The sequence below is a fragment of the Pezoporus wallicus genome, unplaced genomic scaffold, assembly GCF_028554395.1.
Source record: "Pezoporus wallicus isolate ANWC-B61680 ecotype Strahan unplaced genomic scaffold, APGP_CSIRO_Pwel_v1 contig_4012, whole genome shotgun sequence".
Classification (NCBI taxonomy): Eukaryota; Metazoa; Chordata; class Aves; order Psittaciformes; family Psittacidae; genus Pezoporus; species Pezoporus wallicus.
Genome location: NW_026637828.1, coordinates 824071 through 896159, shown reverse-complemented (window position 1 = coordinate 896159; position 72089 = coordinate 824071). Strand labels below are relative to the sequence as shown.

General features: G+C 38.9%; 1 protein-coding gene across 1 annotated transcript; it reads left to right on the top strand.

Annotated features, from left to right (window-relative positions):
* The first annotated feature begins 42703 nt into the window (after window positions 1-42703).
* ERCC4 (ERCC excision repair 4, endonuclease catalytic subunit) lies at window positions 42704-58756 on the top strand. Its single transcript, XM_057407894.1, has 11 exons — window positions 42704-42904; window positions 43886-44066; window positions 47921-48116; window positions 49437-49644; window positions 50910-51090; window positions 51433-51561; window positions 52157-52267; window positions 53377-53968; window positions 55778-55870; window positions 56695-56807; window positions 57923-58756. The coding sequence occupies exons 1-11, from the start codon at window positions 42731-42733 to the stop codon at window positions 58654-58656; spliced, it is 2712 nt and encodes a 903-aa protein (XP_057263877.1). The 5' UTR covers window positions 42704-42730; the 3' UTR covers window positions 58657-58756.
* The last annotated feature ends 13333 nt before the right edge of the window (window positions 58757-72089 follow it).

Sequence of the window (72089 nt, the reverse complement as noted above, 5' to 3'; positions counted from 1 at the left end):
CGAGAAAATATTAGTTACTGGTATTCTGAATAAGAGCTCTAGGACACATGGGCAGCTAATGAAATCAATAACAATTAACACTTTACTTCACAGGGGAAAAGAAGGTAACTGTTGTTCTCTTGCCATCTAATATTTTGCTAAAATAAGACAGACTGAAAAGCTATAAGTTGTTTGGTCTGGTTTTTAGTAAACAACCCTGAAGGAGTGACCAAGTATACACATCAAGATGCAGTTAATAATTTAAATGTTTTTGTCTTTGGGGCATTCTGTAGTCCACTACCATATTCACTGAAAAGTGAGTCACTGGAGAAGAAACAAAAGGTTCTGCATCTGAGATAACAAATACATTAACAAAAAAAGAAAAAGGAAGAAAAAAGACTTAATCTGAAAAAGAAGAAAACTCTAGTTTTTGTTACCTACTCTTTGTCCAAAACAGCCAGTGTGTGTTGACTTTCAGGGCATGCTGCAAAACTCCATTTAGTTGTAATGGCATTTGGAGAGAGCCAGAATCTAATGAGATTTGCAGACAGCAAAACTTGGTAGGACTCTTTAACAATGTTCACTATTGCAATGAGTTTAATTGTTTTGCTCTTGCTTATGTCAGGGTTGCGTATGGTCTTGGGAAGAGTTTTCAGGGTTCAGCAAAAGGAAAAACACCTACAGAGTAAAAGAAAGTGGGGAAAACCTATTATGAGGACCAAAGAGAATTGTTAGGGAAGCGACACTTTTAAAATAGGTCAGAAAAGGCTCATACTGAGTCCATGCCAGGAGTCTTTACTAAAGTCCAGAGTCCCCAGGTTAACACCCTTTTGCTATCAACAGTAGCTAATGAAGCCAGCAACAAAACGCAAGTCTCCTCTCATCCTGATTGCTGGCTAGCAAAGGAAATCATTGCTTACTGCAGACTGTTTTGCAATGGCTCTGTCCTCATGGATGGGGTAAGTGAAAATATCTATTTAACCAAATTTGAGTGGCTGGGGAATTCCTTTCTAAGTATTGGAAAATATAAGCAAAGATATCTTGGGCAAAGAAAAAGTTATGAAAGCCATGCCTCTGTACAACTGTATGTCAGATCTATTAGTCCTATGCATCATATAATAATCCAAGGCATATGCTCAAAAAAGATTTTCTGCCAGACCCAATCTCCAAATGGCATGCAAGGAATGAGGTCACACAATGATGAGAACAAAAAGCCAGACACTGACATCTGGCTTTTTCACTACATTTTTCACTACATTCACTATGTCAGCATCACTCAATCTAAGCAGTGACAAAATTGAGTTAGAAACTGTCTTTGAAGAGGTCATTTGAGTGTTTCATGATATTAGCAGCAGTGCACAAAGTCAGCCTAGGTTGCTACTTGCATATGTCCAAAGCAGCCCTTCATTTACTCAGAAGCATGCACCGTGCAGAGCCATGGAAGTGGCTGCAAGCAGAGGAAAGCTGTATCTGGCAAGGCCAACACAGTGACTCAGTGCAAACTGAGTGCATCTGCACCACCATCTTCTCAGACCTCTGTAAAACCTGAACCTCCTGGCTTAGTCTGAGCCCTTATGTGAATCAAAAAGAACCATTACTATTCTCTACCCTGTTTTGTATGTACAGTCAAGCAGTATTACACATCCAGCTCTAAGCCCTCAGCAATCACCCAGAGCAATGTAGAGAAGGCACTGCTGAACTGTAACAAGTGGAAGAAAACAGTGGCAGTCTACCTTTCAACCGTAATATATGTCCAGCTTGATTTCTAGGCTTAAAAGCAAACCAAATTGGATAGTAAAGAAAAAGGGCCAGCAGCCCAAAGCAGATATGAAAGGCTAAATCACTATGTATTAGCTGTTCTAACTCACTCATTGCTATTAGGAAGAAAGGTCTTACTTATTTGAGACAAATCAGTCAATATAATTCTCTGCTTTAAGGAAAAGTTTTAAAGTTGCTAAAAACTAAGTGTTTTCAACATCTCATTTTTAATGCACTTGCAAGGTAGTATTTTTGAGAGAACCAGAGGGGAAAAAAAAAAGAAAAACCTTTACATTATTATATATTCTAACAAACCAAATTATCTCCTTAAATAAAGTGACTATTGAAACCCTAATATTTCTGTTCTGCAGCTGCACCACAGGTGTCAGAATCAAAAAGTATACCAGCAGCATGAGATTCCAAATTGGTACTATTCATCTAAATCTGATTAATCGATATCAGTTTATTCATGCTACCAAGACACCCTACACATGTGGGTGGTGGTTAATGAATGGTTTAATAGCGTTTTGTAACATAGATGTTAAAAATTACATGAATATACTCCAAACAAATCAGCTTATGCTGACGGTAACTACCTAGACCTACTTACTCTTCAGTTATTGCCATATTCTTTCAGATGTGTTAAATTATCAGAAATTGCTATTTTAGCAACCTGAATACATTCAGCTACCTAAAATACATCCAAATATTCTATTTTCAGCAAATATATGTTCTACTAAATACTTTGAGATGATGGATAAACTATCATGGATGATGGAAAAGTAAGGTGATGGGTATATTCTCTAGTGAATTGCTATATAGCAATTAAGAATACTCACATTTAAGCATTTCTTGAAGGCTCACCAGTATATTGGACATTTTCCTCATGAGAGCAGAAAACATAATTTCAGCAATCAAAAGATGATGCTTTCATATACAGAAAAATATTTTTAATAAAGCCATCCATAACACCTTTATGTGGCCAGTTACCAATCCAAAGCCAAGACAGAGTGCAAAGTACAATATAGAAATATTTTTAAAGGTCACATAAAACCTATAAATGTCATGAAAAGAATACTGGCACTCCTTTATTTCTGTTGAAAGTCAAAGAGAAAAACATACCTACAAAAGTGTAGGCTCCAGTCCTAGTGCAAGCTCAGACTGACAGGTGAAAATAGGCAGCATTTTACAGCTACTCAATTACAGGGACAATGATCACTCAGTAGTATTCTTCATAGTCAACTGAAGAGAGATTAGAACCACCAAGAAACAAAAACAGCAAAAGAAAAAACACAGCCCCAAAGTAAAAAACCAACACTCCAAAATGTACTGTTGTGTTTGTGTCTCAATAACTTGTGTAACCCCCTTTGATTTTGTGGCATCATACACATAGGAACAGCGTCGAACAAGTAACAACACTTAGAGGACACAAAACCCAAGAAAGATGAAGTTAAATGAATTCTAGATTCAGGTCACCAGTACAAAATGGAAACAGCAGCAAATGTCAGCAATAACCACAAAACTGTTAGGCAAAGAGTGAAATTCAGAAAGGACAACCTTAAACAGTGAAACAAATTTTGGATTACCAAATTGTAAAGATGAAAATGTTTTTTTTTTTCCCTCCAGTTAACTTGAACACAAATAAATGAAGAAGAATGACTGGAATTACAAAAACAAAAAGGGAGTGGAACAGAGAGACCAGAGACAAAGTCATTCAAGTTGATGCAGACCAAGATGGATACAAATATTGCAGGAATAAGAAACAGACATTCTAAACGACGGGAAAAATCACACTGAGAAAAGGGAACACTAAAAGAAGCAGGATAAAAAAGCAGCATAAGGAAGATAAACATGCTTGTGACGCTTTCTCCAAGACTAGGCTTTTCTATTATTTTGGAAAAAAGGAAACTTCAACAAAACATCAATTAGATCCTTCTAGTAAAGCTGTCCTGACAAAAAAAAAAATCAGCATTTCTTCCTTACCAACTAGAAATATCTAAAAGGGCCCCGATATTCATAAAGACTTCACTACACTAATACCTACTTTTTATATTTTGCTGATATTCAGGCACTCTATAGACTCCACAAATGATGTTTGTTTTTGCAGACCAAAAATCCTGCTGTAAAATAATTCTGTATCTCTCAATGGAGACAAGAAGAAATACAATTTTGCTATGCTTTTTTGAAGAATGGGTAAACTTGATGACCTTATTATGTGAAAAGAGTTTGGCAGATATATCACATCACCCGTAATATCCCCCATCATCAAAATAAAGTTCAAGTCCTTCCAAATGCACGCATAATCAGGGGCTAACATATTACAGCAGTCTAAGTTGTTCCACTGTCAATTCTCAACTGATGCTGTGGATACCATCAGCATTGCCACAGAACAGCTGCAGCGCTACAAACCCCATTGTCTATATCATAAGTGCATTTACCAGACTGTTTCAGCTGTAGCTCAATAGACGTCTACGTGTCATGAGAGTAGACAGAACATTCCAGCAAATTAAAGAAAAATTCATACAAAACTCACAAATCTTCAGATTATCAGACTCTTCTCAGACTTACTTCACAAAGAAAATATTCAGAGAATAGGGAATAAAGAAACGCAAAAAGAATGTCACATAGTAATCTCACATTGCAGGGCATGGGATGTGAATTCCTTTCATTTTTGAACATGCACAGAAAAAGAACTCTTGAGACCAAGTGGAAGAAGATTAAAAAGTCATCCTGAAAGAAGACTTCAGCACTGATCTCAAAATAAAGCAAAAAAGGCAGTTTCTTAACATGCCCTCTGGTTTAGTATTTCACTTCTGCAATGTTCTGCTTCACTGCTGCTGAATGATAGAAAAGGAAATAACAAAATAACAAAAAGACTCTTTGGTGTCCATGTCCTGGTTTTTTTGCTATATATTGTAAGAAGAAATGACAGAGCTGATCTTTAAAAACATTATAATTGAGTCCTGCAGTCACCAGATGTGCAGCTGAAAAGTGGGATCAATTCTAAATTACATCACAGGTAAAGAGAAAATAAAACTGGTGAATAAACAGAGGAAACCATTAGAAAAAAAGAAGTAGCATCTTCTGCTAGACTTAGAGGGTGAGGAAAGGGAGGAAAAAAGGCAGTATACATTGAATAATCTAATTTCCTATTATGCCCTTATCTATATGCATAACTGCAGGTTTAATGCAGGCTGTGATTTCACGTATTGCAAAGAATCCATTTCCTATTCCTTCTCTCCACCCCCCAATTAAAAAACATAATGAAAAATTAATAACTGAAAAAGTGAGGAACCAAAATAAAATTGACGATCATAAATTTGACAATAACCACCTTATGCAAGCAACAATGTGCATGCTGTTCAGCAATACATGAGATCCCCCAATGAAACAGTGAGATGAGTGGAGACATCAAGCATACAATGGTTTGGATTTGTGGTTACCACAGAGTTATTCAAGTGCTGCAAATGCACATACAAGCAGAAAGCATCTGCCTTTCCCTTCCCATGTGTAAAAGTGATTGTGACCTTCTCCAGCCTTTCACCCCTCTCATCTAGCTTATTTTATTTCTTTCCATTTGTTGAATTTTGGTTTATTGTTTTTATTGGCAAAAAGCCCAGGTTTTCTTTTTTTTTCTTTTTTTTTTTTTTCCCTTTCAGTCATAAAGGAGCCTCTATCAATTTTCTATACCATCCTTTGGGCTGTTTTGCTATATGTTTAACTCAGAAATTATGAAAAATTCCTCTGCAATAACAATTACCTTTCTTATGATGTGTACCCATATGTACCAAACTGACATCTACATTTCCTATGAGCCTGTCCTCAAAGTGTCAGGACCACAGGAAGTCCTTTGTTTTCTTACTGTGGTTGGCAACTTCATTGTTTTCCATATGTCAAAAATATACTTTTTTATTGTCTGGACGCACCTCATTTACTGATGGTCCCATTATGAGATCATAAGCAGGAGCTGCTGCGCTCTCCCGATGTATTGTTGGTTGGCTGAAGGTATGCTTGCTTTACCAGCAGGAAAATCCCTCCCAGTGGCCTTTGGGATCAAATATCTTAAGTAAGCCTCCTGTGAGGACTGCAAAACCTAAACCTCATGAGTTGTGCCAGAATTCAAGGATGAGAATTTGTAAATCTACCAAAAACATTACTGAGGAAAGAGGTAGAAAGAGACAGCTCTCACCAACTGAAAGGAGAGAAAGATTTAAGAATAAGACCAGCTTCAGAACAGGGTATTAAAAAAAAAAAAGCAGCTGACTAACTTACAATTTGTATCCTTCACAGGCTAAAGGCAATCCACATAAAAGACATGTGGAAAGATTCTCATGGATTTTTTTTCTGTATTTTTTGCTCCTGACAGCATCATTTTAAATGCACAAAAGACATTAATAATTTGAAGAACTTGTTTGAATGTGATTAGAGAAAAAGACTTCAGCATGAGGCCAAAAGATATAAAACTGCAATTCAAATTTGGTCATAGAAACCCCTCAGGCTCAAGGAAATGAAGGGAGAAGCATTGCTCTGTAACAAGAATATGAAATTCTGCCGTGGCTGCTCAGTCCTGGCCTATGTGCCCACTCACAGCACTCCACTCGCACTTGTGAAGCACTACTGTGTCGAGCTTCTCTTCAATTATGCTCCCACCTCACTTTCATTACAGCTCTCTGCCTCTTCTCCCTTATCCTTATCAGCACAGCCACACTCACAGTTGCTTCCCAACTTAAATGGATTCTTTGCATGCTCCAAGAGATAACCAGCTACGTAAATTAAGACAAATAAAGTTGTCCTCTGCTACTGCATGGTAGTTATATAACTTTTTATAATGGCAAACCTTAACAGCCTCAGGTTTGAGAGAAGGGTTGTTTTTGTTTTTTTTTGTGGGGAAACAAGGGCTTTTAGACAATTTAGAAATGAAAATTGTGGTTAAGATAGAAACTAAAACAATCCAGATCCTCAGGGATTCTTTTCTGTAAACGTCTGGAATTTTGAGTCAAAGAAAACATCAAAATTGAATAAAAACTTAAATGTTTCAAACATTTAAAAAGTCTACATGATCTGATTGTCACTATTTATTGTACCATCCTCTCACATTATGCAAATACTTACCAGTGCCTTTGGCAGTATGTAGCTGGGGACACAAAATAAAAGCCTGGTTCATCAGAAGGTACATCAGGATCAGAAGTAGGGTTACCCATACTAAGACACTGTGAATTGCCTACAGCAAACAAGGCAAGGCTTTCATTCAGACAGAGCTCCAGAGCTTTCTCCAAGTGACACCACTGCCTCATGCAAGTCTTTTGGTTAATCATACTTACTGCTGAAAATCAGGGAGGAGCTCCAAAGGGTAGGAAGACTCCATGTAGATCTCAAAAGCCATGAAAGCATTCAATATTGATTAGAGTGGGACAAAAGATCAGGTCAGAGCAGGCCTAATTGATACAAACTGTTTTGGAAACTTTCTTTAAAGACCTACATTGTAGAACAGAGAGAAATACAACACAAAACCATTTACATTTGGAAAACTGAACAGCATGCATTTTCCTGGTAATAAGGTGCCACCAGGAAGATGAAATTCTGACTAAATGTAGATCTTTCATAGGAAGTAAGAAAAATTACAAGCAAAAGAGGCTCAGTTTGGGTTGTTTTAAAGGAAGGTAAAGAACAAGCTCCAATCCAGAAGTCCCATTATTTTGAGCAAAGACTTCAATTGTCCTCTGTCTTACTCTGAACTCACTAAAGTACAGAGGCTGCTGTAAACTACAGCCAACCAGGGCAGTCAGGAAATAGCAAAAGAAAGACTGCTAGCTGCCTACCAGATGGAGCGATTAACTACACCAGGGGATTCCAGTAAAGGCAAAGGAGAATAACTAGCAGGGAGCATGGCTTTCAAGGGCATTTAAGAGGAAACCTGGCTTTTTTGGCCTTTGCTGTATTTCTAAATTGGTATTTTACTGTAGTTCATTTCTCTTGCCTGTTACCTCTTCTATTATTTCAAACCCTTGCCTTACTCTTGCATACTTGGGAAAAGTGTTTATTTCTGAGCTACAAGAAAATGGAAAACCCTCTTTGTTTCTGGGCAAAGGTTCAAAATGATATTAAACATTTAAATAATAAGCCCTAAAAATTGAACTCTGTCCCGTGTTGCTGTCAGTCAAGATCGTTATTTGTCTGACCATCTGCTTATTTTCCTGGTCTTACTGCCATACATCTATCAAATAAAAAATATGTTCTTTTGAGGCACTGTCTAGCCACAGCTCCTGTTAATTTCAGCCTAGATTTATGGAGATTAAATGTTTTGGGACACCAGATAAAAACACATCCTAAAACTGATAACTGAGCAAACATGAAGATTCACAAATACAGTATGTCATACACGTATCGTGGCAATGGAGGGGCATGGATTTAGGGTTATTAAAAGTACAAAATTTTATTTATTACTTATATAATAATTATAAAATGAGTATATTAACAATTGCCTTGAGTACAACTCTTAATGTACCTGAACATCTCCCAACTAAGCAGAAAAATACTCAAAGATGTAAACATATCCCAAATACAAAGTCAGGTTTGTGAACATTAACCAAAAGTTTAGCCTGATTTTAAAAGCATCAGAAACCCCTGCAGAGGGGGCCTGCACAGCAATCCTTACCTTGGGCAATATTTCAGAAGACTATTTGAATATAATTTTGCAGTTATGCAACAGTCAATCAAAACAGACACTGCACTGGGAAGTGGAATACTTGGATTCGGTTTCTTTGTCTAGAGAAGACCTCAGATAAATCACTAATCTCTTTCCTTTCATGCTCATCATCTGTTTTGCCTACTACAGTTGTAGCAATCACATGTTTCTGCAGTGCCAATGGACCTTCAAAGCTGGCTAGAGTCCATATTTTCTAGCTTGATAATAATTGTAGCATTAAAACAGGTATCAACTGTTGAAGCAAAGGAAAAATATGTAGCTGCCATCAAAAAGCAATCGGAGAATATGCAATAACATACTCTGTTGTAAGATTTGGTAACATAATCCATTCTTAATGTGTGCACAAACACAATATGCGACACACAATAATCTTGTATCTCAAGGCATTTACATGCTCAGCAATTCAAAAAATTCCAAGTTTTGTGTAGGATAGTCTCTTTTTGATATGTCAGTTTTACTGTGTGAAAAGATGGAAATTATAATCTGATATAGAAAGGATGACTACTGAATGAATAAAATATGCTTTATATGAAAATCAGACTTACATGAGCTTTCTGTATTATCTTCTAATTAGCTGCCAAAGCAACAACCAAAAGAAACTTCTCAGGACAGAACTGAGAACATGAAGTTGAAATGGTACAAGGAATGGTTTTATCAGCATCTGGTTCTTCTCTCATCAGATGTTGAAACAAAGCAGTCTAGAGATCTGTCAAGAAAGGAATGCCACAAACATCATCCAAAAATATATAGGAAATTGCAACGTTGGCAGGTTACCATATATCTAACAAATTGTCTCAATGCAAAATCACATAAAAGGAATAGTGATTTTTGTATTAATAAAAGACAACGCTTTGTAATTTGAGAAAGAACCCTCCAAATAACGGTATAGATGGCAGCACGTAATATGTTGCCACATATTATTATTGTGTGTAAGATTTGCCATCCTCCTGCCTGTGAAGAAACAATTGGAACAATTCCCAGGGACTTTCATAAACTTCTGGTGCTTGCCATCAACATTTCTGAGGTTCCTTGACACATGAACTTGTTTTCCAGACAGGGGATGCTTAAATAGGCCCATTCTGACACATTGTGCACGGTACGTATGAGTGACTATAGAGTTACATAACAAACAGGCACATATTTTGCATCACATGGAGGAAAGAAAACAAACTGATTCACACACTGATTCTGTGAGAAAGGCATATCAGCTTGTGTGGTAACAGAGAACAGACTTGAAGTGCCCCTAACTGTCCAGGGCAAGAGCTGGATACTGCCAGGACATCCAAGGTACAGTAGTAGAAAGGTAAAAATACCTGCAATCTTAGATCACACCAAATGAGAGAACTGAGCATTCTGTCAAAATCTATTCATGAAATGGTACTACAATAAAAGGCAAAGTTAAAGAAAGTTGTAAAGAGCAGGTTCTAGCTACAGCCTGCCTTTTTGAATATGCATCCCTCCTACTACAAGCTGGCAAGTGAACTTTTCTTCCAGTATGGTGTACCACATGCATGTTTTTCACTGCTGTAGTTTCCTGGAATAGCTCAGTATACAGTAAGATATGGGGCATTTGCAAAGGAAGAGAGGAAAGAGGTCACTTTCACAGGAATTCCAAAATATCTTAAGTTCTGTTTAAAATGCTGTCAATCTATATTCCTGGAACTGGTCCTGCTAATGAGAGAAGAAAAAGGTAACATACAATCCACTACGTATTTTTTAAATAAACCTTCTTTACCATGGCATAAAGTATTCCCCTTTATCACAGTAGACAGTACAAGGATTTTTTTCCTTTCAAGTGGTTTTAGCAGGGAAACATAAATCTAAGGAGTTGCTCTAGCCTGCTGATGTAAGGTTTCCCCATTACCTAGCCAGTTTACTGAATTCTGATTTCCTAACATACGCTGCTAGACCTATTGTATGACATTAATCATACATGGCATTGGTAATATGTTTTTGCAATAACTACGTATTTCCTTTCTTTTTTTATGAAAATGTGTTTAATTTTCAATGACAAGAGATATTATCATGCCTGAAAAGATAATGAAATGTGACCAATTTAGACGTAAATATACAACACTTAATAAACAGTGTTTTGGCTACCTACAATTCAGGCATTTCACCTCTATATTTTGTTTTTCATACGGTCACCAGTTCTGCAAAGGAAAATGCACACAGAACGTGGCTCCCTGGAGGATTTCCTCATTTTTACAGAAAGCCAGTATCTTTCTTTAAGGATAATACGAACACCACAAACAGTTTGTTTGAAATAAATTTTGAAATTAAGTTGACATGAGTGTCTGGGAAATCAATGTCTCAACCACTGTGCAGAGCATACCAAGGAAGTTCATAACATATCAAGGAAGTCCACCTAGCATAAAAGGCCAGTCAAATTCATCACAAGACTACTTTCTATTTCAAGCCTTTATTCGTTACATGTATTTTAGAGCTTCTGATTAACATCATGAAGGTGCTGAAGCATCCCAGTATGTAGTAAATGTGTTGCAAAACAGTAAAACTAACAATGGATGCCTGAGCAGTTGAGTTAGGACTGTTAGGTTACATGCATAATCGTACCTTTAACAGGCGTCTATAAAGTGATAGACCTTGACATCAAACAAAGCAGGTGCTCCCATTATCTGCCTCAGATTGCTTTAATCAGGAGCATGTTGCACCAGTTAGTTGACTACAACTGAAAGAATTTCGAGTTTGTCCAGCCTCCCTGCAGAGAGAGAAGCAGAGCACAGACACTAACCAGGAAAAGGAAGCAAAACTGACAAAGAGGCTTAACAGAACATCATAAAAGAAAGAGACGTGGTGCTTTGAAGGAACAGTAAGGAAGGAAAAAGCAGGAAGATCTGAGAAGTGCAGACCAGACTCACTGAAAACAAGTTCATCTAGATCAGTCTGATGAATGTCCACCCAAGAACTGTATTTCCAACAACTGCATTATTTGTTCTCTTCCATTATGAATGTCATTGTGCTGGTGCTATTAATGCATCTCCATTTCAAAGTTCAAAATACACTGAAAGCATTCTTTAAAGAAGTCACTTAATACGCAGGTGTCCTGGGTTCAGCAGTAGCAGTCATGTTTTTTTTTTGTTTGTTTCTTTTTTTCCTTTGTGCTAGCTGGTGCAGTGCTGTGTTTTGACTTCCAGCCTGAGAACAGTGTTGGTGAAGTCGATGTTTTCAGTTGTTGCTAAGTGATGTTTACCCTGACCAAGGACTTTGTGAGGCTCATGCTCTGCCAGGGAGGAGGGGAAGCCGGGAGGAAGCAGAGATGGGGAGCCTGACTCGGGCTAGCCAGGGAGGTATTCCATACCACAGCACGTCATGGCCGGGGTGGGGGGTGACTGGGAGTTACCCGGAAGGACACGGGCTTCCGGGTGGAACTCGTCTTCTTGGCCGGTGGTATCGTATTCTCTTCCCTTGTTATTTTCCCTTATCATTGTTGTAGTTGATAGTAGCGGTGGTGATTTGTGTACATTGGTTGCTGGACTGTTCTTGTCTCAACCCGTGGGAGTTACACTCTTTCGATCCTCCTCCCCGTTCCTCCGGGAGTGGGGGAGAACCCCGGTGGGGGGGGGGACACGGACCTCGATTGTTGTCAGCTCGGCACCACTCACTGGGAGTGAGTGAACAAGTTACCTGACTGGGTTTAAACCACGACAGTTCTTTTTGGCGCCCAACGTGGGGCTGATGTGCCAGGCCATCTGATCCACACAGTCCAGTAAATCCGATTGTCCCCTACCTCCACCTGGCTGGAGGCAGGGCCCCTCTAATGGTCGTCACAGCTTTGGACACTTAAGTCATGGTGAAAGGGATTATTCTTCGTTATCACAGGAGCTGGAGTAAAATCAGCTCTTCCATTCCATCTGGGAAACTGCTCACCAGAGACTGAAGCCGTAGCTCTCATGGGACGATCAGTCTTGGCCCTTGCTCCCCTCTTCAGTTCACTCACCCGTTCCTCCAAAGCTGAAGTAGGTTTTCCATCCCACTTTGTCATGTCTTCTCCGTGATCCAGCAGGTAAAACCATAGGGTACCCCGTGGCGTATACCTCCTGTATCTCCTCTCTTGAACAATAGGACGCCTTTTGTTAATAGCTGAGACGTGTGTTGGTACACGTGAGGAGCTGGATAAATCAGATAGATCGTCCCTCAATTGTTTGAGGTCCTGGGACAGTTTTTCCACAGCTGAGATGATGGAAGGGGTGAGGTTGTCTTCGAACTCTCGGAGTTTATGAACCATTTCATCCACTGTTAGTGGTACTATGTCATTCCAGGTTACTGTTGCCAATGAATGGGCATATGATGACGGTGCATTCCGTGTAAGTTTTTCGCCACATGGGTCGTGTACATTCAACTTCATCTGGATCTATAGGTGTATCCCCGTTATTCGGGACCCCGTTATCGAGGTCCGTGTCCCCCCCCCACCGGGGTTCTCCCCCACTCCCGGAGGAACGGGGAGGAGGATCGAAAGAGTGCAACTCCCACGGGTTGAGACAAGAACAGTCCAGCAACCAATGTACACAAATCACCACCGCTACTATCAACTACAACAATGATAAGGGAAAATAACAAGGGAAGAGAATACGATACCACCGGCCAAGAAGACGAGTTCCACCCGGAAGCCCGTGTCCTTCCGGGTAACTCCCAGTCACCCCCCACCCCGGCCATGACGTGCTGTGGTATGGAATACCTCCCTGGCTAGCCCAAGTCAGGCTCCCCATCTCTGCTTCCTCCCGGCTTCCCCTCCTCCCTGGCAGAGCATGAGCCTCACAAAGTCCTTGGTCAGGGTAAACATCACTTAGCAACAACTGAAAACATCGACTTCACCAACACTGTTCTCAGGCTGGAAGTCAAAACACAGCACTGCACCAGCTAGCACAAAGGAAAAAAAAAAACAAAAAAAAAACATGACTGCTACTGCTGAACCCAGGACATTATGTTACAGAAAAACAAAAAAAAAAGTTTGCTTATCCTAAAATAAGTTGTAAAGGGTAAATACAGAAGATTCTAGAAGATGCTATAAAACATCTGGGCAACAGATTAGTTTGCAAAAGGTAAAAATTCTTAGATGAATTAAATAGTGGAGTAGCTGATAAATAAGTGCTTATATATACATGCTTTAGATTACACACACCAACAACAAATATACCTAGCAAAGAAAACAGCAGGTGATGTTAAATCTCGGTTTATTTTTTGCCAGTAGCAGGAGAAGCATGTAGATGGTGGCAGCCTACGAGAGGGACGTCTCTTAGCAGATGTAACGGAAAGAATAGGCCCAAACAGATGATAAAGGAGAAAGGTAAACACTCTGTAAACACTCTGATTTTTAAGTAGTGCTTTCTATCATTTACTTACAGAGCAATTTTCCATATGTGCTTGCAGTAATCTTCCCTAAACAGTTAATAATACAACTCTATAGTTAAGTAACTTTGAGACACACAGAAGGAATGATTTGAACCATTTTACATAAATGGAGTTGAAGAATGGTAGTAGTTTTACTCAGTAAAGCCCCAGCCTAAAACCACCATAAAAAATGGAGTATCTGACAACAGCTTATTTGATTAAATCATAGAGGACACTTTTCCTGATGTATTCTACTGCCTTTCCCTGGTATTTAATAAGACAAACAACATTAGTACATTGCAGCAACACAAAACTTCTCTAGGTGAAGGGTGGGTTTGGGGGCCTTTTTATTGTGGTTGGTTCGGGGTTTTTTTCCCCAAAACCTGTTACAAGTATAAGCATTTTTTGAATTTCCAAATTATCCACGTGCTAGCATTACCAGAATAATGAAAGCAAAGAAATTTTCAAATCAAAGCGCATTACAGTTAATCCCAAAGTACAAACACATTCATGTGTATTTCAGTATATTTTCATCTTTTGTTCTAAATATCTTTTTAATGCAGCTTCTACACTAACATGTTTCATATAAAAAAGTATTCTAACGCAGAAGGGTTGAAAATCCTGTTTATTAGTTTACTTGTTCCTTCAGCTTCTGTTCTGATAACCAGCAGAGACCCAAGTTCTAAATCATAGTAAGGAATGGGTCAGTTTAGAAACAACCAATTATGTACTCCTGTGAAGAGAGGAACCTAAAACCACTCAAGGTATTGAGCAGACAGACTTTCAAATCTGAAGGGTACCCAGATATGAAAGTAGATAGCTTAACATTCACTCAGCTGAAACACAAGACACTAAAACAAAACTTACTCTGCCAATTTAACATTTCAAGACGAAAAACACTGAAGCAAATTTAGGTGACCTACCGTAGTAACAGGAATTGAACACAGAACCTACGTTTGAAAGAGTTCAAGGGTTTGCATCATCAGTTGCTGTTTAAAGTGTTTTTCACATTATTCTTTGATGACCGAACCATCACTAGTTAAAACATACAAATAACCAAAAAAAATCTGATTGTTGTTCTTTCTTATCTACATATGAAGAATCTATTGCTATTTACCAAGAACACATACCATTGCTGCTGCAGAAGCCAGTTTTACAGAACTCCAGTCAAACTGCGCTAACTTGCAGCACCCCAGCACTGTAAGAGAAGGGTATAACAATGCAGAAGTTAAAATATATCACAAAAGAGATTGAGCTTTAGCATTCATGAATGTCTCTGATTTTCTCCTTTCCCACTCCCTAAATTCTTACCATGAAAAATCATTAATAGTGACCATCACTGCAGTTTCTCTATACATAAGACAAAACTGGTCTTTGTAGCACAAATATATAATGTATTTTTATCCTATACAACCTTACAACTCAAGGATTTCTGTTAACAAGGTTCCATCATATTTAAAGAATTGATTATAAAATCATATCAAAATGTGTGTAACAGAATCAGGGAAAAAAAAAAAAGAATATTATCTGAGCTATGATGTAAGAAGGTACGCTGCCCATGCTTAGGTATGCCTGCAAACACCTTTACTTACAGCACTTGTAAAGCAGACAAAACCAGAACTTGTAGAGCCAGCACAAAAAAAAAAGAAAAACAAAACTATTTCCCAACTCTGGAAATGAAGAAAGAGTTAAGTATTCCATTTTCTGAAATATTGAAAATATCAAACCAGTCTAGAAGCTGGTGATTTTAATTCTTCATGTCAGAATTTAGAACCCCATAGAAAAGCATTTGGTGTTTGTTAACTTTGAATAACTGAGATTTCTTCTTTCGGGAACCTGAGAAACAGACTATATTCTTGTGCTTTGTTCCTGATCCCCATTTTTGGCTGGCACAATTTAAATAGTGCATCTCTCTCTGACAAGTTCCTTCATGCTGACAAGGAAGAAAGTTGCAGTTCTCCTTTATATTTTTCAGGTCTCCTTATGGTTATTTAATGAAGCATAAATATGGATGGCACCTTCCTCCTTTCATCAGTTCAAAACATACAAAAATACACTCAGCTGCAAAAGCACCTCTTTTTTAACCAGTCTTGAAATAGTTCCCCTGCTTTTCTTTATTATTATACAAACTTATGCTTCCTTCATGCACATGAGCCACTCAATCTTCAAAACAATCTGTCCACATGAACTCATCACACTGATTTCAAGAAAAGGATACGGAAAACTATACGCAGCACTCAGAACAAGAAAATCCTTTCATGTAGTAAAGACTTAGATATTCATTTTATTATTCTTTTACCTCATTTCCACTTATTAGAAGAACTCTCAATCCTAATTTTTATATGTAGTTCTTTCCTCTTTAGCTATAATTAACTCGACAAAGGGTAACACATACTTACCTAACCCCCTCCTGACAGATTTCTAGTCCTATTGCCAGAGGAATGGAAAGAGCTCATTGTATTCTTCACAAAGATGTTATGCATGGTGTTCTATTAAAGAACATTCCTGTTTATCCATTTAAGTATCACTGAATGCTGTAAACTGGCTTGTAACTTTCCCCTGTAACTATTTCATGACATGCTTGGTATGTCACTCTCCTTCTGCCAGTTTACTCTTGCCTTTTGCTTTTTCTCTTGCTTTCATAGTGTTGGGAATTTTTGTCCTCTTTTAAGCTCATTTACCCATGTGTTCTGGAGGCGGAGAGAAAGTGGTGTATAGCTGGAGTAACCAGGAAGTTGTCTGCCAGCCACAGGCAAGCACTGACATGTGGGTCCACACACAATACCTGACTACAGAAGTTATTCATGTCAGTTTGAATAGCATGACAAATTCCACTAATATTGACCAGGTAAACCTATTTCTACACTGTTACCCAGAGCAACCCTTTATTTTGCACAGCCTTATTTATTAGTGATCTCTAAAAGCATTATTCATCAGCCACTTACTATCTGCTCTTCTTGCAGATTTTATAATAAAGATATTAAATTAGGTATTAAATTATTTCTACCTGGACTTATGCAAAGCTTTCAACACTATCTCACATGACATCCTTGTCTCTAAATTGGAGAGACATCAATTTGATAGGTGGAACACTCAGTGGATAAAGAACTGGATGGATGGCAGCACACAAAGAGTTGTGGTCAATGCCTCAACATCCAGCTGGAGACCAGTAATGAGTGGTGTCCCTCAGGGATCGGTGTTGGGACTGGTCTTGCTCAACATCTTTGTCGGAGACATGGACAGTGGGATTGAGTGCACCCTCAGCAAGTTTGCCAATGACACCAAGCTGTGTGGTTCAGTTGATACGATGGAGGGAAGGAATGCCATCCAGAGGGATCTCGACACGCTTGTGAGGTGGGCTGATGCCAACCTCATGAAGTTTAACCATGACAAGTGCAAGGTCCTGCACCTGGGTTGGAGCAATCCCAGGCACAGATACAGGTTGGGCAGAGAAGAGATTCAGAGCAGCCCTGTGGAGAAGGACTTGGGGGTGTTGGTTGATGAGAAAATGAACATGAGCCAGCAGTGTCCGCTCACAGCCCAGAAAGCCAACCGTATCCTGGGCTGCATCAAAAGCAGCGCGACCAGCAGGTCAAAGGAGGTGACCCTGCCCCTCTACTCTGCTTTCATGAGACCTCACCTGGAGTATTCTGCGCAGTTCTGGTGTCTTCAACATAAAAACAATATGGAACTGTTGGAACAAGTCCAGAGGAGGGCCACGAGATTGATCAGGGAACTGGAGCACCTCCCGTATGAAGACAGGCTGAGGAAGTCGGGGCTGTTCAGCCTGGAGAAGAGAAGGCTGCATGGAGACCTCATAGCAGCCTTCCAGTATCTGAAGGGGGCCTATAGGGATGCTGGGGAGGGACTCTTCATTAGAGACTGTAGTGATAGGACATGGGGTAACGGCTTAAAACTTACACAGGGGAAGTTTAGATTGGATATAAGGAAGAAATTCTTTACTGTAAGGGTGGTGAGGCATTGGAATGGGTTGCCCCGGGAAGTTGTGAATGCTCCATCCCTGGCAGTGTTCAAGGCCAGGCTGGACAGAGCCTTGGGTGATACGGTTTAGTGAGAGGTGTCCCTACCCATGGCAGGGGTGTTGAACTACATGATCTTAAGGTCCTTTCCAACCCTAACTATTCTATGATTATATGATTCTATAAATACTCTCAAAAGTCTGTATACATTCAGATCCAGGGAAAAATTCCACATTAGTAGCATGCTTACATACCTGCAAACACAGACTGACAGGCACCTGCTCCAAGCTGCCTTTCTACAAAGAGGAAGATAAAATACAGAGAGGAAGGAGAGAAGATAAAAAATTAATTCATGTTTTTCAACAGGCTCAAACAGGTGCTGCTGAGCAGGAATCACACCTCAAAAAAGTCATATATTCCTTTGATGACAATTAGTTTTACTTTTCAAAATACCTAAGTTCTAGTACTTTAAACAACAGGCATTCAATTTCAATAAAGGAGAGTATAGCAACATTCATTGTATGAGAGAGTACTATAGATAACAAAACACAAATATGAATCCCGGTAGAAAGCTAACTAACCCTGTAGCAGATTGTTCCAGCCAACCAGATATACAAAGGGCATTCTGAAGGGTTTTTGCATTTACTCAAGCTAAAACTTTCATGAGCCTGCAATGTTAACCCAACACCACACTGATTCCCAGAGACAGAGCTTTGGTACTCAGCCACAACATTCCATTCCAAGCTGACATATTCCATTACAGCCTCATTGAATTTATACATCATTTGGGGGCATATAAAGGGCTCAACTACAAAACTGATTAAGTATCCGCTGTACAGTAGTACATATTTTACACCCATGCTTTGTGGAAGCAGGTGGATTTTGTACACTATATGGCTTCTAAAAAGTTCCTGTAAAGTGTGAAAAAAGAGTAAATTCTAGAAAATGGAGGAATATGTTGAGGGACAGAGCTATCTTCTAAGCTTCAGACAGCAGGAAAGGAACTCTGAGTTCACAGTGGTAAACATACAAGAAAAAACAGAAAGGATAAATCCTAAAAAGTGCTCTCATCCCTTGGCCTGCAAATCCCACCATTCCTGTGGCATCACTGTAAGTGAAAAAACAGTCCTGAGGCAAAACTCCTCCCATTGAAGGACAACAGAAAGATTAGGCATACATGTGAAAATTAAAACTGTGCCATTTCATTCTTCCTTCTCCCTCTAGTATTTACCCCAATCCAGAAATTCTCATTACAACTAGTATTAAGAATAACTATCCAACCTCAATGCCCACTGGGCAGGATGGTGTAAACTAAGTATATTGCTTCTCTAAATGAAAAAATATATTGAATAAAGTAACAAAATGCAAAATAATAAATGAATAAAGTAACCAGATGCTTCAGGCAAAAGCTCTCTAAAATTTCTGGAATAAGTGACTTGCAAAATCACTCACTCTTGGTCTCACAACGTTTACTCTGAATGCTGCTTTTGAAGTAGTAGAGTTGGAGACATCTCTATCTTCACACAAATAGTGGATTACACTATGACAGCCAACATTGCTGGGAAGCCTACAGAGAACACATTACTCAATTATGTTTTTATTGCAGGTAGAGCCTGGCTACACAAAAAAAGTTGCTCCACAACATATCAGGCATGTCTTAAATTGATTAGGAGTACATTTCATCAGGGCTAGGATATGGAGTTATTACAGATTACCAGCATTCAGAATAAAAGCTCTTTGCCTTTGCTTGTTTCTATAGAATTTCAGGAGCAATCGATGTGTGAATGAGTTGAAATAGGCCAGGGAGACTGAAATATACCTCCACATAAACACATTCAGACCCCAACAGTGTGGGAATTCTGCCTCTGAGTCCCAAAACGAAATTAATTTCCTATATAACTTACAAGTGCATAAGCAACTACTTCATTCACAGCCTGAAGACTGCCAGATACTTGCAAAGCATCTACGTGTATATTTTTCCTAGCCAGATTATCACTTTTGATATTTCCTACCCATGAACTTTGAGTTCACCACATCAAAAAAGCAAATTTAGCTTCAGCTGAGCCTATGGATATTACTGTTTGGGTGCCATAGCTCAAGGCAACACAGTGCGTCTATTTTGGTGTCTGTTTACTGGATACAGAATTACAAGAAATAAGTACATGCATCTTTCCATCCTTCTCAGAAAACAACCTTTCACACTTCATTATCACTTATTAAAGCCTACTGTTGGCTTGATTGAAGTGTGTAGGTTGCACTATACTTACCTGCACAGAAAGCACCTTCAGCCGGTTCTGAAGTTACTTCAGAAGCTCTCCCTGTTATTACATCCCTCCTTTTCATATTATGAATTTCACACACTTTACTGCTTTTGTGTTTCACTTAAAACCTTGTTTATTGATGACACAAAAGTAAAGCTTCACTAGTACTGCCTACCTTTTTCCTTTCATGCTTTCCCTCACGGGATGCAATTCAACTCACATGATTCATTTCTGAAAATCTTTTAAATATGTCCAAACCAAGCAGTTTCCTATGTTTTCTACCCTTGGAAGGAGGGCAAGAATCATATTAGAGTTTCCATCCTTTGATATATATGATTTAATGACTGAATATACATAATCATATCTTTCTAAACAGACACTGTTGAAGTTAAAATCAGTATCTACATGGACTACTTCACCTAGGCAAAATCTGGCTTCTACCAGGAATTTTCAGGATCATTTCTTAATAACTTCTTCAAAGGTAAGGTTGTTTTTACAAACTCCAGACTGTTATAACTCAAAAGTCTGAAAACAAACATGTAAAAAAGTAAACTAGCTAAATCAAAGTATCTACATGATTAATTTAATATAAATTTAAAATACATGGATATGGGACATATGTACTTACTTACACTGTGCCTACAATATTTTAATTTCTTTGAAAAATAGGTCATTCACTTTACCTGATTTCAGAAACACATAATTAAAGATGAGACAACTCCATAAGTTTTCTAATATCTAACTCTGTATCAGGGTTTTGATCCACAGATTGCAAACTCAGTAACTATATGATCTGCCTTGTCCATGTAATGTTCATAAAAGCAATATTTTTCTTCAGTCCTATTTTAAAAATTAGGCAGGTCAGTTCACTACAACAAAAACAACTAGAGTTTAAGATATGCAGTGATAGGACAAGGGGGAATGGCTTTAACCTGACAGAGGGGAGATTGAGATGAGCTCTTAGGCAGAAGCTCTTCCCTGTGAGGGTGCTGAGGTGTTGGCACAGGGTGCTCAGAGAAGCTGTGGCTGCCCCATCCCTGGCAGTGTTTAAGGCCAGGCTGGACAGGGCTTGGAGAAACCTGGTCTAGCAGAAGTTGTCTCTGCCTGTGCCAGGGAGACGGAACTGGATGAGCTTTAAGGTCCATTCGAACCCAAACCATTCTATGATTCTATGATTACGTGAAAACACAGCTGTCATCTGCTATCAGCTATTTCCTTCAGCTTTCCCCTTTTGGTAAAATGTTTGCCACAGGGAAAAAAAGTAGGTGGACAGTCAGCACTGCTGGAATTGAGGTAGTTTTTTTTCCAAAACTGGCTCGTGTTAGGCAAACAAACTGAAAGCTGCTAGATAATCCATTTTTTTCCTCAGGTTCTCCAGGAGTGAATGTGGTTTATATACCAGCTTATATACACCCATACACACACAAACCCAAAATGATGTGATTTACAGTACTCTAAGTTGTGCACATCAACTTAGACATGTGAGTTTAATTTAAAGGCCAGTTACTGAAGTCTGATTAACTATTTTTCAAGGAAGTTTTGCAAGGAAATAAATTACACAGATGCACTGCCAGCCTGTCAGTTCTCAACCGCTCCCTCCTAACTTTGGAATGAATTGGCTAATTCTGATCAAATTTCACAAAAGGCCCTGGTCTCAAACATATGAAGTTCCAGCAAGTTTCCATGAGAACTGACAGTTGAGTAGGAGATAAAGACTGACAGGAGTCTTCCCAGTGAGGAAAATATTGCTGTGTAAGCTCAGCAATTATCTATTATGCTTGACATACCAGCAAGTCAATGATCGTTGTGTATATATCAGCTACACAACCTACTTGCGTGCAATTCAGAAGAAATCACAAGTCTTCTGTTTGTCACCCAGTCACAAGCTAGGGAACAGAGGAGTGCTTGGTGGTGTAGCTTGGAATTGGTGGAGAAGTTAGCTTTCAGCAATGAAAAATGAATGAAGAAGGGACCTGTAGTTTGATTGCACATAATATCATTTGAAATCAAGCTTCAGCATATACATTGTAATCAAATTAATTTTTTAAAGTTTGCAAAACATGTGTAATCATTAACCCACCATTACCCAAAGCAATGGAAAACAGGATAAAATCAGAAAATGTCAGGTTTACCGGGATTTAAACAAGTTGCTATTTCTATTCACCAGTATTAATTTAAGGAGATTATTCCCAGAGTTTCATCAGAGTAATTTATCCCAGAATGCTCCTGCACCTTTCTGGGCAATCAGCACTTGATCTAGGAAGCTACAGGGAATCATACATGCACAAGCTCTGTTGGTAACTACACAGTGGGCCCTTGGGTTGTTAGGAACATAGCTCAGGATAGTAACACCTTAATAACCTGAATCTTTTAAGATTCTTGGTATATGGTGGAAGAACTCCTTTACATTTCCAGGCCTTTGTCTGGACGACCCTTGGCCCAAAATTAACTGAGAGAATCCCCGTGTTGCCTGCTCTCTGCTTCTGTTTTGAATGTGCTGTGTTTCCTTCTAGTCTTCCTCAGCCATATTCACCAATGCCACAAAAGGAGGAAAAACAAGTCAGTCTATCTCCTTACTACTGTTCACTTTCCCTGCTTATTCAGAAAAAGAATTACATTACCATTTAATGCAAAGGCATCACACCAGGAGACCTCATGCTCTGCTATTTTTCTATTACGAATCCTTGATCTTTTGCAGTCATTGCTTTCAAAGACAGTATTTCATTCTGTTGATTAACTACTTTACTTGCATCTCCTCAGACCTAATAAATACTCCAGAACTGGAGGTCCATCAATGTTGTTGAAAATACTTGTCTGAATTATCATTTAAGCAATTGTATCCCTCCCTCATCCACGTTACAGGGCATAAATGATATGAAATCACTCCAAAAAATATCTGCATTGCAGACAACATCAAAGTAAATAAAGGAAAGCTGATAGGACACCAGACACTAGGCAAATCACTGTGATCTTCATAGAGAAAGGTAACGGATTTTTTTTCTTCTTTTAAAAAAAAAAAATATAGTTATTCTTCATTCAGAGGCCTTCATGTTAAATACATTATTTTAGGAACCACATGACCATCTAGAGATAAATTGCAGGAGTTCCTTGGGATCTGAGTAACACAATGATATATCACTGTGATTCTTCTGTCCTTGTACAGTAATCAAAAAATCATTTACTAATAGATGGAATTGGCTCCAAAAGCAGAAATCACACAGCTCCATCTTGTGGAAGCTACGATTCCTCGTGCGTTCCAGTTCAACTTCTGCCTTTGTTAATGATTCAGCTTTAGATGTTTTTACCTATAAGGCTTTCCCTACTGAAGCTATTTCCTTTAATGGGTAATTTTAACAGCTCCACCAATAGCAGGAACAATCTGCCTAGAATTTTATTTATATCCTTCTTTCTCACTTTAGTTTCCTGTAACAATCTCCGAACAGGTTCATACTTCAACAGTTTGCACCACCAAGTGATGCAGAATCAGCTCCTGAATTTTTTGTCTGTCCTCTTTCTTTGTCCTGTAAAAGGCTGAACACACAGAATTGTCTCAATGAACATGCCATAGATCAGTATTAAGAACAGCTGATTTTCAGCTTAGGGTGCTTCTTCGCAGGAAGGATTTGCTATTCAGTTTAGGTAGCGCAAAGCTTCAGGGCAGCAGTTTGTCTCAGTAATGTTAATCAACACAGAAACCTATTTTGTAATGCTGCCATAATCTAATGCCATTAAACTAAGTTATCACAACTTTTATGTCAGATCAACCAGGTTACTTTCCACAACATCTGGAAGGCAGAGAAACAGGGACTTTGGAAGGCAGATGCAGGGACTGTGAGAATGAAGACCTTGGGCCCAGTGTAGGAGAGGATCTGGTTTGAGACCATCTTAAGAACCTGAACTTACACAAGTCCATGGGACATGATGAAATCCATTTGTGGGTCCTGAAGGAGCTGGCGAATGAAGTTGCTAAGGCACTTTCATATTTGAAAAATCATGGCAGTCAGGTGAAGTTCCTGATGACTGCAAAAAAGGAAATATAACCCCATTTTCAAGAAGGGGAAAATAGATGACCCACCAGTCTGTCTCACATCTGTGCCTTGCAAAATCTTGGAGCAGATTCTCCTAGAAGGCATGCTAAGGCACATGAAAAACAACAAGGTGCTTAGTGACAGCTAGCATGGCTTCACTAAGGGGAAATCCTGCCTGACCAACTTGGTGGCCTTCTATGATGGGGCTATAGAACTGATGGACAGGGGCAGAGCAGTTGATGTCATCCACCTGGACTTGTGCAAAGCATTCAACACTGTCCCACACAACATCCTTGTCTCTAAATTGGAGAGACATCAATTTGATAGGTGGAACACTCAGTGGATAAAGAACTGGATGGATGGCAGCACACAAAGAGTTGTGGTCAATGCCTTAATGTCCAGCTGGAGACCAGTAACGAGTGGTGTCCCTCGGGGATCGGTGTTGGGACTGGTCTTGCTCAACATCTTCGTGGCTGACATGGACAGTGGAATTGAGTGTGCCCTCAGCAAGTTTACCGATGACACCAAGCTGTGTGGTTCGGTTGATAGGCTGGAGGGAAGGAATGCCATCCAGAGGGACCCTGACACGCTTGTGAGGTGGGCTGATGTCAACCTCATGAAGTTTCACCATGACAAGTGCAAGGTCCTACACCTGGGTCGGAGCAATCCCAGGCACAGCTACAGGTTGGGCAGAGAAGAGATTAAAAGCAGCCCTGTGGAGAAGGACTTGGGGGTGTTGGTTGATGAGAAAATGAACATGAGCCGGCTTCAGTGTGCGCTTGCAGCCCAGAAAGCCAACCGTATCCTGGGCTGCATCAAAAAGAGCGTGACCAGCAGGTTGAAGGAGGTGATCCTGCCCCTCTACTCTGCTCTCATGAGACCTCACCTGGAGTATTCTGTGCAGTTCTGGTGTCCTCAACATAAAAAGGACATGGAACTGTTGGAACAAGTCCAGAGGAGGGCCACGAGGTTGATCAGGGAACTGGAGCACCTCCTGTATGAAGACAGGCTGAGAAAGTTGGGGCTGTTCAGCCTGGAGAAGAGAAGGCTGCGTGGAGACCTCATAGCAGCCTTCCAGTATCTGAAGGGGGCCTATATGGATGCAGGGGAGGGACTCTTCATTAGGGACTGTAACGATAGGACAAGGGGTAACAGGTTAAAAAGTTAAACAGGGGAAGTTTAGATTGGATATAAGGAAGAAATTCTTTACTGCGAGGGTGGTGAGGCAGTGGAATGGGTTTCCCAGGGAGGTTGCGAATGCTCCATCCCTGGCAGTGTTCAAGGCCAGTTTGAACAGAGCCTTGGGTGGCATAGTTTAGTGGGAGGTGTCCCTGCCCATGGCAGTGGGGTTGGAACTAGATGATCTTAAGGTCCTTTCCAACCCTAACTATTCTATGATTCTAACATTATGAAAATTGTGAGCCTGCATTGTGAAGACAACTGTGGGATTGATCCTTACTCCTTTGCTGCACTCTCATTGTCCCACAGAGAGCTTTGGAAGGGACTGTACACCAGAAACAAACACATCACCATGCACACTCCACAGATGCAGATCCTTTTGCTGTTGTGCTGAGAAGTGTAGTCTGTACCTTCCTACTTCCTCACCCTTCTGTGGTAAGATTACTGTTGCAGGAAGAGAGAACTTTGAAGTCCTCAGCAAACTCATCTATGATTATTCTTTGTGCTTCTCTCAGCAATTTCCTGGATAATTATGGCATCATTTACCATAAAAAGTAAATTCCAAATTTAAGATGATGTCAGGAATGCAAACTAAAACTTTTAGAGTGACAAAACCCCCAAAGAATTTGAAGAATTTTGAACAACAAGGGCTGCTTTTTATAATGACAATTATTCATCCTCATTCTCACTGAACAACAGAAAAGGAATTTTAACAGAAGATCCAAATGTTATGAACCTCTGTATTTAATATCTCGAAGACCCAAATATTAACTTCAAATTTAATACTAATAAAAATTACTATAGGTTTATCAAATTGGAAATAAAAATCATAAATCACTCAACTATATAGTTGAACATACATAAAGTTTTATGCCATGCTATCAAGAAGACTTTCATTCTTATATTTTTGGCTATATGTTTTACTTAAGGAAAGTGTACTCAAACATGTCTATCAACAGAGGTTTACAAACTAAAATCCATCAGTAAAGAAATTTCCTTGGTCTTTAGTTACTCACTCATTGTCTCATCGTAAAGCCTATGCAACATGTTTTGATATTTGGAACAATACTTTGAATTTGGAGAAGAAGGTATTTTACATCAAGTTGCAGTCTAATGTAATACTTCCTATCAGTTTATCCCAGCCTACATTCACTTGAGTTCTGTGAGAAACCAGCAAGTAACATGACACGGGACTACTCTCAGGTGACCCTGGGAACATATTTTCCATTAATTTACAGTCAAAATGCTTGAGTGGTCACAAATGACCACAAACATTTCCTCAAGTCTTCTAATTTAATTAAAAGGATAAATGAGTATTTTCTTTTTTTTTTTTTTTAATTAGGTTTAAATTAATTTTCAGGGTAAGAGCCAGAAGTCCCAAGAGAAAAAGTAAGGAATTGTGCACAGGAGCTTCTGCTGATCTTCAGATATACCAGAACTGCATGATGAATGTCAACATGGTAACCAGCCCAGCTGCTCATTAAAGTACTGTTTTGGACTATAACACTCAGAGGTTGTCTGAATTAACACATATAGGCAAAAAAACGCAGTGGACAAAAGCTCCTAATAATCACCCAAAATCTGTATTTTTAGCTAACATGTTAACACTTATGAGGGAGGGAAATGGAGAATGGCATCTTGATTGTTTCCCTACAAAGCATATTCCATGCCAACAATTCATCACCACTTCATCCCCCTGAATTCAGCTTCCATACTGAGAAACATTATGGCATTCCTCTCTTATGGCAGAAGTGAAAATAGTAACTCTCTAGATATGATCGACAAGAAAAATACCTCATCTCTTCTGCTAACTTTTTTTATTGTATGAAATTTCAGGAACCGTAGTGACTTGATATCTTTTTATTAAGTCTTGAAGTGATTTTTGTTTCCCTGAGAAGTGTTAGGATTACTCTGAAATACTAAACCCCAAAATCTACAGAAAGGATGTAGAAAAAAGAACCAAAGGAAAAGGTTTATATCCCACCCCACCAATAGCTGTCAACCCCTACAAGAAACAGCTAAAACAGCTATCTCTGAATCTAAGTGGAGGCAATAGTTTATCCTGTTTATCCAGCCTTTGGATCGTATTTCAGAGTCTGCCAACAATGCTGCCAATTGGTGCCAGTTGTGGCAGATTTTTTCTGTGATGTGGACACCTACTCAAGAGAAATTGGGCCAATATTATCAATCTACCTTGCATCTGTATGTAAATACCCTTTGTACAACTTTGTAATCTTCGTTACTACCAAGATTAGCCAGGTTGAAATATTAATCTATAGACATGAAACACATATTCTTCTATCATAAAACAAACTCCATTCTGCATTTTATAGCTGGAAGTACTCCTAGGCTTTTCAAGAAAGTGCCAAGACACCACTGCTAGAAAGACAAAGGAATTTGTTTGATAGGGCTACAATTATTCCCCAAAAGTAGAGGATTAAAAATTATGTTAACTAGCATAAATAGTAAGGTATTAAGGAATTATTATGAGACAAGCCAAACAACAAAAGAGCTGCTGAATATTACAACTGCTACAAATAATATTTTACAGTGATACTCTGTGTTGTTTACAGTGCTCAGAAGATATATAATTATGCACAGGCTGCCAGCAGTAGCCTGGTGCATTTAATCATCCTTAACCTTATGTATCTTATCACTTCAGTGCATGCCATTAAAACTCAATATCAGAATTAATTCAGTATTTGCTATTTTAGATTGAAAAATACATGACTAAATGTTAACTATGAGGCAGGTCATTCTAGTTAAAAATAAGACAAAGTTCAGTGCAAAGATACCTGACTGCTGTATCTCCCAGTATCCATTTACCTATCCCTCTGCCAATATGTGCGTATTTTGAGTAAGGCATTGAAAGTGTAATCCTGAATTCCCTGGTAATATAAATCGGAGATGTGGCTGCAACAGGAATCAAACATCAGACTTAGGGCAGAGAGAATTAAAAAGTGAAATGCCTACAAGACTTCGCAGGTAGCCAGTTTTAATATAAAGTCCTTGTATTATTATGAATGAGTAGGACTATGATTCTTCGGCTTCTAACAGGGTTTTAAGAACCTCATTCTACACCTATTTTTTTTAGGATTATGAACATTTGCAAATGGGGTCATGTAATAATGCTTCAAAGGGTAAAAGTTAGATCAAGACATATTTTCCAAAAGAGTGGTCCAGAACTTCTTGATGGATAATAATTTTTTGTCAGGATCCATTAAAAGGAAAATAACCAAATGAAGGAATCTCATTTCCTTTCTATTCTGTAACAACTAAGGTCAAATTGTTAGAATACAGTTATGTTTGGAATTAGTGAACCTAATAAAGTATTCCCATCAGCATCAAAAAACACATGAAAAAAGAATTGCCCCACATGCATGTGAAGTGATGGAGTGCAGTAATCAGAGCTGACTCAATATGGCAGCACAATAGAGTTTTGGACAAGCCAAAGGAAAAACAGGAATGTTTTAATTGTCCCTCTTAGGGGAAACAGTCCTTTATCATGTGTCAGCCTGAAAGCTGACAGAGGAGAAAATCAGTGGTAGATGAGGCTTAGGCTCATATATAACTTCTCTTTTTTTTGAAGTTGTGCACTGACAGAGGAAGGATTGTCAGATTATACACAGACATGCTATGCGAAAAGCTTTCTAGTAAATATACATGTGTTCACAGAGGTGTGCAACTCTGGCAATCAGGAACATAAGAGCAGCCAACCCAGATCAGAGCAAGGTCTTATCTGACAGTAGTCTTTTGTGGGTACCTAGGGAAGAGTGAAAGCACAGGTAGCATAAAGTGAGACTTCCTCAATAGGAGCTCTTCATTCCAGAGCTTAGGTCCTGGCATTTTATAGCTTTAGTGTTTTATAACACCATTAGTTTTTTAAAACCCAAGTGAATTTCTTACATCCGCTGTCTTCAAGATGAAAAGGAGGCTAGGAAGTTGAAAGAAGCAAGGCAAGAGATTTGCAGCAGCAGAAAGGAGGCATTACAAATGGAAAGAGCAAATGGAATAGGACTGTAAAGAAAGAATGGGATTTGAGCAGCAATGCTGCTTAAAGAAAAGACTGTAAAGGGATTCAGAGCAGAGATATTTTTCCATCTGCAGCTCTCCATCCTTAAGTGACAGTACTGGGGCTCTCTAGGAAAGGAAAGAACCAGCATTAAATACACATGCTGGTAGCACAGAAGGAGCACATTGTAAGCTACTGCAGCCTAAAACAAAGCATTAAGAAAGGGGTTCAGTGAAACCCGTAAAGAAAATTAGTTCAGAGTTCACTGCAAATATTTTCAGTTGTACACTGCTGAATGGGATGTCAGCCCATCCACCATCAAATGTATCACTTCTTCTTGCCTTTTCTACCTCAGTCATGCAACCCTAGACATGTACTGCATTTTGTCTCACACCCCACATGTATCATGTGAGAGGAGCCCCTTCCGGTTGTTGTTTTCAGAAGTAAAATGCCTTTTTTCACAAGGGTGAGGGGATTGAGAAGTTCTGTGAAAAAACCTCCAGAGGGGAGATAACTATTGAAAACAGCAGAAAATAAGAAGGGAGGGAAGATATGAAACATTAAGAGAATTTCAAAGAACGCATAGCCAAAAAAATCTTACCCATAGTGAGCTATTAATGGTGCTGAAATTGTACCATTCACTTGTTAAAATGAATATGCTTGACTGCAGATTTTCTTGTCAGTCTATATATTTTTATTATATGCACCACACAGCTCAGCAGTAAAATACTGCAATTAGCTTTGATTTTTTTTTTTTTAATCCACAGGAGTAGCATATGCACATCTCGTGGCAAAATCTAAAATTCAACTCTAAATTCTTGTCTAAATGTTTGTGCAAAGCAAGTGGTTACATTCAAAAGTGCTGACAAACTTCAGCAGGAATTCTATGGAGATCTAAGCCAATACTGGTTTCTTAAATTTCCCATAAGAAGAAAACTATTAAAAAATCCAAAGAAAATTTAGTATCTGTCACAGTAAAGTCTGAAAAGTACAGCTTGAGTTCATTTCCTAACAAACACCTTAAGCACACAGGCACCACTACTGTATACCAAAACCAGACATTTGAATGAGAAACTTAGCTTACAGATAAAAAACTTAGCTGACAGATAAAATGGTTTTCATTCTGTTCCTTTTAATTTTAGTAGCACATCCACTGTGAAACTAGCACCATTCCATCTGTAAAACTACAGAGAGTCAGACATTTTACCTCATAATAAATCTGAGTAGCTCGCTATTTTTTGGCTGTATACATACAAAACAACTTGACACAAAACAAACTGCAAATCATCAGATACATGATGTAACTCTCTAGAAGAAAGTTATAGCCCTACTTTTGTGAGGAGAAGCTACAAATCAAGTGTCCATAGAGTCTTGGCAAGGAAAGAGAGAACAAAATATAAGAACATGGGGAACTGAGAGAGATTCCACAGTAGATCATCTGCCAGGAAACTGCAAGTAATACAACAACTAATTCAGTGAATTAAATGTGACAAGTGTGAGAAGAGTCAAGACAGACATTTATTTCTGATAAATAACTCTAATAGTTTCCATGTATGATACATGCTCTTTTGTTCTTGCTTTCATAACTTCCCAGTGAACTACTTGGCACTTCTCAGTGCTCAATTAACTTAGTTTACAAATTAAATGTTCTTTTCTTTGTAAAAGTTACAGTGCAGAACAATAAACTTGCTGTATCACTACAGTACAATTTAGAAAGTGATACATGTACAGTAGACATATATGTTGGAGAATTTTTTCATAACTTGGAAATCCTGTCAATAGATCATTAAAGGGCAAAAGCAGCACAAAATTGGACCAAATCTACTTATCAGTACTCACTTTTTATACCACAGTGGAAATACTGCTCTTGGTCCTCTTTTGTTAGTCACTTCACAAGTGCAAAATAAAGAATTTTACAGATGTCACCTGACAAGCTCTGACACTACACACTCCATTTGACTCCACTCTGAAGAACAGCCAGCAAAATTAAGCATGTCCACACATCTCAACCACTCACAGCTTAAACTATGATCTATCTGTGTGAAGACAATGCCCTGTGCACTTAAATGGCTGTGGCACACATACATGTTCCATTAAGCTATCAATGTGGAGGGATAATATTGATATTTTTAAAAATTGCTAAAATATTCACTCTGGTTTTGGCAAACACAGTAAATCCATGATTAAAATAACCCGTCTCTTCCCAAAAGAAAACCTTAACAAATCCCCCTTGCAGATCCTTAAGAAAGTTTTATCTTGCACCATTCATGTGTTAAATAGTGATACTTGGAAAAATAAAAACAAGAAAGCCGTCCCATGCATATTCAAATAGTTGTAATTGCTATGGAAACCATCTCTAGTAATTCAGTCTTTGTCTCATAGCATTAGAGGCAAATCATGATACAATGACAGCAAAAGAAAGTGCAATACTGCGTAAGATTGCAAAATTCAAAATTCAAGAGAAAATTTAACTACCGTGCAAGAAAATGCTTCAGCATTCTCATATCTTCCAGGTTCTTTTTGGCGCATATTTACGTGGATAAGCCCTTTGGTCTTGGTTTTTGCCTGGGCTTCCCAAATAGCTGCTTAAGTAGCACTGAGGGCTGGCAGAACCGCTACAGTTCTTGTAAGAAAAGGACACTGTTGCTTTAGTCTATTCTTCGAGTAATCTAATTTTAACCACCCTTTTACTACTAGAAATTTCAGGGAGCTGGAAAACATGTAAACTCAAGCAATGTCATTCATTTTCAGGCTCTAAAAAGACTGATAACAGGGTCAAGGAGTCAGAGATAATCAACTATGGCAGTTAACTTTAATGCAAAGGTAGGTAAAATAAGAACCTACTGCTTTTAGAGTAAAAAGATCAAAACCAAAACAAACAACAACACTGTTTTAGAATATTATATGCCTTGCTTTCACTTCTTTTATATGCAGTATTCTCAGTTTGTTTTATTATATTCGTACGACACGAACATGTTAATTGGTATTTCAGAATATCTTCAGCATCCTGTTTCCTCACAGTAGCCTTCCCACTGATAAACGAGAGGTGATCTCACAACAGCTCCTAATCAACCTCAACACCTATTTCTGAGTTCCATTGTACCACTTCTTTCCCTGAATCAAGTTAGTAAATGCAACATGCATACATCTATTACTCCAGATTATGTCAAAAAATCGTTACTTCTGATGTGCTTATCTTTATTTTTTCTAGGTACACCATTTCCAGACAGAATACCATCCCAAATACTATTTGGGAAGTACACCGCATTTCAATTGCTTTTCTTTTTTCAGGTACATCCCATCCCATACACTCTCATAAAGCACAAGTCCATAAATGGTTTGAGCCAGCAAAGGTCTACAGTAATGTCATTAATGTTGTTTATAAGCAACAACTTGTGCTTTTTTAAAAAGCTACTTTTGCTGAAAATTCTGCACACCTGTCTGTTGAATCAGGATTTGTGTAATAAGGATTTGGGTTTATCAGCACGTGAACCTGCCTTTCCTACTTTTTTTTTAGGTAGAGCCTTCTAAGACATAGAAACCAACTTCCCATGGAAGACAAACTCTAGGAAACACTTCCATATTACAGTAAGAAGTCTAGTCAGATGTGAGCAAATAACCACATTTTGTCAAGCAAAGCACAGGATGCAAATTTTATACAAGTATTATTCTGACAATGAACAGACAAACAAGAACTATTCCCACATAATGCCGTTTGGTTTAGGATTAATCCACCAATATTTTTTTCATGAATGTGAACCTTATGCATAACTGTGCCATTGATCACAGCAATTCATTGATCACAGCAAACCACAATAGCCATCAGCAGCTCTAAAGCTAGATTTATCATACCCCCAACCACAACCCTGGCTTTCACAATAAAAAGTGACCAAACTACACAGGCAAGTTACACACAAAATTAAGCACTTGTGTACAAACCAAAAGAATGATTCATTCTTAGAATTGTTCTGGGGGAAAAAAAAACAACAAAAGTTGGTTTATAAAACATTAAAAAAATGTAACATCAAAATAGCAAGGATCTTGATTTTACTTCTCTGAAATCTGTCACTGGGATATCATCATCAAAGTTAGCAAACTAATGTATAAAAAATGGTACTGGTCAAAATGTTTAAAAGGAAAGAAATGGAGTGTTTATTCTTTTTAGACTAACAGAGTAAAAAACACGAAAGTTTTGACTCTGGCACAGACTGTTCACTATGATTCATAATAATAACTTTTGTCCAAACAAATTAATACTTTTAAGAAAGCCTCCTACATAAGGAAAAAAAAAAAACCACAACAAAAAAACACAAAAAAAACACCACAAAATCAGACTGAAGCCATCATAGGAAAGGCACAGGAAAGGCAGACAGGGATGATAGCATGAAGTTCTGAGAAGTCAGAGATGAATACCCCAAAAGCTGGGAGCTAGAAAGGGAAGAGCTGCAATGGAGAATCTGAAAGAATGAGTTAATGTACCACAAGATTTCTAGAAGTACATATCTTTCTGCATAGAGCAGGTTTGTATTCAAACCCCCGATTCAAGAAATCACCACTAGAGCTTTCTACTCTGCAGCACCCAAAAAGTAAATGATGTTTACTTCCATCAAATTAACAAACGTAGTCATTCACTTGACCTTGCACACGTGTCAGGATTAGTTTCTTACTTTATCTGATAAACTGTCCATACACCTGGATCTGAAAATTTCAGTATTTCCTTCTTGGGGACCTGCTCCAGCCCTCTACAGAGCACTTTAGCAAAACTGTGTAGTTTTAGTTCTGTCTTGCACTATGCTTATGCTGCAAAACTGTGTAGTTTTAGTTCTGTCTTACACTATGCTTATGCTGCAAGTTTAAACTGCATATTTATGAAGAATCATTTAGTCCATACCTCATTAATATCTGTATCATTAATTATGTGGACTTGCATGTTTAGAATTCTGCTTGCTTTCCTAGCTGGAAAGAGGTTTAAGTCTCTTTCAAAGTCTCACATATCATGAGACTAATTTGTACAATACCCCATTAACATAGAAATACTATATCAATAAAACAATTTACTTGTTTTCTTAGCAATAGAAGAATTAAATGAGTGGGACATCTCTAGGCCTCACAATTTCAAGGATCTAAAAAAATATTCAACAGTCAGATGAGATTTTTGAGTGTTAGATTTGTAAAACATTTTATCTGACTAACCTACAAACTGCCCAGAAACATACACTCCAGGATGAAACACAGCACGCAAAATTTGCAAGTGATACAAAGAACTCTTGGGGCTCAGTCAAGACAATTTATTAATCAGGTATAAAATCAGAAGCCAGCTTCAGTCTTAACTATGAAATGATTATTGCTGCTTCATAATTAGAGGTTTCCTACAGGCTCTGAAGAATGTAAGCCAATAGTTTTCTCTCTACTTTAAATTGAGTTTAAAACACCATTAAAAAATAGAACAGATCACACATTCATAATACTATTTTACCAAGGCAGAAATCTGAGAGGTGTGGTAATTTGGTACACATCTAATTTTTCAGATACAGTTACTGCAAATGAGGAGTAGAAAAGACATACTGATTTCAAACACAAGTAAACATGTAGATTCAAGTTCTGATTTTGGTACTGCACGATAAATCCTAGGAAATTCGTTCAAGCTTATAAATGCTCCAAAGATGTTCAAGGTACTGTTTACTGAAGAGAAGGTTATTTTTCCTGATGTGTTTCTAAGAAAAATGATACATTCAAACTAGGATTTAAAAGCCAACAATTACTGGGGGGGGGAGGGGGACGGAGGGGGACGGAGAAGAGAAAGTATTGCAATCCCCTGCAATAATATAACACTGACAGAAGGCAGCATTATTTCTCACTTTGAAATGCCCTAAGTGAAAACATCCCAGGAAAATTGCAACATTGTAGTATAGAGCTTCTGTGCGTCATGTCAGACACTTCTGTCTCCTACAAGCAGTTAACCATCCTCTTTACCTCACTGGAATACACCAGCTAGGCAGATGGACATTTTATTTACATACAAGTCCTGGTTTACTTAGCATAGTAGAAGCAGGGATGAACTTTTTCCTTTGTGTGGAAATCTAAATCTCTCTTCCTAGAAAACAGTTATCTGAAATATGATGTCATTAGCAAGAAGATGTCACTGGCCTTGAAGAGTCACACAGTGCATTACAGGAGAGTTAACATCACAGGGCAAGGCGTGAATAGACAGTACATATTTCAGAAGATCAAGCCTGGAACGGACTCCCAATTTCCTCTGCTTGGGTGCTACCCCTGTCTTGATTGCACTAAATTCTAGTAATTGTGGATTTAGTTAACTGAGTTTTTAATCCTCAAATTCCCTGAATGTATCTACTGATTCAGGAAGTACATAAACAGAACATTGAACAGCAGTGTAAAAATGCTGCATTTGCTGTCTTTGCTGTACGCATTCTATAATCAAACACTTAGAGGAAAGGAAAACTCCAGAGATCGGGAAAGTTTGCTTCATGTTAACTTTATGCTCTCTTTAAAAGTCACGGAGGAGCTTTAGGGGCATGAATCTGTCCTGTGTAGAAAATCAGAATATTCCTTCACTGAAGGAGCTGCAGTTGCCTTCAGTTATAAAAGTGTTAAGTAAATTATTACAAATGTGTTATTACATTAGCAGCAACATCTTATTTCAATAATAGGCTAAAAGCACTCTAATTAGATACTTCCATCAAGTAAAACAATATTAATACTTTTACAATCTTCAAATTAATATGAAAAGGTTTTTAATTGTCAGGTTAATACCTTTCCTTGCTAAACGACTCTTTCATTTAGAGAAACAGTAAATTTGATAATATGCCTTAGGAAAAATGTCTGTATAAAACTGATAATTCAGACTAACTTGTAAGATAACAGTATGTTACCAGTGAAATTTAGAGGCAGTCACAATTTTGTCCCTTGTTTGTTTTACCCACAGGATACCACTACAGTAATATTATTGCTTTATGCTCTACACAAAGTTATCATATTCACGTATACAGCAAAGGCTGGGTTTGAAATACAGCTTTAAAAACAACGACTAAAGCTGTCATTTCAAATAAATCTTGGAAAGAAAAGCATATAACTCCTTTCTTGACAGGGACAGATGAGAATAACAGCCTGAGGTGCCAATTAGCTCCATAGGTGTCAATCTCTTTTCCTGGGGCCTAAAAAGCATGCTCTTCAGAATGCTGTGTCAATCTTACCTTAAATGTTTCCCCTAAGAGTTCTTGTCCAAGCTCTATTCAATAGAACATTTGGGTTGCAAATGAGAGTAACTGTATTTTTACAAAGCTCCATTTTTAATCCCTAAATTTTATAACTGTTCTATGGGAATCAGAAGGAAAAATAAATACTCATTGTTCCAACAACCTATGTTACATGTTTACAGTTCAAATACAGTTTAGTTCTAAGTAATAACATTGCAAGATCATTTCTTTCAGAAAAAAAAAAAACACATTTCTAGTAGCACTTGGAACATGAAGTTTTTCATCAGCATTTTTTCACCTAGGGTCAGGAAACTCAAAACCTTCTTCTAAAAGTGCAAAACTAGATTTGCATTGCCACTACTACACAGCAAATCTAGACCAGTCATAACAGTGCAAATGTTCACACATATGGAATACTGTCAATGTACATCCATGTTGAAATAATCCCCGTTGCATCAACTGCTTCATCTTTTGTTAATAACAAAGTAGTTAATTTGTAAAATTACTTCTATTAAATGAACTAAATATCTCTGACCATGTCCCTTAGAAACGTATGCTAGACTTCAACATAAGCAGCATATTAAAACACTTCATCTATCTGTCATTTTTATATATTGCTACAATAAAGAAATCTCATTGTATTTCATTACTTTTACATCTAGAAACTCTTAAAGTGGGATGCTCCACAAGGTCACCACATATATTATTTACATAAGACGCATAAGCTGGGGTGGTGGAAATCAAAATTAAGGTTGCTCAGGGTACTTAAGTATGAACTGTAAATGGGGATAAAAAATATTGTAGAAGTAATTAACAGCTCCTTAAGTTTAACTCTGAGTTTACTTGAGACAAAGAACACTGAACACACTTGCTGTTGCTTGCATGGCAATTGAATTTAAGGGGAAAACAAAGGTGAGAGACTTAGTAATTCCAGGATCTCAGGGTCTGTGCTGAGCCAGTGTAGAACGAGAACTTCCCTTATTAATGTTCCCGATCCATCAAATCATAACCCAAATCAGTTCTTTTAGCAGAGTTCATTTTTAACCCAGCCAAAGCATGTCATATTTAATTTTTACAATAGCTTTCTTGAAAAAGAATAATTAGGTTTTCCTTTATAGGGGAAATATTTTTTAACCTGTAAAGAATGTTTTGGATGTAGACTGCTGGAGAAAAATCTCTTTCAGCCCATTATCAATTACAGAAAGTGCTCACCTCAGAACAAAATATTCCAAGAACATGATTAAACGTGGCTAAAAGATGGCTTATAATACAATTCCAAATTATGGAACATGTTTTTTCAATTTCCAATATAACTTCATACCTACAGATAAACATCATTATTTTTATTCTTGCTCTTTTTCTTAGAAAGGCAGTTTGTTCTTATTTTAAAAAATAAAAATATTTCCTTGGGTACTTGGATAACAAAATCATGCAATAAATCAGACTATTTCATTTCAGCAGTCTTATCTTTTAACTATAACCTCCAACAGGTGTTTGGTTTTATTAAAAAAATAAAAACCTCTTTTATTAAACAAATTAAACATCTTTTCATTAAAGGTGTGAAAAAGAACAAATATGTAGTCTATAATATAATGATGCAAGATAACTCTAGTAACAGAACTATAGGTGTCAATTTCAAGATTCATCAGCTAATATGTTTAGGAATTAATATGTTGATATATCTAATCCGAGATAATGAAAATACTGGAAAAGGGTAATATACTGAAAAAAGGGTAATATAACCCCCATTTTCAAAAAGGGGAAAATGGATGACCCAGGGAATTACAGACCAGTCTGTCTCATCTGTGTGTCTGCCAAAATCTTGGAGCAGCTTCTCCTGGAAGGCATGCTAAGGCACACAAAAAAAAAAACAAGGTGACAGCCAGCATGGCTTCACTAAGGGGAAATCCTGCCTGACCAATTTGGTGGCCTTCTACGATGCGGCTACAGGACGGATGGACAGGGGTAGAGCAGCTGACATCATCTACCTGGACTTGTGTAAAGCATTCGACACTGTCCCACATGACATCCTTGTCTCTAATTGGAGAGGCATCAATTTGATAGGTAGAACACTCAGTGGATAAAGAACTGGCTGGATGGCTGCACACAAAGAGTTGTGGTCAACAGCTGGAGACCAGTAACGAGTGGTGTCCCTCAGGGATTGGTGTTGGGACCGATATTGTTCAACATCTTTGTCAGTGACATGGACAGTGGGATTGAGTGCGCCCTCAGCAAGTTTGCTGATGACACCAAGCTGTGTGGTTCAGTTGATATGATGGAGGGAAGGAATGCCATCCGGAGGGAAGGAATGCCATCCAGAGGGACCTTGACACGCTTGTGAGGTGGGCTGATGCCAACCTCATGAAGTTTCACCATGACAAGAGCAAGGTCCTACACCTGGGTTGGAGCAATCCCAGGCACAGCTACAGGTTGGGCAGAGAAGAGATTAAAAGGAGCCCTGCAGAGGACTTGGGGGTGTTGGTTGATGAGAAAATGAACAGGAGCCGGCTTCAGTGTGCGCTCACAGCCCAGAAAGCCAGCCATATCCCAGGCTGCATCAAAAGCAGCGTGACCAGAAGGTCGAAGGAGGTTGATCCTGCCCCACAACTCTGCTCTCGTGAGACCTCACCTGGAGTATTGCGCGGGTTCTCGTGTTCTCAGCATAAAAAGGACATAGAACTGTTGGAACAAGTCCACAGAAAGGCCACAAGGACGATCAGAGGACTGGAGCACCTCCCGTATGAAGACAGGCTGAGAAAGTTGAGGCTGTTCAGCCTGGAGAAGAGAAGATTGCATGGAGACCTCATGGCAGCTTTCCAGTATCTGCTACAAAGATCCTGGAGAGGGACTCTTCATTAGAGACTACAGTGATAGGACAAAGGGTAATGGGTTTAAACAGGGGAAGTTTAGATTGGATATAAGGAGGAAATTCTTTCCTCTTAGGGTGGTGAGGCACTGGAATGGGTTGCCCAGGGAAGCTGTGAATGCTGCATCCCTGGTGCTGTTCAAGGCCAGGCTGGATAGAGCCTTAGGTGACACGGTTTAGTGTGTGGTGTCCCTGCCCACAGCAGAGGGGCTGGAACTTGATGATCTTAAGGTCCTTTCCAACCCTAACTATTCTATGATTCTATGAATCAAAATGTATTTAGGATTTGAGGTAAACAGATTTTATTTATCTATTATAAAATTGGGTCTATGGGAAACTGCAAAATATGAGATTTTTTTAAGGCATTTCAAAGAAATTTGCTGGCTAACAACTGGGGTTTAATCCATCCTCTAAAAACAGTCAGAGATTTCTCTCTGTAGATAAGGGAGTTGACCAGGCTAAAATCCATAAAACAAATCAGGCCAAAGACACAATAAAAAATCCAGAGAGTAGAAAACCTCATCACAGTTTTGCAACTGAAAATACTGAGTTTTACTTAAAGATAGGGTAGAAGGCAAAATAAAATGTTGATGGCTCAGAAAAAAAGTATAAAATAAGTTTTCAATAAGTTATCTAAATATTGGTTTTCTTCTCTCAGGGTGTCCTCAGCTCTTTATGTTATCAGTAAGAAAAGTCTATTAAGATGACACACAAGAGCTGTTACTAGTTTCAGAAATGACTGTTGGCATTGCAAAAATGGGCAGATTAGTGACTGTATTGTGGTTTCTTGTGCTCTTCTCATCCCTGGTAAAGATCAATAACTTGTCAAAATTAAAAGACTGGTTGTTAAAAGCATACCTTAGAGAGATTAATATTGGTGATCCCGATAATGAGTGATCCAAATAATTTTCCCACCTCAAGTGATATGTCCTACCATACAATTAACATGCCTTTCATCTAGTCTTAAGTAAATAGGCCTGTTAATGCCTTTTTAAAACAGGCAAGTAAATGTCTTTCTTGGAAGACTGATAATGGGCTGTACTGACCATCTCACACAAGCTGTCATCTTGAAAGTAGCCTACAATCTGTTTATAATTTTCTATGGAATTAAAGTCCTAAAGTTACTCAAAATGTTTATCACATACATGTATGTAATACAAGTTTTAATATGTTTAAAATTAAAAGCAAGCTTTCATTGTTGAATACGAAATGTATTACAGTTTACTCCCTGAATATAATTCTCCTGGCCTATTATTTGCAATTTAAAAATTATGTCATATCTTAGACAGATTTTATTTATCTTGGTCCTATACAAATTCTTTCTTGTGTTTTTTTCTAAATACTTTTTAATATTACTGTAATGCTTTGCAAAGAAAAATTGCACAAAAATTAATTGCAACATTTAGGCATAAGTTCTGCTCTTCTGAGGTACCAAGTGACAGCCCTGATTCTGTTTTGGTCAGTCAAATGACCTGTTGGCCACAAAAAGGAAATGTTGTCCAAGTAAAAACACTTATTTTCTGACATTTTTATGGTGTAAAGTAAGTTTTAAATGCAATATCAAAGACCTTAGTAGCAGCCAACTAAAAATGAGAACCAAAGTATGGCGCTGGGTACAACAACTGGCAGTATGATCCAACCTGCAAAGGAAAAATCGTTCAGCTTTCAGCATAAAATTTCAGAAATATGACACACGTTTGAGAAAAATCAAAACAGACCCCATATTTTATTAATTTTTGCCATTTTTTAAATACTTGTTTTCTAATCTGCCCTGAGTCCCTGTGCTGCATTTTAAAGTGTAAAAATATCTATTATAAAGTAGTTCTAAAATTTCCTAAAATACTCTACAGCTTCATCCTGATCGTGTGGCAAATTTGCAACTAATGTATTGCAAAACGCTTCTTCATTGTGTCAACTTACATAAATACAAGGCAAAAGAAAATGATGGAGCTATACACTTCATTTTCCCTTACTTAAAAGAAAAAAACACAAAACAAAAGACACCCCACTGCAACTGCCAACATGCGACTATGCAAAACAGAGAACTGGAAGTATTTATTTGGATGGATTAGATGGCCGACTCGATGCCCCGATAATGGTATTTTACCAAAAGTTTATCTTGGGGAAATAATAAGTATTAATACTGAGACAGGGAAGCACAAAAAGAAATATAATCTTTAGTAAATAAGTAAATTTAGTTTTGCTTTGTAGCTAAGCAATGTTGACCTTGGTGGTGAGTAATAATAGGAAGAAGGAAATATTTTGGATAAATGTTTCACAATGACCAGCTAGAACTGGACTAGTGGTGGGCAGCTTGACAATGGGACTTTCCAAACATGAAGTTCAGCTAAAGGACGAAGTGGTGAAGATGAAGATGATAAGGAAACTACCACCGGAGGTCCCAAAGACCCCGGTGCATGTGAAAATAGGCGTAAATCTATGTAAAGTAGTTGTGGGAAATGTTATGAATATGTATGTTGTTTACTGGAAATATAATGAATATGTATGTTAAAAAAAAACATAATCACAGCCTGATTGATGCTGGGACTAGACACATTAGGAGGATAGATCCCCTGTGTCTCCCAGCGCTGCAATAAAAAATACCTGCTTGTCAACTTAAACTTTGTTGGCGAGTTCTTGGCGAGCTCTTTGAATCAATACCCAGGGTAAATAAAAGATATTTGGAATATCTCCCACACCTTCACATTACGAAGGAGCTGGCTGTATGGTGTCCCTCTGCCCGGTAACCCTCAGTGCTCCCCCTTGCTCCCTCAGGGGGTGGCTGTGTCCCCGCTAAGGTGACGCTCATTTTCCCTGAGGCAGCCCAGGAAAAGGATTTACCTTAAGAGCGGCTGGAGCCAAGTCCACTCGTTCTTCACCAAGCCGAATGAAGGGTAACTCCGAGGACTGCCCTTTGTTTTCAGTTGTTTCTGAAAGCAAGTCTGAAGAGTCGCTCACCCTGTGGGAACAAAGAAACGTTTCTGCACTGAGCGAGGTAAGACTCTAAAAACTGAGGTACCAGGAAAACACTGAGGTACGGTGCCTCGTGTGAGGAATGCACGCTGAAGTTCAATCAATAAAGTTTGGGTTTGTTTAAGAAGCGCAAGTAATTAGTAACAAAACACAAATAATGTATAGCAAGAAAGGAAAACACCTCCTATCTCACCTTCACCCTCGAAACACGCACACGCCCGTACCAAGAGAGCAGGCAGCGCCAGCTCCCGGAATCCTCGTGTACTTCCGCCGCTCCGCCTGAGGTGTCTCGCGCCCTGGGCAGGAAAACCACGCGCGCGGCACTGGAGGACCGCATCGCCTCAATCCGGCAGAGGGCAGTGTCCGCCTCTGGGACGGGAGGGCGCGGGGGCCGGCGCGCGTGCGCCTGTGCGCGGGCAGCCATGGCGGCGCTGCTGGAGCACGAGAGCCAGGTCTTCTTGGATCTGTTCCACCAGGATGGGCTGGTGATCTGCGCCCGCGGGCTCGGCATCGACCGCCTGCTGCTGCGCTTCCTGCGCCTCTATTGCGAGCCTGCCAGCCTCGTGCTAGTGCTCAACACCAGCCCCGCAGAGGAGGTGAGCGGGAACCCTGACAGCGGCGCCGCGCTCCCCCCGCCTCTTCCCTCAGAGCCGGCGCCGGTTCATGGCGGCGAGCGCTGCCGGGCCCTGGGATAGGTTCGGCTCGGCCCGGCCCGGCCCAGGAGGAAGAGAAGGAGGAGGATCAGGGTGCTGCCCGCTCTCTCCGAGCCGAGGCGCTCCTCAGGCCGCGGGGGACCGGGGTGAGGCTCAGGCGCGGCAGCGGGCGCGTTCCAGCTCGAATCAGGGTCCAGTTCCCACTCTTGCGGCACGATGAAGTCCTGGTAACATTAGCGAGCTAAAATAAGCTTATGGACATCACTTGCACGTAGCAGAACACTAAGTGGCCAGTGAGCAGAAAGGAGGGAACACTTGTTGACAGATCTGTCCCTGCTTGTACAAAACCAGCCTCTGCCTCTTCCGTGCCACCAGCGGATTTCCCGCCGTCAGGGAGGTGATGTTCAGGGGGACTTCTTGTAGTGACCATGGGTGAATAAATATCACAGATGTAGTTTATAAGATTGAGCTTGATGCGTCTGACCTACCTGCTGTAGTTGTCTTTGGTAACAGGTGAGCGGACTAAAGAATGATTTCTTCCCAATTCTCGGTTTTTCAGTCAGTGTCAAAATTGCTTGTTCTCTGGAAAAGTGCTATTAAAATATATGAAAATGTAGGTTTCTGTGAGTGTAAGTTGCTCACGTTTTATTAAGTATTGCCTAGCTACTACTGAGAATACATAATTTTTAAATCACGTGGATGATTTGAAACTGAACAAAGTATACCAAAGAAGTAAAAAATCATGATAATTCTTATTTATAGTAAGCATATGACTTATATAAGTATAATTATATATATACTTATAGTATGTCATACTATACTATGGTTTGAACAGCTCCTTAAAATGAACAGAGTGTGTGTAAGTTTTTTTGCCTCCACTTCATCAGTTACCACAATGATGTGTTTTTATTGTGTTTGGTATAGGAGTATTTTATCGATCAGCTGAGGTCAGATGGAGTTGTTCATCTTCCTCGGCGTGTTACCAATGAAGTTACAAATAATACTCGGTATGAATTTTACACTCAAGGAGGAGTCATATTTGCTACAAGTCGAATCCTTGTGGTAGATTTCCTTACTGACAGAATTCCTGCAAACCTCATTACTGGTAAGAGTTTAATGAAACAAAGGTAAGACTTCTGCTTGAAAATACATACAGCTTAATTACATATGAAGAATTCTACTAGCCAGTATTGAGGTTGAAGAATTATTCTATTTTCTCTACAAAGGCTGGGGGGAAAAGAGCAAATACATAGTCCTTTCGTTACTTTTTAAAATGGTTTTCTTTGCTCCAAACTCGTTTGCCTTATTAAATCATGCAATTTGAAAATATCCACACCATTTTTAGATACTGGGTTGTGCATTTGGATGGCTTTCCAGTATCAGTAAGTGGCTGGAAAACAAATCAGTTAAATTATGACTGGCTTTCAAGAAGAGTAGTTGATTGCACTTGGTGAAATAGTGTCCTGTGGTCTATAGGACACTGGCCCATGATTAAAGCAGATTTTTAGATGTCATGTTTAATCAACCATGCACACTATGTATTTTTTGCATTAACAAGTCACTCCTGATTATTTTCCCCATCAAAAAATAGCAATATGTCACTAATTATTGTCTTGGCACACCTTGAACACTATCTAAGTAGCAGTATTATGAAGTAATGCTGTTGTCATTATAAAGATTTTGGGGCTGTCTTTCTCCTCTCATGTTCTGTTCTCTTTCTCCCCCAGCCTCTGTTGTTTTTTGTTCTTTTCTAAGCCGGAAACCCTGTTACAGCCCAGAGAGCTAGTAAAGTAGATACCTGAGAGACAGGAATATAATAATGTTTTATTGTTATCTGAATGTTAACATCCTAATGGCTAAACATAACTGAATATTGAATGCTTAGAAGAATGTGTGTGCTACAGAAGCTGTACCCTTTCCCTTTAGTCAGTGTCTGACAAGCTCTAATCTATAAAACATTTTGAACATTTTTATGCTAGAGCCGAAGGATACCACGTTTGTTAATTCTGGTATTTCTAGGTTAAAAAAAAGTGAACACATTTTCTGGGCAACCTACAATTTCTCTTCCTCCCCTTGACTCCTTCCTCTCTACCTTTCTTCCCTACCAAAGAAGGGGGGAGGAAAAAACCCCACACCTTTAGACTTTGTCAGTATGAAAAGAAGAAATACACAAAAGATTTTCAATAGTCCTGTCCAATGACAGCAAAGAGTTGTTAATAGTTTTTGTGTTGCCACTGGAGGTCAGTGTGACAACAGCTTTGATCGACTTGCTGCTTCATTTCAGACTTGGTTAACACATGGTCCTGTTGTAAATGTGTATTATCTGTGTGTGATATTATACAACAAAATTTACAAAACCCTGTAATCATGTTTCTTGAGGAGTTAACACATCAAAAGTTTTTGTAGGTGTTATAAATGTTGTTTATAAAATCAGTGTAAAATTACATGTGAGTTAACATCTAGTGAACACATAAATTCAGTTAAATGAAGATAAATTATCACTGCAGTAAAGAAGAATTATTCCTGGTGGGTTTGGCCGAACAGAAATTATGTACTTAATAGTGTACTCCAACTGATGCCAGTTGGTGTAGTAATCAGTGGCTTACGCAGCAGTATGAACTAACTTCCTAAGCAGAGATATATTGACTAAAAGGAAAGTATTCTGGTAAAAACATGTTCTTCCTGGCCTGATACAAATTCTGCATCTCCTTTAACGTTCTTTCAGAGTCATAACTTGACAAACTGGAAGATGAAGATCACAGTATCACAGTATCACAGTATGCTAGAGATTGGAAGGGACCTCGAAAGATCATCTAGTCCAATCCCCCTGCCGGAGCAGGAACATCTAGATAATGTTACACAGGAATGTGTTCAGGCGGGTTTTGAATGTCTCCAGGGAAGGAGACTCCACAGCCTCTCTGGGCAGCCTGTTCCAGTGTTCCGTCACTCTCACTGAGAAGAAGTTTCTTCTCAAGTTTAAGTGGAACCTCTTGTGTTCCAGTTTGTACCCATTACCCCTTGTCCTATCATTGTTTGCCACTGAGTAGAGCCTGGCTCCATCCTCGTGACACTCCCACTTTATATATTTCTATACACTAATAAGGTCACCCCTCAGTCTCCTCTTCTCTAGAGACCCAGCTCCCTCAGTCTTTCCTCATAAGGGAGATGCTCCACTCCCTTAATCTTCTTCGTTGCCCTGCGCCGGACTCTCTCCAGCAGGTCCCTGTCCTTCTTGAACTGAGGGGCCCAGAACTGGACACTATATTCCAGATGGGGTCTCACCAGGGCAGAGTAGAGGGGAAGGAGGACCTCTCTCGACCTACTAACCACCCCCTTCTAATACACCCCAGGATGCCATTGGCCTTCTTGGCCACAAGGGCACAGTGTTGGCTCATGGTCATCCTGTCGTCCACTAGGACCCCCAGGTCCCTCTCCCCTACACTACTCTCTAACAGGTCGTTCCCCAACCTATACTGGAACCTGGGGTTGTTCCTGCCCAGATGCAGGACTCGACACTTTCCCTTGTTATATTTCATCAAGTTATTCCCTGCCCAACTCTCCAGCCTGTCCAGGTCTCGCTGGATGGCAGCACAGCCTTCTGGCGTGTCAGCCACTCCTCCCAGCTTAGTGTCATCAGCAAACTTGCTGATAGTACACTCAATTCCCTCATCTAAATCATTGATGAGTATATTAAATAATACTGGTCCCAGTACTGGCCCTTGATGCACTCCACTAGTTACAGGCCTCCAACCAGACGTTCAGAAATGAGTATGCTTTTTATTGTGTCCTGAAAAATTTGCTTCATAGAAGAGATGTAGGAATATCTAGATAGAAAAATACCTTTTAGTAGGTTATTCCATAATTTGGTCACAAGTGGCTAGCAGTTATACAGAAGTCTCTTGTTGATGCTTTTTCATTTACAAAGCAAAGACGTATTAAAATCCATGGCTGGTGCTGAGTTGAAGAAACTTGTTATAGCAAGTAAATGCACTGTAAGTTTGTCAGCTTAAGTAGGCCCAAGTTAAAACCTGTGATGCTTGATGTTCTTTGCTTCCTTTTTAGAAAGGCATTTATTATTCCACTGGAAGCTGTGAACAGATAAAAGTACCACATAGGCTTCACCTCATGAGAGGGAGAGTGAAAAAATGTGCTGTTTAACACAGCCGAGCATGAGAAAAAATATTTTTAACAGGTCTTGTTTAACAGGTCTTGTTTTTAACAGGTCTTGGCTGAGGTGTAAATCCCAGAAGTATTCACCTCAAACACTTAATGTAGCTGAACTATTGTTTCACTTCTCTGTACTAAAACATTCATGAGAAATCTCTGTTTTCTAACACACCCATAGCCCTGAAGAAAACGGGTGGTCTACTCTTACAGTGGATGGTATTTTTTGTCCTCAAGTGTGAATATGAACAGCAGAAGGAGGGGAAAGCAAATTAATTTTATTCACAAGCTCTTTGATGCTGTAACACTTGAATTGTTACCAGTAGAATGTACTTGGCAAGTCTATAATTCCAGAACTGAATAAAAGAACAGAATAAAAGGATTCAAATACCACAATCTTGAACATAGCAAAGTTGCATTGTTGTAATAATGTATTACGTCTTGCATTCACTTTTACTCCTTTTAAAAGGCTTAAGTTCAAGTTTTGCCTTAGAAGTAAAGATTTTCTAAGCCATGTCCTAGTGGCTAAGTCCTGCCACTCAGGCACAAGCTTTGTTTTGGTTTTGTTTTATTCCTGAAGATGCATCATTAACCCAGTTTTGCTGCCTGGGGATGCCATGGTACTGAAATTAAGGAATCACTTGGAAAACGTGTTCAGTCACTGTAGAAGTTTTAAATTCCTATTGTACTTTATTTAAGGGAAAAAAAAAAAAAGAGTAAGAGTCTTATGGGAAACCTATACAAAATTGGACCTTTCTTTACTTTGTGTAACTTCAAAACCTTTTCTTTTGCCAGGCATTTTAGTATACAAAGCACACAGAATAATTGAGTCCTGTCAGGAAGCCTTTATCTTGCGACTTTATCGCCAGAAGAACAAACACGGCTTCATTAAAGCTTTCACAGATAATGCAGTTGCATTTAACACCGGCTTTTGCCACGTGGAAAGAGTAATGAGAAATCTTTTTGTCAAGAAACTTTATCTTTGGCCAAGGTAAGGCACCTCTTCTTCACTGGAGGGTTAAATTTCTAAAAAAGATTCATGATGTTACAGTGGGTTCCTAAGAAAATGAGGTATATGCAGTCACACTGGTAAGCTGTGCTCCTCTTGTGTTCCCAGACAAATTACTTTCAGTCTTTGACAGAAGTAGTTTTAAAGATGCTAAATCTCTGTAAGTATTTTTGAAGATAGACCCAAATTAAAACTGTAAGGGGATGAACTTTATGGTATAGCTGTTCTTCTAGCCAACAGAAATCACAGCAGAGAGACATTCTTAATAGCTTAAGAAAACCTTCACTAATTGAACAGGTTGTTTAAGCCATGAAGTACCAGGAATACAGTCTTGTCAGCTCTGCCATTCCTGGAATATTTGTTTCCAACTGGTAAAACTCCAGAGCTCTCTTTCTATGTCAGATTTTTTTATCTTCTACATACATGTTGTATATGAAGAGTGTTTAATGATGACTCATAGAAACCAAATTGCCAGGCTTGTAACATGCACAAAGTCTTTCAGGAGCAGAGCCACAAATGGACCTTCAGCTTCGGGACCTGCTCAATGCTCCTGCCTTGGGCAGGAGGTCTGCCTGTTTGTTCCTTTAGTCCAGACTAGAATGTGTTCCACTCTGTACTGTTATTCTGCACTCTTTAACAGTGGTCTTTTTCATTACCACAGAGAAGTAGAAATGGTGGTAACTAGAATAGGAAAGGTTAAATTAGAAGCTTTGTAAATTTTCTTCCTTGGCTTCTGAACCATGAAAAGACCTGGGAGGTGCAGGATGCAGTAAGGGAAGCATCCAGTGATTTTCAGAGGTCCACAGATGCGGTATTCTCTGAGCCTCATTCTGTAAGGATCAGCTAGCACGTAAGTACCTGTACTGACAGGCTGGCTGTAAAGGCAGTGTTCTAACAAGGACCTGCTGCTTCTGATCAGTAGCTAAGAATGTCACAAACTCTACTTGTGGATCCATGTGATTCCAAAAGCTTTACGAATCCATTCCAGTTTCTCCCTTATGAGTTTGTTTTGGCTTTACTTTTTTCTGTGTAGTAATGATTTAGAATCTAGTGCAGTAATTTTCCATGGGTCATTCACCAGCACTATAGGCTCATGTGACTAGAATGACTACAGAGATAATTGTGGAATAGATGGTTTTCTAAGGCTCTTTGAGCCTTCATGTCAGTAGAAACTGATTTATTTTGCAATTAGCTTATTTGTTTATGTTTAAAGCAATTGTAATTGTAGTTTATACAAAGTTTGAATAATTGTAGATCAAACAAACCATCCATGTAAATATTAATTAGCTGTTTTCCTCTTAGATTTCATATAGCAGTGAACTCATTTTTAGAGAAGCATAAACCTGAAGTGGTGGAAATACATGTGTCAATGACCCCTGCTATGCTTGCTATCCAGACTTCAATCCTCGATATTCTGAATGCATGTCTGCGAGAACTCAAACGATACAATCCAGTTCTTGAAGTAGAAGATTTGTCTTTAGAAAATGCTATTGGTAAACCTTTTGACAAGGTAACTATTTTGATTGTTTTGGTGTGTCTAACCAAAGGGATTGTCCTAGGTTCAGCAGTAGCAGTCATTTTTCTCCTTCTTAGTAGCTGGTGCAGTGCTGTGGTTTTGACTTTCAGCCTCGGAACAGTGCTGATAATACCGATGTTTTCAGTCATTGCTCAGTAATGTTTACTCTGACCAAGGACTTTGTGAGTCTCATGCTCTGCCAGGGAGGAGGGGAAGCCGGGAGGAAGCAGAGACAGGACACCTGGCCCAAACTGACCAAAGAGGTATTCCATACCACAGCATGTCATGCCCAGTATATAAACTGAGGGCAGTTACCCGGAAGGGCAAGATCACTGCTCAGGTCAGGCTGGGTACTCTGGTTACTCTGTAATGATCATGTTACCATTGCCAGTAGGGTTTTTGTGTATTGATACTATTGTTCTTCTATCATTTCCAAAGTCCCTACAGTACCAAAATCGTGATTCATGATTGGTTGGGGTTTTTTTTATTATTATTGTTGTTGTTATTATTATGATGGCTGCAATTTTAGCTCAAAATATCTTACAGATAAGTATGCATTTATTTAGACACACATACCCTTTTCCCTCTTGAATTTCCTGCTTGTATTTTTTACTTTCTCTAGTAGGAGAAGCACTGTATGTAATACTTATTATGCACATATTCTATATGTCATTAAATGTGTGTGCATTGCTATCTTTGGCAGATCTGCAATGTTTGGCACATGTATGCTTTCTGTAGGGTAAAATCATGAACTTCAACCATCACAGTTACACAGAAACATGGTTATGTGTTATCTGTGATTTAATCTTGACCTAGGGCCTCCTGTACTTCAAATACCTGGAATCTTTTTTCTTACACAATGTAGGTTGTGTATCTGTGTAGTCCTCATCTTACTTTGAAAACTAAATGACGTTATATTGTTTTTTATTTAAGTGAAGGATATTATATACTAAAGTATCTAGTACCAGTAAAGACCAGTACCAGTAAAATAAGTTTGGGGTTTTTTGTTATTTTACCAGTATTTATATACATTTGCTAATTGATGAAATATCTTACATAAAGGCATCTATATTATGTTAACTTTGCAAAGAAATGATTGCTTATCAGAACAAGTACTTCACCATCAAATCTTCAATTGGGTAAGTTTAATAACTGGAAAACCATTGGCATCCCCTGTAAAGGAGAAAAAGAAATGCATTCTTACCTTGGTTAGTATATTAAATATTTGCCATCCTGAACTTTCTAATTTATATTTCTAGACAATACGTCACTACTTAGATCCTCTCTGGCACCAACTTGGAGCTAAGACAAAATCTTTAGTCCAGGATTTGAAGATACTACGTACTTTGCTACTATATCTAACTCAGTACGATTGTGTCACTTTTCTCAATCTTCTGGAGTCACTGAAAGCAAGTGAAAAAGCTTTTGGTGAGAATTCAGGTAAACAATGAATAAGCATACAAGTTAATGCATGAAACATTGAAATGTTGATATTTTTAATTAACATCCCAAACATATGAAGGTATCTAATTAGGCTTTACATAACCAGCCATAAGGACGTAGGTTTTTATTGACAGATAATTCTTTCATCTTCCCACTTAACTGCTGTTACTTAGAAGTGTGAGATTTGCATCACATTTCTGTCTGTTATTGAGCTAGTAACTACACAGCAAGCAGGTAGCACAGGTATTACTGATGAGAGATCAAGGCTTTTAATGGATAGGGCTGAAACAAGTACACATTGCAAATGTCAAGCTACTACTGCTTTCTTTTCATGTTTAGGTTGGCTGTTTCTTGACTCCAGCACTTCAATGTTTGTAAATGCTCGAGCTAGAGTTTATCGCATTGCAGATGAGAAACTGCATCAGAAAGGCAAAGGCTCTGAAAAAAGTGGTGTGAAGAAGGAAAATGGTACTGATCATTCCTAATTTTAAGTTGGAGAGTGTCACACGATCTCAAATGCTTTGCGTATTATTACTGGTGCTATGGTTCCCTAGATGGTCTTACACAGCTCAGGATCTCAACCTGTTAGCTGGGATAAATTGAGTCATAATCTTAATTCAAAAGCATATAATAAACAACATAAAGCAGAGTCACGAAAAGAATTAAAGGGTTCTTCTAAGCTTGTTCAGCTGATCATTGGGAGAGCTTTTATGAAATTGTTGTTGTACTACATTGGTGTTTAGCTTGATTTATTTTATGTGAATGAGTAGGAGGCTGCCATTGCTTTCATAAAAAAATACATATATTCAGGAGTTTCGGAATTGAAGAATTATTTAATACTTTAAATTTTGCTTCACTAAAGCACTTATCCCCATTTTTAAATGTTTCTGTAAGAGTGCTCTCCAGCCCATTAGCATAACAAGTTGCATATGTAGGCTGTTGAATATCATATTTGCCAACAGCCATCATGCTATTGACATCTAACCGCTAATTTAAAGTTCTGATTTTTTTGGCTGTAATTTTGTCTGTAAGAGCTGCTATGTTCAGTCTTTCTTTGTTTCAGAATTAAAAAGGGAATTGGTTCTAGAAAGTAACCCAAAATGGGAAGCTTTGAGAGAAGTGCTGAAAGAGATTGAAAATGAGAATAAGAACAGTGAAGACTTTGGTGGTCCAGGTGAGAGAATACTAAATGATGTTTATATGTGTTTAACTAAATGATGTAGGTTTGCACAGTACAGTAGAATTTGTGGACTTAAGGAGCTTATGCACATAAACTATGTAAAACTAAATAGTTTTACATAAACTTGTATCTATCTAGTTCTGGGTCTAAAGAAGAAATGCTGTTGGTTACTGCGCACTACTGTTTAGGAAAATAAAAGTATTATTACAAAAAACTATTTTGACTTACATTACAATGTTGTACTGGTACTTTAGTCTTAAAACCAGTGAACCTAATAATGTGGAAACTTAAAATAATCAAGATACCATTTGCTCATTTCTCAAGTTCAGGTTCAAAAAAAGGAGGGGTCCAGTCTTACTTCCTTTCCACTCATACATCTTCTGATTCTTCTCAGACATTTTCCTCATGCACCTGAAAATTTGCTTCTCTGGGAGATGCACCTAAATGGGGTAGAGAGTAGAAGGCAAGGATGCATCTAACTGCTTTACTGCTACTATTTTAGGGCTTTTCATCCCCTTAAATTTCACCAAGTTTTATTTTAGGAAATAGTAAGGGTAAAAAAGTGCTCTTTTCTCCCACCCACGGTGTTCTGACTCTGGATAAGAGCTGGCTCTCTCACCTAGTGTTGTAGGAGTTTATCTGAGTCAGCTTGTGGAAAATTGTTATTCAAGGCCCACAGATGTCAATAGTACTGTGTGTAACATGTATTTTTTTAGACTCTTTAACACAGCTGACAAAATCAGAATAGTCTGCATTAAGTTCTCTCATATTCTGCATTTAAAACAAAAAGTTGTCCGAGCAGGTTTCAGGACATGCTTTATCTGCCTCGTTTCAGGTGCTCAGAAGGAAAACCTCACTAATTTAGATGATATAAGAATAAGGAAAGCTGAACTAACATTCATCTTCTCTAACCTTGTTTGGTACAAAACATCATGCAAATTAGACTCCCTCAAAGTCCAGAGAAACTGTGACAACCAAATGTAAAGGCATTCGGCAGGCATGCCTCTAGATCATTAAAAACCATTTGCTCAAGAGGTGTCTTGTAGCTGGATAAGCAGTACAGCGTAACAGATTATAAATGTAGTATTGTTTCTTGACTGCAGGGCAAGTGCTTATTTGTGCCAGTGATGATCGAGCTTGTGCACAGCTCAGGGAGTATATTATTGCTGGAGCAGAAGCTTTTTTAACAAGACTGTATAACAAAACCTTTGGAAAGGATGAGAAAGCTGCAGAAGTGTGGATTCAGGACAGAAAAGCTGTCAAGTCCAAAGGAAATGCCAGACCAGATGGAGGGCCTCAAGCCAAAAAAGCCAAACTCACAGCTTCGTCAAAACAATGCAAACCCAAGAAGCAGCAAGACCGGACTATAATCCAAATGATAGGGAAAACTGAGGAGGAAAAGAGAGAGAAGGTGGAGAAGGAAGACAGCAAAGAATTAAGCAGTAGCCAAGAAAGCAGTATTGAAGAGAACATTCCTGAAGATTTCCATGTGAACTTACCCTCAGATTGTTACTATGGCATTTTCAAGAACCCGCTCACAATCATTCATCCGCTGCAGGGCTGCAGTGATCCCTATGCACTCACTCGGGTCCTGCATGAAGTAGAACCAAGATATGTTGTGCTATATGATGCAGAGCTGACTTTTGTTCGGCAGTTGGAAATCTACAAGGCCAGCAGGCCTGGAAAGCCTTTGAGGTAAGCTGACCTGGTCAGAGTGATTTTAGTCCTAAAAATAAAAAGTGCGCTTTGAGCAGTCAAGGCAGACTGTGCATCTCCTTATTTTCCTCAGCTACCTTTTAGTTCCTGTTCAGCCCTCTTCTTACTAAACAACAGCATAATGTCTGAGGTAACCAAAGGATGATTTTTACTTCCCAGCAGGTAGTTAGTCCCTTAACAGTAGAAACATATCTGAAAAAAACATTTCATTCCATCTTCTACAAGACGTCTGCTTAGATGATCTTCATGGCAGTAGATCTATTTTGAGGTGAGGTTGTCTCATTTTAAACCATCTGTGTAGGAATGATTTTTACACAATAAGCTTCATTTTGGATTTAATTAATTTTCACATTTCCTGATGTCTGGTCGTGCTGAAGACCAAAGTAATTCAGAAAGTTTAACAGGAAAGCAAGGAAGGGAAAATACACTAAAGAACATGAGAAGTATTTGCAGTTATACTCAGTTCTGAAGAACATGAGAAGTATTTTCAGTTATACTCGGTTCTGGAGTTAGCTGACAAAAATTTCCACACTGTGTATATATATATTTGATACACGTGTAATATGCAAAATTCATTTCATCAATAAATATTACAGACTAATTAAAAATGTAGAAAACTTATCTTTCATTTCCATAGCTGCCTAATACAGCTTTTCTTGAATACAGTGAGCTGCAGTTACACCTCTGTCTTGCTGAAAATAACTTGCAGCAATTTCTTAGTTCTTAGAATAAACACACTTTTCTTTCTACAGTTGAAACACAATTTATTGACATATGCAATTATTACCTTTAGAATTAAAATGCTTTATACTTTAATCACTTCATGAAAATTATTTGCATCAATTTAAAAGAGCAGTTGTAATTTCCCAGTCAAAGATTTGTATATACGCACCATAACTGAAAATGGAGATCAATTTGGCAGGGTTCAGCATGTCTGTACGTGATACCCAGGTACTAGATAGGGCTCTCTAGTGCAGATAGAAAGAGCAGAACTCACAAGCATATTGTATAAGGATAATTACTGGGTTATTTGTACAACTGGTTTTTAGTTGCCTGATCAGCATGTGCTGTATCTACCTCCAGCATCACATCCCACACTTCAGAGCAGGAAAATCAGATGCGGTCATGCAAGTAGGTCTTAGGAAATGCACTGCATCAGAAAAGTTAACAGGAGTGAAATCCTATCAGTCTGTCAGAGTGTATGAAAATATAATGGAAAAAAATATGCTGAAAAGCTACAGGCAATCAATTCCCAATTATTAATTCTTATATGTTCCATATAAATCCCTATTTGTGAAATAAAACGTTTGCTGGTGTGTTCCATCCCTGCTAGATGACAGCTTGTTTTTTCTAGAACCTATGATTGCCTTATACAAATACAGAATTTTAAAATCTTAAGATGGTGTTTTTCCTAACCCAGATGATTGCAATTTTTCCACTTTGTTACATGTACTCTACTTGGAAGATTTTAATAGCAATAAGAAAGTAACTCCTCATTCTACTGGCTGACTGAATTGCTGACTGCAACCTGAGCCTCCTCTGGTTGAATCCCAGAATTCCAGTGAATGTGTCTGCCACTGGAAGAAGAGCAAACACTGGATATAAGAATTTTTGTGGCTGATTTTGGAATGTCTTTACAGAAAAAGATAGTGTTTTTTCACTTGCCTTTTTTAAAGCAAATACTACCTTGTCAGGCGCTTAGTGCTACTAATCTTAAATACTGATTGTGGGGTTTTCTAACTTAATAGGAGGTTTTGTGATCCTTTTTTTCCTCCCCCAAACCTACAGAGTTTATTTCCTCATATATGGGGGCTCAACAGAAGAACAGCGCTACCTCACAGCTCTGAGAAAAGAGAAGGAGGCCTTCGAAAAGCTCATTCGGTAACAAAATTCCTTTATTACATTTGTTTCTAATGTTTCATGTAATTCCCTTATATGCTTATATCTTAAATAGAGTGAAGTTCTTAACTGTGTGAAGCCTTAAATAACTTTTAATTCAGTTGCTTTTCAGATGTTGAAAGCTTCCCCACTGAGAATTAATGAGAAGTCAAAACCTTCCTTTTCAAAGCACCTGATATTTCATTTATTATTTTTTTAATATTAAATTTGAAAAGCTAAACAGCACCCCTTTTATCTAATTGTCTATAAATTTAATTTCTATAAATGTTTTTTTGTCCACAGGTAACATTTCTTGTAAGATATTTATAAGGCTTTTATGACTTGGGTCATTTGGGGAAACAAAACAATACTTTTCATAGAATCACAGAATCCTAAACTAATTTGGTTTGGAAGGGACCTTAAAGCTCATTCAGTTCCAACCCCCTGCCATGAGCAGGGACACCTTGCACTAGAGCAGGTTCCAACCTGGCCTTTTCTTAGTCTGTATATGACAGTATTGTTCCTGAGAGCGTCTGCTCACCAGGTTATACTGCCATTCCTAGTCATCAGTTCCTTTGTTTCATATGCCCTGAGAAGTTCTAAATATAAAAAATCAGATGCTAAAATTTGCTAAAAATTGAAAATAAAAATATAGCATCTAGCCCAACAATCTGGAGAACCTAGTAACCTGCATTTCTGATCAGGTTTTCAATTAGTATTAAACTATGTCTAATGTTACATCTGGTATTTAAAGGCATTAAAGTCCTTTCATCTATTTTTCTCATATAATTGCAGTCTTCAGTGTTTCTTTGTTTGTGGCTCTTTAGAGAGAAGGCCAGCATGGTTATTCCTGAAGAAAGAGAAGGAAGAGATGAAACAAATTTAGACCTAATAAGAGATGCTAATCCTGCTTCTTCTATTCCTGACACACGCAAAGCAGGTGAGCAGTTCCTGAAGTGAGGCGTGCCGCCCTAAGCTTTAAAAAGACTTCTCACTATTGCATTTACATCCCATTCACAGTATCTGGGCCATAGACATGCTGCACATTGACTCTGCAGTCTTGATGGCAAAGAAACAGTATCTCCCTCACTGCATCTACCTCTGACTGTGCAGTGACAATGAATTACGTTTTGCTTTGAAAAGAAAATACAAATTAATGAACTATTTCACCATTAAGACTGATACCATTTGGATTGTTTCTAGGCAGCTTGCTGTTTACAAGACTGTCTAGTATTGCTTGTAGGGAGGTGGAAAGAAATTAAGACGTTAAAACTGAAGTCTACAGCTAGCCAAAGGCAGTGTCCTTGAGCTAGTAAATGTTGGGGACTTCCTTTGATCTTGGCAAAACAGACTGCCTGGGTAAATGCAGATTGTGGGGTTTGTCTACTTTCTTTGCAGTAAAGCACCTTTTTTCTTCTGTTGCAGTTCTAACCACATTTTTATTCCTTTCCTCTGACGTGTATACTCTGTCTTCAGCTTTACAACTCTGCCTCTCTTTATCTTTGCTGTCACTTTGTTATCCTGCTCTCCTTTACCATATGCTCTCTAATCTTTGCTGTTATGTCTTTTTGGCCTTGATGCTGCAGTCTCTTCATGTATGCTTTTACAGATCTGTAGAAGCTAAAGCATAATTTTACAATAAAATGCCATGTTTCTGTGGGAATCAGCTGGAAATAAGGATCAGCTTTGCTACCTTGTTTGCAGGCAACTTTTAAAAGATTTTCCTGGTGCATTTAAACAATTTTCATCCACAGTTTAATGTATTTCATTGTCACGTATACAGAGGTCATAGGAGGTAGCATGATAGTTCTATTACACTGCAGAGCATACTCCATAAACTAGAGTACCTGATATGTTAGAATATCTGATTTTTTTTTCCTCTGTAACAGTGAAAAAGTAAGTGAAGTCTGGCTTTGTTATACTACTGAATTCAAGGTATAATTTGAGATGTGAAGCCCATCCATTTCAGAAGCATTGGCAGCACACAGGAAGATTACACAACCAGAGCTGGCAGTCATAACTCCTTGGGTTAACTGTATTTCTTTTGCTTTTTAGGTGGCCAGGAACAGAAGAGTATTCAGCAAACTATAATAGTGGATATGCGGGAATTTCGTAGTGAGCTTCCATCGCTGATTCATCGTCGTGGTATTGATATTGAGCCTGTTACTTTGGAAGTTGGGGATTATATTTTAACTCCTGATACCTGTGTGGAGCGGAAAAGTATCAGTGACCTGATTGGCTCCTTGAATAATGGCAGGCTGTATGCACAGTGTGTTTCCATGTCCCGTTACTACAAGCGACCGGTTCTCCTGATTGAATTTGATCCTAACAAACCTTTCTCTTTGATACCACGTGGCTCTCTATGTCAGGAGATTTCCAGTAATGATATTACTTCTAAGCTAACCCTTCTCACACTCCATTTCCCAAAGTTACGCATCCTGTGGTGTCCCTCTCCCCATGCTACTGCTGAGCTGTTTGAAGAGTTAAAACAGAACCATCCCCAGCCTGATGCAGAAACAGCGATGGCTGTCACAGCAGATTCTGAAATTCTTCCCGAGTCAGACAAGTACAACCCTGGTCCTCAGGACTTCCTGTTAAAAATGCCAGGTATTAATGCAAAAAACTGCCGTGCCTTAATGAACCAGGTTAAAAGCATTGCAGAGCTGGTGACACTGTCAAAAGACGAACTCCATAAAATCTTGGGTAATGCTGCCAACGCCACACAACTCTTTGACTTTATTCACCTGACCTACGGAGAGGCAGTATCTAAAGAAAAAAGCAAAAGGTGACTAATGGGATTGTTCAACATAGGGCATAGATAAGCTGTTCTTGCACAGTACTTTGGCAAGTACATGAACCATTTTAATAAATGCCCTCTAAGATAACCAACTGTTTCTTGCTAATGCTGTTCCATTAGTTTTGATTTTGAGTTAATTATTACTGAAAGCGAGTTTCAGGAGGAACAGAACAAATTTTAAATAGAGAAACATGAAGGCTATTTATTCTTTCTACAGCACTTCCACCAATTCTATAATATCACCAAATGAACTAAATTAAATTCTTCACCAGCTCCATGAGAATTAAGTGCTAAGATGAATTAATAAAGGTGTTTTCTTTTGAAAGTTATAATGTCTTGTTAAAGCTAAAATGTCCTGTCTTTTGATTAGCACATGTGACCTGCTGCATGATCTATAACTTTGCCTTTGCTGATTTTTGTTAACATCTTACTCTCTGGAAATTGCCAATTTTTGATTGACAGTGATGAGGCTGATGAGGCCTTTGGTCAGGAGTTCATTTAGGAGAACGCACTTGAACTCAATTATGAATTTTAGAACATCATTGTAGGCCCTTGTCACAGTAAACCACAATTGTATGATATATTCTACATTCTATTTGCTTACTTTAGGAGAAATTATGCTTTCTTTTTTGACATTCCAAAGTCAGTATAGGTCTATCTTGCTAGATTTTACAAAGTATATTCCTTTGGTCGGGGCTGGATAGAGATTCTGTGATGACATGATGGAACTTCCCAGCGTGCCTTACTTACACTTTCAAGATGCTTTATTTTTTTAATCCATTTTGATAGCTTTCAGCTCAATCACTTGAAAGTGATAAATCTAGGTATACCATTGGGACTGTTCCTTTACACCAGAGCAGATTTCCTCTCATGAAATGCAACAGTTTTCTAAGTAAGATTTTCCAAAAGGGTTGACAGTTCTTCCAATATTACCTTCTTTCTGTGTCCTATTGCACTTGCATTTTAATGTCTTAAATAGACCATCTGTCAATAAATTTAAAAAAAAATAAAAATAAAAGTAAAGCCACTGTCACCTTTTAGCATTCTTTGTAGCGTACACCAGGGAAAAGTTCTGACAGACTCTGAAGGTGTATATTGTTAAAAACGTATTCTGCACTGACCTTTGATACGGAACTATGTAACCACCTGCCACTGCCAAAGGGCTGGTCCTGCGTCTTGACATGCTGATGTATTTCCATTAGCTCTGTACAGAATCATTACCTGTAATGACTTGCACATATGTATTTCTATGATTCTAATGCTGGCAATAGATCAACATAATCGCCATTGTGTAAGGAGAAAGTACTGATATTCTGTATGCAAGTTCAGTAAAATCTGTACTGTGCACTTTCAGGTTTAACGTTTGCTATTCATTTTAAGCATGAATTGATGAATTTGTTAACTTACACTCCAGGACTGAGGAGATTTCCAAAGTGAGCATTTTTCTGCAGGTGCAAATTTCAGTATTAAAAGATTAAAATGTGTTATTTATCTTGTTCCTCATTTGGCCATATTGATATCAGAACATTTTAATTTTTTTAGTGTGTGGTTTATAATAAAGATTTTAGTGTTTCTGTTGCCCTATATTCTTATTTGTTTCATTAAATATAAAAATAAGTCTTTCCATTAGACTTATTCAAAGCAGTAAGGTCACAAATGCTCAGGATTGAGAATGCCTGTAAAGTGGTGCTAAGAGAACAGAAAATCAGAGGAAGAACAAAACTGTCCTGAATGCAAAGCCTGTAGGGCCTGATTTTGAAAAGGAGAGCTGACCAGCCTTTGCAAACGTGGCTTGTTCATGCATTTGCATCATTAAGACGTTGTATGAACTGTGGGTTTGGTTTGTTGGGTTATTTGGGGTTTTTTCAAATGTACTGCCTCTCAGCTTTGTCAGGTTTTTTTGCTTCGATATGTGTAAGTTGAAAACAAAGGGGATATGAGGAGCTTAGAAATTGTAGTTTTGTGTTATGTGCTAGATCAAAATCACATGATACAATTATGAGTATTTGCTAAATGTTTAGATTTAATTGTCTTTTGTTTATATATGGGGAATTTTTGTAAGGGTATTGATTGCATTTTTTTCAATGCAGGATTTTGCTTTTTCTTTAAAACAGCCACAAGTAACACGGTTGTATGTTGTTACTGCCCATTTGTGATTTGGCATTTTACCGTATAGTCCTTCTGGGGAAACAGGTATGAATTGTGAACAAAGGTGGAAGACATCTTGTCCCCTGAAACCACTTACTATGAAATAACCAAACCAAAGAGTTTACCTGTATGCAGACACCAACAAAGTGTTTGGGTGAATGACAGAAATCCCAAGTATGCATTCCCTGCCTTTATGGTGTTCTTTAGCTTCCTTTCATCAACAGTAAGGATATTTTGCATATTGTCATTGCTTGATGTTTTAACTTTGTGCTTTTTTATTAAACAAAAAAAAAAACCAACAACCTGCCTTCCCTTTGAGAGTGTTTCAGATTCTTTCTTACACCCAAACCAAGACTACGCATTCCAAGGCCACTGACTATATGAAACCAGAGGATTTCTATACTATTGAGAAGTTGCTTATTTCTACAGTTTGTCCTAGGTTTTGATTGCACTAGATTTCTTCCTAGAATAACAATAATACTCAAATCTCATAGGAACAAATGCACCTGATATTAGCAAATATATTTTGCACAGGATAGATTATGGTGTAGTTCCTATGTTTCTTACCCGGATACTATTCCTGCTAGAGGTGCCACTTGCAGTTTCTAGCTACACTTACAAAGGAGTCATTTTGTTTGCAGTGTTGCCTATGTGCAGTCCCTAATGAAACAAACTGCACCTTCACAATTGCTTTTTCTGCATGAACAATTTGGTGGCCTTCTATGATGGGGCTACAGAACTGATGGACAGGGGTAGAGCAGTTGATGTTGTCTACCTGGACTTGTGTAAAGCATTCAACACTGTCCTGCACGACATCCTTGTCTCTAAATTGGAGAGACATCAATTTGATGGATGGACCACTCGGTGGATAAAGAACTGGCTGGATGGCCGCACACAAAGAGTTGTGGTCAATGGCTCAATGTCCGGCTGGAGACCAGTAACGAGTGGCGTCCCTCAGGGATCGGTGTTGGGACCGGTCTTGTTCAACATCTTTGTCGCTGACATGGACAGTGGGATTGAGTGCACCCTCAGCAAGTTTGCCGATGACACCAAGCTGTGTGGTTCGGTTGATACGCTGGAGGGAAGGAATGCCATCCAGAGGGACCTTGACACGCTTGTGAGGTGGGCTGATGCCCCCCTCATGAGGTTTAACCATGCCAAGTGCAAGGTCCTACACCTGGGTCAGAGCAATCCCAGGCACAGCTACAGGTTGGGCAGAGAAGAGATTCAGAGCAGCCCTGTGGAGAAGGACTTGGGGGTGTTGGTTGATGAGAAAATGAACATGGGCCGGCTTCAGTGTGCGCTCACAGCCCAGAAAGCCAACTGTATCCTGGGCTGCGTCAAAAGGAGCGTGACCAGCAGGTCAAAGGAGGTGATCCTGCCCCTCTACTCTGCTCTTGTGAGACCTCACCTGGAGTATTGTGTGCAGTTCTGGTGTCCTCAATATAAAAAGGACATGGAACTGTTGGAACAAGTCCAGAGGAGGGCCACAAGGATGATCAGGGGACTGGAGCACCTCCTGTATGAAGACAGGCTGAGAAAGTTGGGGCTGTTCAGCCTGGAGAAGAGAAGGCTGCATGGAGACCTCATAGCAGCCTTCCAGTATCTGAAGAGGGCCTATAGGGATGCTGGGGATGGACTCTTCATTAAGGACTGTAGTGATAGGACATGGAGTTAAACGGGTTAAAACTTAAACAGGGGAAGTTTAGGTTGGATATAAGGAAGAAATTCTTCCCTGTTAGGGTGGTGAGGCACCGGAATGGGTTGCCATGGGAGGTTGTGATTGCGCCATCCATGGCAGTGTTCAAGACCACATTGGATGAGGCCTTGGATGACATGGTTTAGTGTGAGGTGTCCCTGCCCATGGCAGGGGGTTTGGAACTAGATGATCTTAAGGTCCTTTCCAACCCTAACTATTCTATGATTCTATGATTCTAACATGTAGAGTGGGGCTTTTCTGATACCAGCTGTATTGACTGCTTTCAAATTAATGCCCATAAAACTTACATGTAAATCAGTTGCATCAGAAATCACCACAGCTTATAAAATACACAGCTATACTGTGAAAAAAAAACAGTGATTCTCTTTAAAAGTACGTAAGTTTTAAGCATGAGGATTGTTGTGTGAGGCTTTTGTATTTGCTGAGTGATGGTACAAACACAAATAATTTTTAAAAACAAAACCATTTGTCTCCAAAGCTTTCCTTAGTCATCCAGAATTCCAATTTTATCACTGTAGAATAGATTCCAAAAGCAAACATCTGCCAAAAAATAGTTATCAAACGAATACATGACTTAATGCCAAACAGCACAAAGAAATGTACTTGCCATGTGTGGGCTTTCCAGTTGACAACATTTATTTTGGGCTCCATGAGCTGGATGCTAGGAAGGTCTACGATCCTTTTAGAAGGACTATTTGAGGATGAAGCTTTCCTTTGCTCTTACTCAAAGACAGCCTAAACTAATATTCAGTTGGTCTTTTTTCTACAATTGTGGGTTTAAGAAATGCAGGGAGGGTCATTCAGAACATTCAAAAATTATTGCTCTGGAATTTTGTCCTACTTTGTAACTACAACTTCTCACATGTTCACTCTTGACATAATAGCAAGAATTTTGGATATTTGCAGAATCAACTCAAGTGAGGCATAAACCCTTTTATGCTTTTCATATGAAGTCCTTAATCTTGCAGTGAAAATACACTCACTGGCAATATATGCACTAATTTTTCTTTATTTGCAATTGCATACACTTTTTTCCCCCAAAAGTCTGTCTCTGTTTTTATATATATCTTTTTTGCCAAAACTTACCCTTTCAAATAATATTCCTAAAATCCTGTTCCACAGTTGGCTAGCAAGCTAGTCAAGAATAGACAGAACTGTCAATAATATTTCTTACTTCTATTCTTCTTCTTAATTACAGTTTATTTTGAGTTCAGCTTCAAACCATGAGAAATAATGTCCTTCGTCTACCAGATGAGGGGGAAGAGTGAAACACCCAGAGTCAGTCTTGATGTTTACCAACTAAAAATGACTTAACTGTGATTAACAGCATGTTTGGTGAGGCTACTACTGGGTAGTTATTGGGCACACCTCTTGTAATCTAGAGGTGCTTTTTATCTTATTTTTAAATCAGGATTCAAGTCCTAATGGATGAATTTGAAAGACTGCCTGATTCGTGTGGTATAGAATGATGGCAAAGACTCAATGTATTTGGTAACAGAACAAGAACCTTTAAACCTTCCCACCAGTCCCTAAAAGTGGGATTAGACAAAGTCACTGCGAAATGAGATCCAAAGTGTAGCTGAGGGGTAACTCAGAGCTACTGTCCTCCCTTTGGCTCCAGCTGATGAAACACTGACACTTAAAATTGTTCATTTCTTTAACTTCAGCTTCTCCTAATGCTCTTTAGGAACCAGTATCATAATGACTAAATAAAAACACTTAGCTTTTTTCCCCACTAAACTGATGCAGCTAACATCGTATGTGTGTGTATATACACACATATATGCATATATATGCATATATGTGTGCATATATATGCATGTATGTGTATGTGTATATATATACACATATATATAAAAGAAGGGTCAGAAAAACTAGCATTAAATGAGAGGGAACTGGAGGCTTCTAGAGGAAACAAACACTTCAGCACTATTCTATTATCTTCCCTTGTATTTCATTCTTGGAATCAGACAGTAGGTTCTGGGGGGAAAATAAAACTTACTCTATTGTAAAAGGCCAGAGAATGCACATGACTGACTGAGTGTTTTGATAAGGTTATACAGGGAAACAGTAGTCAAATGTCTTAAAGCTTCAGTGCCATTTTTTCGAGTACAAAAGGTGAAGGGTTCCTCTCCCAGCCTTTTCAATAGGAATAGCCAGGTCATTTTTTTACTTGAGTGTTGATCTGTATTTACAGGCCTCTCTGCAATATATTAAAAGAAGGGATATCCTCAGCTAGAGAGTCTTGAAAACAGGGAAGAAATGTTCAGTTGTGAGGCCAGCCAATACTTAGCTAAGAGACGAATTCTTTAGTCTTACTGAACTTAGTAAGGGTAACCAAGGCTACTTACATTGATGTGGAGATTTGTTGTCTGAAGAGAAGACATTGCTGCAATAGATCAAAATGGGCCTACATACATACCAATTTTGGTGTGATTTTCCTGAGCATGGTAAAATTACCTGAATCCACTACTGCTATAAAGCAGCCTTGCTAGGAATATTAAATCTGGGTTAAGTAGATACTGTTTTCTTAGCTTACATTTTACCATAGTTCTGTTCACGAGAGCTTTCCTCTGTAAATAAAAACAAAGGTTTTGTTTGCAGGGCCCTCTGTCACTCAGCCTGACTTCTTTTTTCCTCCAACTTTATTCAAGAGCAATAAATCATAGTTATTAAAAAAGTCACCTTGTTTCTAAACTGGAATTACTAATCCTCAATGTGATCTTGAACTCCCAGCTGGTTCCTCAGCTCTCAGAATGGCATTTAGACCATTCTCATTTTTATTCTTTCTTTCTGCTTATAAAAACATAGTGCTCAGGTGGCAAAAAAAAAGCTTTGTAATTGACTTCCCATTGTTAAGGGCCACCTTTCTCACATACTTTTGTTCAGCAGATTACAATAGTCTTTTTATGGAGACTCCAAGTAAAACCACATAGAATTCTCTCTGTGAGATGGCAAGCTCACGGTTTACCATGAGCAAGGTCCAAGGAGGACTAAAAACAGTTTCAGAAACTATGCAGCTAGCAGCCACAGCTGGGACTCTGGATGAAGAGATTTTAGGCAGGAGCCTTACTGGAGGTTTTTTAAGAATGCCACAGAGTAAATTTATAATTTTTGAGGGTAGATTTTTCAAAATCACTACTGAATCCATCCCACATGTACTATAAATTCATAAAAGTTCTATTTTAAAATCACTATTCCCCCCTGCTGCAGCTTCTCTTTGATAACTATAGTTCAATGACTACAAATTCCATCAACCCAAATTCAGAAAGCGTGTAAGTATAGACTGGAATATTACATCACTGGATTAGCAAGCAGAGAAACGAATTACTTCACTGATGCAGTGAAGTAGCTCTGGTTTCTCTCTCTTAATCATAGAATCACAGAATAGTTAGGGTTGGAAAGGACCTTAAGATCACCTAGTTTCAACCCCCCTGCCAGGGGCAGGGACACCTTACGCTAAATCATATCACCCAAGGCCTCGTCCAACGTGGTCTTGAACACTGCCATGGATGGAGCATTCACAACCTCCCTGGGCAACCCATTCCAGTGCCTCACCACCCTAACAGGAAAGAATTTCCTTCTTGTATCCAACCTAAACTTCCCTTTTTTAAGTTTTAACCCGTTACCCCTTGTCCTGTCACTAGAGTCTCTAATGAAGAGTTCCTCTCCAGTATCCCTATAGCCCCCCTTCAGATACTGGAAGGCTGCTATGAGGTCTCCACGCAGCCTTCTCTTCTCCAGGCTGAACAGCCCCAACTTTCTCAGCCTGTCTTCATACAGGAGGTGCTCCAGCCCCCTGATCATCCTCGTGGCCCTTCTCTGGACTTGTTCCAACAGTTCCATGTCCTTTTTATGTTGAGGACACCAGAACTGCACACAATACTCCAAGTGAGGTCTCATGAGAGCAGAGTAGAGGGGCAGGATCACCTCCTTTGACCTGCTGGTCATGCTCCTTTTGATGCAGCCCAGGATACAGTTGGCTTTCTGGGCTGCAAGCGCACAGTGAAGCCAGCCCATGTTCATTTTCTCATCAACCAACACCCCCAAGTCCTTCTCCGCAGGGCTGCTCTGAATCTCTTCTCTGCCAAACCTGTAGCTGTGCCTGGGATTGCTCCAACCCAGGTGCAGGACCTTGCACTTGGCATGGTTAAACTTCATGAGGTTGGCATCAGCCCACCTCACAAGTGTGTCAAGGTCCCTCTGGATGGCATTCCTTCCCTCCAGCCTATCAAGTGAACCACACAGCTTGGTGTCATCGGCAAACTTGCTGAGGGCGCACTCAATCCCACTGTCCATGTCAGCGACAAAGACGTTGAACAAGACCGGTCCCAACACCGATCCCTCGGGGACACATCCTCCTGGGTGAATGGAATATTACGGGGCCCAGGGGCACCAGGAATACTCAACTGCAGCAGAGGTCTATGTGCCACAGACCCACACCATCATCCAGCTCTGCCATAAGCAACATCTTACAGTTTTTGTAACATTTTTCTTATGATGCTGTGTTTGTATTATTTTCAAATTCTCCATTCAACTTTTATCTTCCTTCTATTTCTCCCCTGGGATTTTCTACTTTTATTTCTTATCCTAATGATGTCTGTCTTTATTCTTGTCCACTTGTTTACCTTCAAGAATGCTGCTTAAATCTTGCTGCAATGATGGCAACTGAGTGCAACTACCCCCAAGTTCTTTGCAAGTCTGTCTGCACTGGAGTCTTGTTCAGTACTTGACTGTCTAGAAGCTTATACAAAAAACATACTGCCCTTCAGTTTCATTTTGGTCTCAGGCTTGAGGCACATCACACTATAAGACAGTGAAGATGTCTCAACTGAGATTTGAATTGCAGCAATAAATCTGCTGCATTACAGTTTGTATAACTCTTACAGTAAATTAAGGTTTTCCTTAAATATTAGCATTGTACTGCAGATCACCAGCAGACAGAAGTCATAATTAAGATTTTCACTTTAATATTTACTTGACAGAATGTCTGATCACATACTAAGTCACCTGAATTTTTCCACAAAGTGTCATTGATATTAAATTGCGGTGGGTTTTTTTCTTTCTCAGCCCCATCAGCTTCTTCGGGATCCCTGAGAGATTTCTACTGGCTTGAACAACACATGCATTATTACCCAGATAGAGGAATTTCACTGATATCCACCAGGAATCTCTGACTTTCCTTCAGTCACTGTCCACTCTGCCAATAGCATGTAACATTACACGTACACATTTGCACGTGCAAATACACACACAGACATGAGCATCTGCTGTGTTGGGTAATATAAGCCTGCACATCTTCACATCCCATGTCTCTGAAAATGACCCTCAAAAAGTAGGTTAAGCCCATCCCTGTTTCTATATATAAACTGTTTGTTTAATTGGTGGCCTGCACCAAGAATAAATAATGAGGTAACTCTGAAGATCATTCCCAGAACAGTCAGCTGGGATTGCCTCTGCAAGCCAGAGCTGTCCCCTCACCTTTGTTGTGCTGTTTGGTGGCTTTGGGTTGGGTTTTCTAATGGTTTCATTGTCTGAAGGTGAACAGCTTTTATCCAACTGCAACTATAGGATCAGTACAATATTTCACATATGAAGCATCCTGCATGTAAGTGAGGTTCTGGAGTGTTTTTTTACTGATTGTGAAATTGTTTAAAGTTCAAATCCTAAACTTGGGTCACAGATTCTAACCAGATTGGAGATGAGGTTCCTTCCATGCAAAAAAAAGGAAAAAAAAAGAAAAAAAAAAGAAAAGAAAAAAAAAAGCTTTTAAGCACTCTTGGTCAACCAGGGAATACTGCCACCAGATGTTTTTTAAGGTGTCCTATTTACCTTAAGTAACAACAGTTTAAACTAGGAACTTAACTACAAATTCTATCTCAGAAGAAAAGGTCTTAAAAGACTTAAACAGATACAGTAATTCATTTTTCAACTATTTTTTAACTCTTTAGCTGAAAGAGGTTATAAAGTTTTGATAATAAAAAAAAATACCTCCTGTTTTGCTCCTGTTATATTTTGTTTTGTTTCTTCTGATGTAGCAGAAGTACACATGGCTCCTCTGCATCTTGGTCTGTGCACTAACAAATAGGTAAGGTAAAAAGTAGCATGCAAAGTCCAGAGATAAGTAAAATTACTGCAGGCAACAGAGTAGACTTGCTCAGAGGCTTGCTGGTGATTTCTTATATTAATACAGGAATTTTTTAATGACTATGGACATCAGTAGAACTCATGTAACTTGACTTCAGTTGTGGCAGAAAGAATACAACCTCTAGTCAAATACCAAACAGACCACATGAGGAAAGTACCGTGCCTACTTGATAAATTAGGAAATTAAGAGCCTAATTCTTGGTGATGTATTTACTTTATCTCACCAACAGGGAGACAGAAAAAGCAAAGGGATATGCCCAAGGTGATACAGCAGGTCTATGATGAGGATTGAAACTAGCCACTGACTCATAGATCCATTTATACCTTGAAAGTTTTATCTTTTGCATCCCTCCATATGCTGTTGCTCTTCTGAGATGCTGTTATTACCAGTTTAAGGTAAAAGTCCTAATTTCAGTAAGTGTCTAGTGACACTGAGTAGCATACACTGAAGTTTCCCTGGATTCCTAGGACTGATGCATCAATTCACCCTAAGCCAAGCTCAGCCACATGCAGAAATGTTCTGCCATCTCCACTACAGCTTTGGGACTCAACATGACACCTATCCAATGGTGCTGACTCACCAATGAAACCTTTCTAAAAGCCAGCTTCACCTTACCATCTGGGTTGTCTCTAACTACCCTGTAGAGAGGAAAGCTGGGGACTGAGTGGCAGCATGGAGTTAAGAACCAAGAAGTTACTGCTTTGCTGCCAGACATTTTCAGTTCCAGTCCGTGTTCAAAGAGTAGGTTTCAAGTAGTCCAGATCACTCAGTTCAGGCTGGCAGGCAGGCTCCAGCTCAGACCTAGAAAATCTGAATTTCTAAGCAACCATAATTAGGTTGACCCTTATTGTTAAGGTTATGCTGCTTAAACCAGGAGATTCCAAAACAGGATCAGGGCCAAATCGCTTATGATCTGTTTCTATTTAGCTAAAAGGTTCGTGTGGACTTAATTTGCTAGTGTGTGTTAAGAAATAATGACTGAGTAGAAAGGATTATGAACACATTTGGCCTAGAGAGGAAGAGAAAATGCAGCCATCACTTCAATTTCGAAATGTCTTATTTCATCATAAGCTTAACTTTCAAAGCTGACATGGGGATTTTGATACATAAGGCCTCATTCTCAACTAATTACATCTTAACATCAATTTGAAGCTTGAATTAGCAGCTATGTGATGTTTCTTTTTTTTTTTCAGATGTGTGTAGATGCCAAATGGCGGATCTAGACTTCTTATAAGCACTGTATAAAATAGATTGTTATACAAATGAGAACTCTCTAATCAACTTGAGCTAAGGAAGATGAGGAACTGGGGGAAAGAAATGGTTATGCAACCCAGGAAAGAGGAGGAGAAAGGGGAGACTCTTCAGCAGAGGAAACCTGTGTCCTATCCCCTCTTCTTACATTAACACTTTGCCTGTATCTCCTTGCATTTGAGAACATGCAAAAATCTATGCTTTTTAGGAGTCAAAAGCCTTTCTTCAAATGCAGGCAAATACTGCATGCAGCAGGCTACTTCATGCCAACTGTAAAAAAATAAATAAATAAATAAATAAAGACAGAGGAAAATAAATTCAATTGCCAGTAAAAGAGATTAGGAAATAAGGTAAACACTAAATTAGATATACAATTATTTACAAATCAGTAGCTTAGATTCTATCTCTATTTCATTTTATGAGAGTGCATTATAAGAGTAATTGACCTAAGAAGAATTAGTATTTCCCAGGTCTTTTTCATTGCTTGTAACTGTGTTTATAAACTGTGCTATGCCTTTCATAGAATCACAGAATCACAGAATAGTTAGGGTTGGAAAGGACCTTAAGATCATCTAGTTCCAACCCCCTCTGCCATTGGCAGGACACCACACACTAAACAATGTCACCCAAGGCTCTGGCCAACCTGGTTTTGAACACTGCCAGGGATGAAGCATTCACAACTTCCTTTGGCACCCCATTCCAGGGCCTCACCACCCTAACAGGAAAGTACTTCTTCCTTTATCCAATCTAAACTTCCCCTGTTTAAGTTTTAACCCGTTACCCCTTGCCCTATCACTACAGTCCCTAATGAAGAGTCCCTCCCCAGCATCCCTATAGGCCCCCTTCAGATACTGGAAGGCTGCTATGAGGTCTCCATGCAGCCTTCTCTTCTCCAGGCTGAACAGCCCCAACTTTCTCAGCCTGTCTTCATATGGGAGGTGCTCCAGTCCCCTGATCATCCTCGTGGCCCTCCTCTGGACTTGTTCCAACAGTTCCATGTCCTTTTTATGTTGAGGACACCAGAACTGCACACAGTACTCCAGGTGAGGTCTCAGAAGCTATCTATTATCTGTTCAAGCTATCTGTTAACATGGGGAGAGTATAAAATTCTTGCTAACACTGAAGGATTTCCCAAAGATACCAAAAATTAATTCATTCATATTGAAATAGCATTCAAATATCTAAATAGTTTCCTAACAAAGTATATGCTGGGACTTTTTGTACCCATTAGTTGCATCAAGTAATATCACTCTGCAACATACTCATATATCAGACTACTTGCTTATCAAGACTATCCCAGTTTTTATAACTAGAAATCAGCCTTAGTTCCCAATTACTGCTATGCCAAAGAGGTCCAAAATTCTTAACATGGGCATGCACAATTCCCAAAAGAAGAACTTGGGCTTTTTTAAATCACTGGAACCAATATTTGATCATGAATAGCTCACAACACTGTACAATACTGTATCTCCACACCACAGGCAGTTCAGAAAGTGTGCCAGGTATAATTTGGTGGTGCCTGGGAATACACCATCTTCCCTATGCATCCACTTCTCTGTCCAGTGTCAGAGAAACAGTACCAGGCAAGTCAAATCTCTGGTCCTTTGCAGCAGGTTATTCATAAGTACATTGATTATAAAGTCATCATCAACTTCCGTAACTCTACTTTTCTTCCTGAATCTCATAAAATGGAATCATGTAGCAGATACTGAGTAACCTGGTCTAGTGGAGGGTGTCCCTGCCCTTGGAAGAACTGGATGAGCTTTAAGGTCCCTTCCAATCTAAACCAGTTTAGGATTCTATGATAGATGTACAGATTGCATTTCTTCCTAACTGCACTTTTTGGCAACTCTGTGAAGCAGACACTCATTGTCTCTGCTATGTGAGGTTATGATGTGACTTAACACAATAAAACAATATATATCTGTGTTTCACAGCGCACTCCTTCAGAAATTTCTAACATTCTTCACTTTCATTAGTTCCTATTTACATATTCCTAAACACCATTCTACTATCTTTATTAAAAGGATTACCCTCTATGCTCGTTTACATGGATTTATATGCAACTGAAGCATACAACAAGGGAGATAGACAGTAACTTCTAGGCTTTGAAAACTGAAGTCTTTAAACATACTTTCATCAAGTAAGAAGCATGATC

What these genes read in the sequence shown, in the direction of transcription:
- ERCC4 (XM_057407894.1), top strand. Translation starts at nt 42,731, where the DNA reads ATGGCGGCGCTGCTGGAGCACGAGAGCCAGGTCTTCTTGGATCTGTTC. An exon ending in TGGTGTGAAGAAGGAAAATG is followed by an intron (nt 51,562 to 52,156) that starts GTACTGATCATT and finishes TCTTTGTTTCAG; the next exon opens with AATTAAAAAGGGAATTGGTT. An exon ending in GCCTTCGAAAAGCTCATTCG is followed by an intron (nt 55,871 to 56,694) that starts GTAACAAAATTC and finishes GTGGCTCTTTAG; the next exon opens with AGAGAAGGCCAGCATGGTTA.